The following is a 72,089-nucleotide window of genomic DNA, read 5'->3' as shown; positions in this document are numbered from 1 at the left end:
GAGATGTGTATGTGTGAGATGTGTGTGTGTGAGATGTGTGTGTGTGAGATGTGTGTGTGTGAGATGTGTGTGAGATGTGTGTGTGAGATGTGTGTGTGTGAGATGTGTGTGAGATGTGTGTGTGAGATGTGTGTGTGAGATGTGTGTGAGATGTGTGTGTGAGGTTTGTGTGTGAGTGGTGTGTGTGGGGGTTGTGTGTGGGTGGGGTGTGGGTGAGATGTGTGTGGGATGTGAGGGAGATGTGTGTGAGATGTGTGTGAGTGAGATGTGTGTGTGAGATGTGTGTGAGAATGTGTGAGATGTGAGTGAGATGTGTGTGAGATGTGTGTGTGTGTGAGATGTGTGTGAGATGTGTGTGAGTGAGATGTGTGTGAGTGGAGATGTGTGTGAGTGAGATGTGTGTGAGTGATGTGTGTGTTAGATGTGTGTGAGAGTTGTGAGTGAGATGTGTGTGAGATATGTGAGTGAGATGTGTGTGTGAATGAGATGTGTGTGGATGAGATGTGTGTGGATGAGATTGTGTGTGAGTGTGTGAGATGTGTGTGAGATATGAGTGAGATGTGTGTCAGATGTGTGTGAGTGTGTGAGATGAGATGTGTGAGATATGAGTGAGATGTGTGTGAGATGTGTGTGAGTGTGAGATGTGTGTGAGATATGAGTGAGATGTGTGTGAGTGTGAGATGTGTGTGTGAGATGTGTGTGAGATATGAGTGAGATGTGTGTGAGATGTGTGTGAGTGTGAGATGTGTGTGAGATAGAGTGAGATGTGTGTGAGTGTGAGATGTGTGTGTGAGATGTGTGTGAGATATGAGTGAGATGTGTTGTGAGTGAGATGTGTGTGAGATATGAGTGAGATGTGTGTGAGACTTGTGTGTAGATGTGTGTGAGTGTGAGATGTGTGTGTGAGATGTGTGTGAGTGTGAGATATGAGTGAGATGTGTGTGAGATGTGAGTGTGAGATGTGTGTGAGATGTGTGTGAGTGAGATGTGTGTGTGAGATGTGTGTGAGATATGTGTGAGATGTGAGTGAGATGTGTGTGTGAGATGTGTGTGTGTGTGAGATGTGTGTGAGATGTGTGTGAGTGAGATGTGTGTGAGTGAGATGTGTGTGAGTGAGATGTGTGTGAGTGATGTGTGTGTGGAATGTGTGTGAGATGTGTGAGTGAGATGTGTGTGAGATATGTGAGTGAGATGTGTGTGTGAATGAGATGTTGTGTGATGAGATGTGTGTGGATGAGATGTGTGTGAGTGTGTGAGATGTGTGTGAGATATGAGTGAGATGTGTGTGAGATATGAGTGAGATGTGTGTGAGATGTGTGTGAGTGTGAGATGTGTGTGAGATATGAGTGAGATGTGTGTGAGTGTGAGATGTGTGTGTGAGATGTGTGTGAGATATGAGTGAGATGTGTGTGAGTGAGGATTGTGTGTGAGATATGAGTGAGATATGAGTGAGATGTGTGTGAGTGTGAGATGTGTGTGTGAGATGTGTGTGAGATATGAGTGAGATGTGTGTGAGTGAGATGTGTGTGAGGATATGAGTGAGAGTGTGTGAGTGTGTGATGATGTGTGGAGTGTGAGATGTTGTGAGATTGTGTGTGAGTGTGAGATATGAGTGAGATGGTGTGGGAGATGTGAGTGGGAGATGTGTGTGTGTGGAGATGTGTGAGATGTGTGAGTGTGTGGATGAGATGTGTGTGTGTGAGATGTGTGAGATGTGTGAGTGTGTGGATGAGATGTGTGTGAGTGAGATGTGTGTGAGTGAGATTGTGGTGAGTGAGATGTGTGTGAGATATGAGTGAGATGTGTGTGAGTGTGAGATGTGTGTGTGTGAGATGTGGAGATGGAGTGTGTGGATGATGTGTGTGATGAGATGTGTGTGTGGGTGGTGGATGAATGTGTGTGGTGAATTTGTTGAGGGAGATAGTGTGAAGTTTGAGATGGTTGTTGAGTGAATGTGTGGTTTGAGATGTGTGTGTGTGAGATGGGTGTGAGAGTGTGTGAATGTGTGTGAGTGTGTGTGTTTGAAGATGTGTGGTATTGGTGAGTGTGTGGTGAGATTGTTGAGTTAGATGTGTGTGTGAGAATGTGTGAGTGTGTGGATGAGATGTGTGGGAGAATGTGTGTGGTTGAGATGTTGTGAGATGTGTGTGAGTGAGATGGTGTGAGTGTGTGTGAGTGAGATGTGAGTGTCGAGGCCTTGTTGGGTAGAACTTGCGAGGTTCGTTCGCGTTCTGAGCAGGTCGGAGCGAGTCGCCAAAACGCTCCCCCCTCCCTTGTCGAATCTCGTCTCTCGAAGGGGGGACCCCGGTGGCGGGATTGTAACAACAACAAACAAACAAACAACAACAACAACACAAGCTGCATCTTTACCGTCTCTGTCCTCAATGAGGACATCCATGGTGGCCATTGCTGGCTGCTGGTGGGGTAACTGCGACCTCGCAATGAGCTGCCCTGCGATTGGTCCCCCACCTCATCCACCGCGAGTAAGACGGCCTGTGATTGGTCCCTGCTTTGCCCCCCCCCCCCCCCCATTGAAAAATTATAGTGCTCCGATTATTTTATAATTTTATTATTTAATATTATCACAATATTTTATTATATATTATTTTATTATATATTATTTTATATTATTACAATATTTGATTATATTATTTTATTATATATTATTTTATATTATTACAATATTTTATAATATTTTATTATATAATATTATTTTATAATAGTATATTATTTTGTTATTTTATTATGTTTTATTTTTTATTATTTTATTATTATCCTTCTACGTGACTTTACCGAAAGAACCAATAAGATGAGCTCCTGCTGCTGTTGTGGAGTGACTCATGCAGCCAGCTATGGCTGCAGGGTTTTGGTAGTACATGTTTATGCCGTTTATTGTGAAAATTCCGTGACAGTTCCTATGATCACTGTTTCATTGCTTTGTGGCTTTATTTTGGTGATTTTCTAAAAGTTTTTCGGTTTGGCCATGTGCGTTTGTTGTAGTACAGAGTTAGACTGATGGCCTTAATCTAAGTTGTCTTGTGGTTGTTGTTGTTGTTTGACTTGCATCCCACTGGGATTTTGCACACAGCGTTGGTGTACGGTGTTTTTTCTGCAATATTTTGCCGTCTTTTCTTGGATTTTCTGTTTGCACTCAGTCACATATTCACTTTAAGATGTTTTTGTTCATGTTTAGTTTTTTGTTTGTTGCGGTTAAACCCGATTCAAGAGCCGAATGGCTCACAGGGCTACACCTAATCAATGAACTTGACTCCTCGCCCCGCCCACCGACTTCTCGCCCCGCCCACCGACTCCTCGCCCCGCCCACCGACTCATCGCCCGCCCCCCGCCCACCGACTCATCGCCCCCGCCCACCGACTCATCGCCCCGCCCACCGACTTCTCGCCCCGCCCACCGACTCATCGCCCCGCCCACTCGACTTCTCGCCCCGCCCACCGACTTCTCGCCCCGCCCACCGACTCATCGCCCCCCGCCCACCGACTTCTCGCCCCGTCCCCACCGCCTTTCTCGCCCCGCCCACCGACGTCTCGCCCGCCCACCGACTTCTCGCCCCGCCCACCGACTTCTCGCCCCGCCCACCGACTCATCGCCCCGCCACCGACTTCTCGCCCCTCCCACCGACTCATCGCCCCGCCCACCGACTTCTCGCCCCGCCCACCGACTTCTCGCACCCGCCCACCGACTCATCGCCCCGCCCACCGACTTCTCGCCCCGCCCCACCGCCTTCTCGCCCCGCCCACCGACTTCTCGCCCCGCCCACCGCCTTCTCGCCCCGCCCACCAACTTCTCGCCCGCCCCACCGACTTCTCGCCCCTCCCACCGACTTCTCGCCCGCCCACGCGACTCATCGCCCCGCCCACCGACTTCTCGCCCCGCCCACCGACTTCTCGCCCCGCCCACCGACTCATCGCCCCGCCCACCGACTTCTCGCCCCGCCCACCGACTTCTCGCCCCGCCCACCGACTTCTCGCCCCGCCCACCGACTCATCGCCCCGCCCACCGACTTCTCGCCCCGCCCACCGACTCATCGCCCCCCACCGACTTCTCGCCCCGCCCACCGACTTCTCGCCCCCCCACCGACTCATCGCCCCGCCCACCGACTTCTCGCCCCGCCCACCGCCTCTCGCCCGCCCACGACTTCTCGCCCGCCCACCGACTCCTCGCTCGCCCACCGACTCATCGCCCCGCCCACCGACTTCTCGCCCCGCCCACCGACTTCTCGCCCCGCCCACCGATCATCGCCCCGCCCACCGACTTCTCGCCCCGCCCACCGACTTCTCGCCCCGCCCACCGACTCTCGCCCGCCCACGACTCATCGCCCCGCCCACCGACTTCTCGCCCCGCCCACCGACTTCTCGCCCCGCCCACCGACTTCTCGCCCCGCCCACCGACTCGCCCGGCCCACCGACTTCTCGCCCCGCCCACCGACTCATCGCCCCGCCCACCGACTTCTCGCCCCGCCCCACCGACTTACATCGGCCCCCGCCCACCGACTTCATCTGCCCCGCCCACCGATTCTCCTCGCCCCGCCCACCGACTTCTCGCCCGCCCACGCCTTCCCCGCCCACCGACTTCTCCGCCCCGCCCACCGACTTCTCGCCCCCCGCCCAACCGTCTTTCCTCGCCCAGCCACCGAACTTCTCGCTCCACAGCCCACCGATTCGCTCGCCCCCCGCCTACCGACTTATCGCCCCGCCCACCGTACTCATCGCCCAGCCCAACCGACTCATAATCGCCCCGCCCACCGACTTCTCGCGCCCCGCCCAACGACTTCTCGCCCCGCCCACCGACTCATCGCCCCGCCCACCGACTTCTCGCGCCGCCCACCGGACTCAATCGCCCCGCCCAACCAAAAAAAAACCCCGTTCTCGCCCCGCCCACCGACTTCTCCGCCCTCGGCCCACCGACTTCTCCGGCCCGCCCACGACGTTCTCGCCCCGTCCACCGACTTCCTTTCTTATCTCGCCCCGCACCGACGACTTCTCGCCCCGCCCACCGACTTCTCGCCCCGCCCACCGACTCTCGCCCCGCCCACCGACTTCTCGCCCCGCCCACCGACTCCTCGCCCCGCCCACCGACTTCTCGCCCCGCCCACCGACTTCTCGCCCCGCCCACCGACTTCTCGCCCCGCCCACCGACTCCTCGCCCCGCCCACCGACTTCTCGCCCCGCCACCGACTTATCGCCCGCCCACCGACTCTCGCCCGCCCACCGACTTATCGCCCCGCCCACCGACTCTCGCCCCGCCCACCGACTTCTCGCCCCGCCCACCGACTCTCGCCCCGCCCACCGACTTCTCGCCCCGCCCACCGACTCCTCGCCCCGCCCACCGACTTCTCCCCGCCCACCGACTTCTCGCCCCGCCCACCGACTCCTCGCCCCGCCCACCGACTTCTCGCCCCGCCCACGACTTCTCGCCCCGCCCACCGACTCATCGCCCCGCCCACCGACTTCTCGCCCCGCCCACCGACTTCTCGCCCCGCCCACCGACTCGCCCCGCCCACCGACTTCTCGCCCCGCCCACCGACATCGCCCCGCCCACCGACTTCTCGCCCCGCCCACCGACTTCTCGCCCCGCCCACCGACTCATCGCCCCGCCCACCGACTTCTCGCCCCGCCCACCGACTTCTCGCCCCGCCCACCGACTCTCGCCCCGCCCACCGACTCTCGCCCCGCCCACCGACTTCTCGCCCCGCCCACCGACTCCTCGCCCCGCCCACCGACATCGCCCCGCCCACCGACTTCTCGCCCCGCCCACCGACTCCTCGCCCCGCCCACCGACCTCGCCCCGCCCACCGACTCCTCGCCCGCCCACCGACTTCTCGCCCCGCCCACCGACTCGCCCCGCCCACCGACTTCTCGCCCCGCCCACCGACTCCTCGCCCCGCCCACCGACTTCTCCCCGCCCACCGACTTCTCGCCCCGCCCACCGACTCCTCGCCCCGCCCACCGACTTCTCGCCCCGCCCACCGACTTCTCGCCCCGCCCACCGACTCCTCGCCCCGCCCACCGACTTCTCGCCCGTCCACCGACTTCTCGCCCCGCCACCGACTCCTCGCCCCGCCCACCGACTTCTCGCCCCGCCCACCGACTTCTCGCCCCGCCCACCGACTCCTCGCCCCGCCCACCGACTTCTCGCCCGCCCACCGACTTCTCGCCCCGCCCACCGACTCCTCGCCCCGCCCACCGACTTCTCGCCCCGCCCACCGATCATCGCCCCGCCCACCGACTCATCGCCCCGCCCACCGACTTCTCGCCCCGCCCACCGACTCCTCGCCCCGCCCACCGACTCCTCGCCCCGCCCACCGACTTCTCGCCCCGCCCACCGACTCCTCGCCCCGCCCACCGACTCATCGCCCCGCCCACCGACTTCTCGCCCCGCCCACCGACTCCTCGCCCCGCCCACCGACTCCTCGCCCCGCCCACCGACTCCTCGCCCCGCCCACCGACTTCTCGCCCCGCCCACCGACTCATCGCCCCGCCCACCGACTTCTCGCCCCGCCCACCGACTCCTCGCCCCGCCCACCGACTTCTCGCCCCGCCCACCGACTTCTCGCCCCCGCCCACCGACTCCTCGCCCCGCCCACCCGACTTCTTCGCCCCGCCCCACCGACTTCTCGCCCCGCCCACCGACTCATCGCCCAGCCCACCGACTCATCGCCCCGCCCACCGACTTCTCGCCCCGCCCCACCGACTCCTCGCCCCGCCCACCGACTTCTCGCCCCGCCCCACCGACTTCTCGCCCCGCCCACCGACTCATCGCCCCCGCCCCACCGAATCCTCGCCCCGCCCACCGACTCCTCGCCCCGCCCACCGACTTCTCGCCCCGCCCACCGACTTCTCGCCCCGCCCACCGACTCATCGCCCCGCCCACCGACTTCTCGCCCCGCCCACCGACTCATCGCCCCGCCCACCGACTCCTCGCCCCGCCCACCGACTTCTCGCCCCGCCCACCGACTCCTCGCCCCGCCCACCGACTTCTCGCCCGCCCACCGACTTATCGCCCCGCCCACCGACTCATCGCCACGCCCACCGACTCATCGCCCCGCCCACCGACTTCTCGCCCCGCCCACCGACTTCTCGCCCCGCCCACCGACTCATCGCCCCGCACCGACTTCTCGCCCCGCCCACCGACTCATCGCCCCGCCCACCGACTTCTCGGCCCCGCCCACCGACTCTCGCCCCGCCCACCGACTCATCGCCCCGCCCACCGACTCTCGCCCCGCCCACCGACTCATCGCCCCGCCCACCGACTCATCGCCCCGCCCACCGACTCATCGCCCCGCCCACCGACTCATCGCCCCGCCCACCGACTCATCGCCCCGCCCACCGACTCTCGCCCCGCCCACCGACTTCTCGCCCCGCCCACCGACTCTCGCCCCGCCCACCGACTTCTCCCGCCCACCGACTCATCGCCCCGCCCACCGACTTCTCGCCCCGCCCACCGACTTCTCGCCCCGCCCACCGACTTCTCGCCCCGCCCACCGACTCATCGCCCCGCCCACCGACTTCTCGCCCCGCCCACCGACTTCTCGGCCCCCGCCCACCGACTCATCGCCCCGCCCACCGACTTCATCGCCCCGCCCACCGACTTCTCGCCCCGCCCACCGACTCCTCGCCCCGCCCACCGACTCATCGCCCCGCCCACCGACTCATCGCCCCTGCCCACCGACTCATCGCCCCGCCCACCGACTCCTCGCCCCGCCCACCGACTCATCGCCCCGCCCACCGACTCATCGCCCCGCCCACCGACTCATCGCCCCGCCCACCGAACTCATCGCCCCGCCCACCGACTCATCGCCCCCGCCCACGACTCATCGCCCCGCCCACCGACTTCATCGCCCCGCCACCGACTCATCGCCCCGCCCACCGACTCATGCCCCGCCCACCGACTTCTCGCCCCGCCCCACCGACTCATCGCCCCCGCCCACCGACTTCTCGCCCCGCCCACCGACTCCTCGCCCCGCCCACCGACTCATCGCCCCGCCCACCGACTTCATCGCCCCGCCCACCGACCTCATCGCCCCGCCCACCGACTCATCGCCCCGCCCACCGACTCATCGCCCCGCCCACCGACTCATAGCCCCGCCCACCGACTTTCTCGCCCCGCCCACCGACTCATCGCCCCGCCCACCGACTCATCGCCCCGCCCACCGACTTCTCGGCCCCGCCCACTGACTCATCGCCCCCCGCCCACCGACTTCTCGCCCCGCCCACCGACTCCTCGCCCCGCCCACCGACTTCTCGCCCCGCCCACCGACTTCTCGCCCCGCCCCACCGACTTCTCGGCCCCGCCCACCGACTCATCGCCCCGCCCACCGACTCATGCCCCGCCCACCGACTCTCGCCCCGCCCACTGACTTCTCGCCCCGCCCACCAACTTCTCGGCCCGCCCCACCGACTTCTCGGCCCCGCCCACCGACTCCTCGCCCCGCCCACCGACTCATCGCCCCGCCCACCGACTCCTCGCCCCCGCCCACTGACTTCTCGCCCCGCCCACCAACTTCTCGGCCCGCCCACGACTTCTCGGCCCCGCCCACCGACTTCTCGCCCCGCCCACCGACTCATCGCCCCGCCCACCGACTCCTCGCCCCGCCCACCGACTTCTCGCCCCACCCACCGACTTCTCGGCCCGCCCCCACCGACTTCTCGCCCCGCCCACCGACTTCTCGGCACGCCCACCGACTTCTCGGCCCGCCCACCGACTTCTCGCCCCGCCCACCGACTCCTCGCCCCGCCCACCGACTTCTCGCCCCGCCCACCGACTTCTCGCCCCGCCCACCGACTTCTCGGCCCGCCCACCGATCATCGCCCCGCCCACCGACTCATCGCCCCGCCACCGACTTCTCGCCCCGCCCACCGACTCCTCGCCCCGCCCACCGACTCCTCGCCCGCCCACCGACTTCTCGCCCCGCCCACCGACTCATCGCCCCGCCCACCGACTTCTTGCCCCGCCCACAGACTCATCGCCCCGCCCCACGACTTCTCGGCCCGCCCCCACCGGATCATCGCCCGCCCACCGACTTCTCGCCCCGCCCACCGACTCCTCGCCCCGCCCACCGACTTCTCGCCCCGCCCACCGACTTCTCGCCCCGCCCACCGACTTCTCGGCCCCGCCCACCGACTCATCGCCCCGCCCACCGACTCATCGCCCCGCCCACCGACTTCTCGCCCCGCCCACCGACTTCTCGCCCCGCCCACCGACTCATCGCCCCGCCCACCGACTCATCGCCCCGCCCACCGACTTCTCGCCCCGCCCACCGACTCATCGCCCCGCCCACCGACTTCTCGGCCCCGCCCACCGACTCATCGCCCCGCCCACCGACTTCTCGGCCCGCCCACCGACTTCTCGGCCCCGCCGACCGACTCATCGCCCCGCCCACCGACTTCTCGCCCCGCCCACCGACTCATCGCCCCGCCCACCGACTCATCGCCCCGCCCACCGACTTCTCGGCCCCGCCCACCGACTCATTGCCCCGCCCACCGACTTCTCGCCCCGCCCACCGACTCCTCGCCCCGCCCACCGACTTCTCGCCCCGCCCACCGACTCATCGCCCCGCCCACCGACTTCTCGCCCCGCCCACCGACTTCTCGCCCCGCCCACCGACTCCTCGCCCCGCCCACCGACTTCTCGCCCCGCCCACCGACTCATCGCCCCGCCCACCGACTTCTCGCCCCGCCCACCGACTTCTCGCCCCGCCCACCCGCCGGGTGTCGTGGAGAGGGAGATGGGCCACTGGGCCAGTAGCAGCGGCAGGGGGCGGAGGGGAACGAGTGGGAAGGAAAAACGAATGAATGATCCGCCGAGCTCTTTCATTCCCCGTACAACCCAGCAACGACAACAGCCGCCGTTGTGACGTCACCACTGCGCTTGTGCCAGGCTAGGTGCACTTTGGAGGCCATCCACTTGAAGGAGTGAAATGCGTGTGTGTGGCAAGGCTGTGGGTTGATGATGTTAACTACCTCGCCTGGTGCGCAGGAGGTCGTGGGTTCGATCCCGACCCTGACGATGCCTGCTGCTGTATATTTGGAGTTTGCGTGTCTCTAATCATCATCATCACGGTGGCTAGGAGATGTTAACTGCCTCGCCTGGTGTACAGGAGGTCGTGGGTTCGATCCCGACACTGACGCCTGCTGCTGTATATTTGGAGTCTGCGTGTCTCTCATCATCATCATCACGGTGGCTATGAGATGTTAACTACCTCGCCTGGTGTACAGGAGGTCGTGGGTTCGATCCCGACACTGACGCCTGCTGCTGTATATTTGGAGTTTGCGTGTCTCTAATCATCATCATCACGGTGGCTAGGAGATGTTAACTGCCTCGCCTGGTGTACAGGAGGTCGTGGGTTCGATCCCGACCCTGACGCCTGCTGCTGCTGTATATTTGGAGTTTGCGTGTCTCTCTCTCATCATCATCACGGTGGCTAGGAGATGTTAACTACCTCGCCCGGTGTACAGGAGGTCGTGGGTTCTATCCCGACTCTGACACCTGCTGTATATTTGGGGTTTGCGTGTCTCTCTCTCATCATCATCACGGTGGCTAGGAGATGTTAACTACCTCGCCTGGTGTACAGGAGGTCGTGGGTTCGATCCCGACCCTGACGCCTGCTGCTGCTGTATATTTGGAGTTTGCGTGTCTCTCTCTCATCATCATCACGGTGGCTAGGAGATGTTAACTACCTCGCCTGGTATACAGGAGGTCGTGGGTTCTCTCTCCACCCTGACGCCTGCTGCTGTATATTTGGAGTTTGTGTGTCTCTCTTGTGTGGTGAGGATTCGGCATCACGATGCTACGGGAGGAGAGAGACCGGTCACTCCCAAAGAGGAAACGATCCGATGTAGAGAATTGCAAAACAAGACCCCCCCGCTGTAGAAAGCATGATATATTGTTTAATACTTGTCGTCAATATACACACACCCACACATATATAATCTCAACAATGGAAACGGTAAAAAAAAATCGTTAAAACAGTGAAATACAGTCCAGTAGTACGGTGTAACGTGTTAAGCGGTGTAATATACATATTCACAAGCATGCTAATAAAATTCATGGCAGCGTAAGCGTGAAACCAACTTGGAATTTTGGAAACAAAAACTCGTGCGGAGGAGGTTGTGATGATTGGGGGCTCGATTGTGGATGGTAGGAAGGACAGGCTTACCAAGCCAGGCAGGACTGGCACCCAATCTGAAGATCAAGATCATGTATTAGGTATAGCCCTCTTCTTGGTTCTTTCGGTAAAGTCACGTAGAAGGGAAATAATAAAAAAAATAATAAAACATAATAAAATACAATTCTCACGACGTTTCGGCCACAACGCAAGCAGCCGTCCTCTGGTGAAGAACAGGTCTGTCGGAAAGACAGCGTCTGAATTTCAGACTGAATTTCAGACGCTGTCTTTCCGACAGACCTGTTCTTTCAGACTGAATTTCAGACGCTGTCTTTCCGACAGACCTGTTCTTCACATGAGGACGGCTGCTTGCGTTGTGGCCGAAACGTCGTGAGAATTATTTAATGGATTATTTTATTATTTCCCTTCTACGCGACTTTACCGAAAGAACCAAGAAGATGAATCCCTGCGGTCACGAAAGCTTTCAATCGAAAGCTATAGCCCTGTGAGCCATTCGGCTCTTGAATCGGGTGCAACCGCAAGATGATGGTCGGTAGTCGATGACAATGAGACTGTGGCAGCGGTTTTTAGAGGTGTGGTATTGACGAGCGTGGAGCAGCAGCAGCCATGGTCATCCGACAACTTTCTTCGCACCTGGAACATTGACGTCGCTTGCCCGTGTGTGCCAGGCATCGCCTTGCGGCAGCTTGACCCCACGATGGGCAGTAGCTCCAATCGGTTCACACATCGCGTCGTCCGAGCCACTGAAACGCGACGAATTTCACTCCGAGTGTGTCCAATACGCACTCGAGTGTGTCCAAGGAGGAATGCGGTCAACAATGCTCGACTCAGGGAGAAGGACGCCCCTGCCATGCATAGTCCCATGGGATGTTGGCTATCAACAACAAGGCAACTCCAATGACTAATTGGGAATGGGACGCAAGCGTAGGATTGATCACCCTGTCGCTGGCCGCCTTTGGGGCGGGTGTATCGTGTGAAAGGCCGAAACACCCCAGGAACCAAAGGTTCACTACTGCCGATGCGCTCCCCAAATTTCACCAGGCTCACTGTTCATGAACTCTTGGAAGTGCTTGCACAAAGGATAGTAACATCTCATCCTGTGTTCTTGGAATCAGACGCACGCGTCAAAATGTACGAGCATATTGCCCAGAACAACGGGAAAAGGGAACGCGAGCCTGGAGCCGCCGGTGTATATTGACACCTTCCCAAAGCCAGCCCCCAGACGCAATTCATCCCAACTACCCACAATTGCTGTACACATTTTTTTCTGCCACGGAGAATGAAAAACTTCACCCCCCACCTGACAAAAAAAACGTGCAATAGGTGAAGCAAATCTCCGTGGCTCCGACGGACGATGAAAGTTGACATTCATTGCAAGAAATCGCTCCCCGTTCGTTCGATTCTCAGTCGGCCTGTCCTGACCCGCGGCATGTTGAGTAGCGGCGGTCCAGACCTCCCTTTCCCTGGCGACGGACTTCCCCAGCTTTTCCTGGGGAATTCCCAGGCGTTCTCAGGAATTCCCAGGCGTTCCCAGGCCAGCCGAGTGGCATCGTCCCCGCCAGCAGCGTGGTCCGGGGCCGACCCTGGGGTCTTCGCCCAGTGGGACGTTGCTGCCAGGAGGAGTCTACCAGGGTGAGGTGAGGGGGGGGCATCCTTAGCAAGGTGCCCGAACCACCTCAACTGGCTCATCTCCATCCGGAGGAGGAGCAGCAGCAGAGGGGCTCTCGACTCTGAGGCTCTCCCCGATTAACCGATCGCTATGAAGTAAAACAATAAAAAAGCATTTTCTGTAACAGAGCTCTGCGAATTTACACTTCCAAAAGTACCAAAAATGTATTTCTCCGTGAAAGCGAGTGGGGGGTGCGAGGGGGGGGGGCAGTCAAAAACGCTTCGGCCTCGGCAAGGTAAAATAAAAAAACGAGCTGACCTTTTACCCTTCAGCAAGGTAAGGTAAAAGGTCAAAAGCAACTAGCCTACCATACAAATTACCCGATTACAGGGTAATTACTGGGGTACTACTACACATGAAAAAGGTTTCTAACAGGTAAATGCTCGGCAGAGCGCTTTATTCATATAGAATACTCTCGATGATTCCGATTTTAAATGGAGGCCACGGACTGCGCCACGGAGCTTTTAGCGAGCGGTAAACACGAGGTGTTTACGGTAAACAAGGTGTTTACCGGGTAATACTTCGCGCTACCTTAACCCTACCCTTTACCTCTCAGCATGTCGACAGCGTTACCCTCTAAAAAGGGTAAATTACGTTACCCTTGCCGAGGCCTAGTTCAGACGCTTAGTCAATCAGTGCTGCAACAATATTCACAGTATATTCCTGAAAAAATTACATTCAAGGCACTTTGAAAACCAGGCCACACCAACGCTGCATAGCACCCGGATCGAGGATTCTAATGATGGTTTACAACCAAAAACAAATATTCCCCGCGTTGATTTGAAGCTTTCGTGACTGCAGGAATCCATACCTCGTTGGTCATTTTGGTTAAAGTCGCGTAGGTAGAAAAAAAAATTGATCATGACGTTTCGATCACTGCTGGATTATTTTTTCCGCCTGAAACTAATCCGGCAGTTCAACTGCTGGATTATTTTTTCCGCCTGAGGACGACCGCTTGTGTTGCGATCGAAACGTCGTGATCCATTCTTCATACTCTTTGGTTTTGTCGGTAAAGTCACGTAGTAGTTAAAAATAAAAAAATAAATGAAAAAACCGAATTAAAAAATCACGACGTTTCGGAGGCAACACAACAGAGGTCGCAAACGGGTTTTGATTCCTTACCCGTACCCGGCCGCACCAGGGTCGCAAACGGCTACCCGTACCCGGCCGGGTATGGGTACCCGTACGCTACCCGTACCTTATCCGAAATGAGTGACAAACGGTGACTCACCAGTGACTCACGGCCTACCCGTACCCAGCCGTACCAAGGTCACAAACGGCTACCCGTACCCGGCCGGGTACGGGTATCGGGTACCCGGTTGTGAGCTCTGCAACACAAGCTTCCGTCGTGATTTAATTCAGTTGTTTTTTTTTCCATTTATTTTAATTATATTTTTACCTACCACGTGACTTTACCGAAAACACCAAAGAGTATGAATCCTTGCAGTCACGAAAACCTCAAATCTAGAATCTATTTTTATCTTTTCTACCTCCGTGACTTTACCGAAAGACCCAAAGAGTATGGATTCCCCATGTTGCCTACACACAAGTGTTGGATCAAGTGCTGAAGGGCCAGGCAGACACCTTACTCTCTCCCCCCAGAGCTGACGCTTTCACGCCGTACCACATACTCACGTGTCTGAGCCGACCTACAGAAGGCTCAAAGGGGGACTGGTTTAGACAGCACTTGCCACTGATGCTAGCAGCCGCCGGGAATAGAACCAAGGCTCATGCCGGGTTCCATGGCACTGTGCCAGAACTGCATGGCAGTTAATGAGATTCTTTATCCTCGAGAAATCCGATGAGCTATGAAATTCGTTGTTTATACAGATGTCTAGTTCACACAAAGATGCCCCCCCCCCCACCGTGTAGCCTCAACAGACTGTGGGAGCAGGCGCTGTTAGCGAGCACCTATGAAGGCCGGAACGGGTACACGAGGGGGTGGGTGACCAGCACCACGCCCGGCCGCCTTTGTCTCCCCGAGCAGCGATGTTTACACACAGCACCAGGTACTCATTTGAGGCTGAGTCGACCTAGGGGAGGCCCAGGACCGGTTCAAATAATCTTCACCGGCGGTTTTGGTCGCGAGCGGCAATCGAACTCGGGCCGCCGGGTTCGTAGCGCAGCGTAGCGCTAATCCGCGACGCTACCGCTCCCCACACCCTCACACACCCAGGCAGCAATGCCGCCTTTCTTTGCCAGTAACGACAGCTGGGCAATAAACATGCAGCGGACGCACTAAAACTAAATATTTTCTCACACTTTGGCTAAATCGACAAACACCCTTGGCCACCGTCATTTATAAATGGCCGGGAATCGAACTCGGGTCGCCATGGATGGTGGTAGGCGGATATCATGTTTTATTTGATCAGGTAAAGCCCACTGATCTATATACAGGGACTCTCCTCTACCTACGCATATTCGACTCACAAACTTTCGGAGATACGAACGAACCTGGTCCGTGTGTCCGCTTGCAGCAGTTCGGATCGCTGCAATCGCCGCGCAAGAGATGGTGGTGATGGCATCTACATCTGCAGAACCAGTGGCATCTACATCTGCAGAACGTGTAGAACCAGTGGCATCTACATCTGCAGAACGTGTAGAACCAGTGGCATCTACATCTGCAGAACGTGAAGAAACAGTGGCATCTACATCTACATCTGCAGAACGTGAAGAACCAGTGGCATCTACATCTGCAGAACGTGAAGAACCAGTGGCATCTACAGAACGTGAAGAACCAGTGGCATCTACATCTGCAGAACGTGAAGAACCAGTGGCATCTACATCTGCAGAACGTGAAGAACCAGTAGCATCTATATCTACAGAACGTGAAGAACCAGTGGCTACATCTACATCTGCAGAAGGTGAAGAACCAGTGGCATCTACATCTGCAGAGGGTGAAGAACCAGTGGCATCTACATCTGCAGAACGTGAAGAAACAGTGGCATCTACATCTGCAGAAGGTGAAGAACCAGCGACATCTACATCTGCAGAACGTGAAGAACCAGCGGCATCTACATCTGCAGAACGTGAAGAACCAGTGGCATCTACATCTGCAGAACGTGAACACCCAGTAGCATCTACATCTGCAGAACGCGAAGAACCAGTGGCATCTACATCTGCAGAACATGGAGAACCAGTGGCATCTACATCTGCAGAACGTGAGGAACCAGTGGCATCTACATCTGCAGAACGTGAAGATCCAGTGGCATCTACATCTGCAGAACATGGAGAACCAGTGGCATCTACATCTGCAGAACGTGAGGAACCAGTGGCATCTACATCTGCAGAACGTGAAGATCCAGTGGCATCTACATCTGCAGAACGTGAAGATCCAGTGGGCATCTACATCTGCAGAACATGAAGAACCAGTGGCATCTATATCTGCAGAACGTGAAGAACCAGTGGCATCTACATCTGCAGAAGGTGAAGAACCAGCGACATCTACATCTGCAGAACGTGAAGAACCAGCGGCATCTACATCTGCAGAACGTGAAGAACCAGTGGCATCTACATCTGCAGAACGTGAACACCCAGTGGCATCTACATCTGCAGAACGCGAAGAACCAGTGGCATCTACATCTGCAGAACGCGAAGAACCAGTGGCATCTACATCTGCAGAACGTGAAGAACCAGTGGCATCTACATCTGCAGAACATGAAGAACCAGTGGCATCTACATCTGCAGAACGTGAAGAACCAGTGGCATCTACATCTGCAGAACGTGAAGAACCAGTGGCATCTACATCTGCAGAACGTGAAGAACCAGTGGCATCTACATCTGCAGAACGTGAAGAACCAGTGGCATCTACATCTGCAGAACGTGAAGAACCAGTGGCATCTACATCTGCAGAACGTGAAGAACCAGTGGCATCTACATCTGCAGAACGTGAAGAACCAGTGGCATCTACATCTGCAGAACGTGAAGAACCAGTGGCATCTACATCTGCAGAACGTGAAGAACCAGTGGCATCTAGATCTGCAGAACATGAAGAACCAGTGGCATCTACATCTGCAGAACGTGAAGAACCAGTGGTATCTACATCTGCAGAACGTGAAGAACCAGTGGCATCTACATCTGCAGAACGTGAAGAACCAGTGGCATCTACATCTGCAGAACGTGAAGAACCAGTGGCATCTACATCTGCAGAACGTGAAGAACCAGTGGCATCTACATCTGCAGAACGTGAAGAACCAGTGGCATCTACATCTGCAGAACGTGAAGAACCAGTGGCATCTACATCTGCAGAACGTGAAGAACCAGTGGCATCTACATCTGCAGAACATGAAGAACCAGTGGCATCTACATCTGCAGAACGTGAAGAACCAGTGGTATCTACATCTGCAGAACGTGAAGAACCAGTGGCATCTACATCTGCAGAACGTGAAGAACCAGTGGCATCTACATCTGCAGAACGTGAAGAACCAGTGGCATCTACATCTGCTTGCTTGCTTCCCTTGCGGCGTATGTGTAGAGCAGCCCACGGGGCCATTTACGGGCCCCCCTGGTGGCCTTTAGTGCGGCCCCTGAGAAAACACAAATGTGAAAACACACCCCCGTCGTCGTCGTCATCCCGTCAAACCACCAATGGTTTCGCACACACTGATGTCTTATCGGTGAAAGTGACCCCTACCCGCCCCCAACCCGGTCTGAAAATTAGCGGAGAAAACCGATGCAGAACCGCAGGGTTTGCAGCGAACCAATCGCACGCATCGGCGCACGAGTGTGACGCGATAAACTACGCCGCACACGCTCGATTCGACGGACGTGTCCCGCGGGAGAGTTAGAAACGATTTTGATCGATCTACGGCAGCGGGGGCCCCCCCCCCAACATATGAAGGCGCCGACTCGTTGTGTGGGTCTGCGCCTCCGTTAAGAATCCCTTTGGCCTCGTGGAAACCTGAGCGCAGCTCCCTTTCAATCCACCTCAATTAAAACCAGGGCCTTGCTACCGCACGGTGCACGGCAGCAGCAAAAGCATTTAGAATGATAAAAAAAAATATGGTTAAAACGTGCAACGCACGAATGTTTAGACGACGAAAACACAAGACTAAAAGTCGCTTTGAAGCTAAAAGCGTCCCCCCCCCGCACCAGCCCCATCACGTGATCCGGGACCAATTGCATCTTGAATTCCCTTTTTACCGTACCAACTCTCTCTCGGATAAGAACATTTTTTATTTTGTTATTCTACGAGTATCTCTAGGACGGAGCTAGCTGTGTCGCAGTCATCTGTGCGCTCGCTACGAACCCGGTAGCGGTGGAGGCGGGAGTAGGGGAAGGGGGGGGTGTGTGTACCTGAGTTTCGTTCCTGGCCACGGCGGCTGACACCGGTAGTGAACGATATCCGAGCCGGTCCTGGGCTTCCAACCCGACCCGCACCGATCAACGTGACTGTGCGACTCGCTGTAACAGACCCTCATCCAGACACGGATGGACACCTAAAACTATTTTCAACTCTACCAGGTAAGGCACCACCACCACCGCCGCCGCCATCGCCATCGCCCGGCCTATGGTTCGCTATGTCATTAAATTGTCCGGTGGCTAAAGCTCACCTCACAACTGCCTCCACTGCCCACTGCCTTTCTCTTCCCTTTCACTCCTTCCCGTACCTCCCCCCCCCTGCCCTTTCGTGACCCCGACGTGACCTCTGCTACGGTCACACATTCCTCGGCACCTTTGCACTGCCCCTGCCACAGAGGTCCCAACCGGGTACCCGATACCCGTACCCTACCCGATAGCCGATTAACCGTACCCGGCCGGGTACGGGTGTACGGGTACCCGTTTGCGACCCTGGTGCGGCTGGGTACGGGTAGACCGTGAGTCACTGGTGAGTCACCGTGTGTCACTCATTTCCCAACGTCTTGTCTCTTCTCACAATTCAAGTTCCTAGAATCAACCCACCCACGCCTGCAACATGGCTTCATCCCAGAGGTCGCAATCAGGTACCCGATACCCGTACCCTACCCGTACCCAGCCGGGTATGGGTAGGGTACGGATACAGGTACGGGTACCCGTTTGCGACCCTGGTGCGGCCGGGTACGGGTAAGGAATCAAAACCCGTTTGCGACCTCTGCCCCTGCCTTCTTTTAAAACAAATTTTACGAGTTGCGACGTCGCTCTTTTTCAGAAGCGACCTGGGCACCGCAAATGATAGGCTCAACAAAAAGTGGCCCATCACCGTCGCGTGGAAATTGATGGCACGCGAGTACTCCAAACGCACGTCGATTCTAAATGTGGAGGGGGGGAAAAGCGGAGGACCCGGAGAAAAATCCACGCGACCACGGGGAGAGAGAGAGATACGCAAACTCCAAATATACAGCAGCAGGCATCAGGGTCGAACCCACGACCTCCTGCACACTGGGCGAGGGAGTTAACATCTCCTACCCACCGTGATGATGATGATGAGAGACACGCAAACTCCAAATATACAGCAGCAGCAGGCGTCAGGGTCGGGATCGAACCCACGACCTCCTGCACACCGGGCGAGGGAGTTAACATCTCCTAGCCACCGTGATGATGATGATGATGATGAGAGACACGCAAATTCCAAGTATACAGCAGCAGCAGGCGTCAGGGTCGGGATCGAACCCACGACCTCCTGCACACCGGGCGAGGGAGTTAACATCTCCTAACCACTGTGGCGACATTGCGAGTCCGGTGAGTTCTAACCACCGAGCCCAACGCGTACGTAACAGTCAATACGGCAGCACCGATAACCACGGCAACTTGGGAGGGAAGGATTAAGTTACGGGGGAAGCAAACTCCTGTGAGTTACTGCATTGAATTGTGGGAGCTGGGGGGAGGGGGGATACAGACCCAGCCGCACCCCACAAACCCTCCCCCCCCCGGCCCCCCATTCCACTCCCCAACAGGCTGCCTGCAATCCCTTTCGTTGCCTCCCTGTATCCCCGAAAAATAACCCCGCAGGGGCAACAAATACAATTCCAAAGTTTCTGCGGCGGCGGCGGCCACAGTCCGTCGGGCGGCAGCCCCGAGCCAGCGGCGGAAATTCCACATTCCCGTGGCGGGAGCCAGTCTCTTGTCTCCGCTTGCTTGTCGTTGACGCCTCGCCCCTGCCCAATACCACCACCACCACCGCCGCCACCACCACCACGCTCTTCACGTAGGCGCGTGCTGCTTTGGCGGGGCACTCGGTGGCGGTGGGTGGTGGTGGCGGGAAGAGTGGAGGGGGTGGTTGGGGGGGGGGGCTCAGAAGCGCACGCGGTTGAAGGGGTTGGGAAGGGCCCCCTTGAGGGAGAGCAGAGGAGGCCGGCGTGGAGCCCTCGGCGGTGGCGCCGGGGAGCAGCCAGCGGCGTCGGGGAAACGGCTTCTGTAGACGTCCGGGTACGCCTTGCGGAACTGGCGGGAGAGACGCACGCACGTAATGATCACCTCCACTACCCCCCGTCAGAGGTCACAAACGGGTTTTGATTCCTTACCCGTACCCGGCCGCACCAGGGTCGCAAACGGGTACCCAAACGGGTACCCGATTGCGACCTCTGGGATGAAGCCATGTTGCAGGCACGGGTGGGTTGATTCTAGGAACTTGAATTGTGAGAAGAGACAAGACGTTGGGAAATGAGTGACAAACGGTGACTCACCAGTGACTCACGGCCTACCCGTACCCGGCCGGGTACGGGTAGCCGGGTATCGGGTAGGGTACGGGTATCGGGTACCCGGTTGCGACCTCTGCCCCCCGTATAGCCTTAATGCATGTGTGTGTGGCGAGAGGGGGGCGCCGTGGTGGCTAGGAGATGTTAACTCCCTCGCCTGGTATGCAGGAGGTGCCTTGGGTTCGATCCCGACCCCTGATGATGCCTGCTGCTGTATATTTAGAGTTTGCGTGTCTCTCTCTCATCATCATCACGGTGGCTAGGAGATATTAACTCCCTCGCCTGGTATGCAGGAGGTGCCATGGGTTCGATCCCGACCCTGACGACGCCTACTGTTGTATATTTGGAGTTTGCGTGTCTCTCTCTCATCATCATCACGGTGGCTAGGAGATGTTAACTACCTCGCCTGGTATGCAGGAGGTGCCGTGGGTTTGATCCCGACCCCTGCTGACGCCTGCTATTGTATATTTGGAGTTTGCGGTGTCTCTCTCTCATCATCATCATCATGATGGCTAGGCGATATTAACTCCCTCGCCTGGTATGCAGGAGGTGCCGTGGGTTCGATCCCGACCCCTGATGATGCCTGCTGTTGTATATTTGGAGTTTGCGGTGTCTCTCTCTTCCGGTTTTTCCCTTCCGCAATTAGAATCAATGTGCGTTGAAGAGAATTCGGCCGCTATAAACTTCCACGCGATAAGCCACTTCGTTGAGCTATCATTTGTGGCCAGCTCGCTTCTAAAAATGAAGAAAATAAGCTCAGTGGGCTTTAGCTGTTAAGTTACAAACTGTTTTAGTTTATTTGTACGGTTTTTTACCTTTGCTATACTGTGCACTCCTTTAGTGTTTTTCGTATTGTTTGTTGTTATAACGTAACTGACCCCCTACTGGTGGACATCTGCATCGGATACCTCCAGCTACAAACAAACATTCCGATTCTCATCTTGCAGATGTCTCGCAACGGGAAAGAGGTTAAAACAACCGAAAAAAACTCTGTTGCCCCCGCTTACCCTAGCAGCCGCATGCCCCCGCACCACGCATGCACCTGCACCACGCATGCGCCCGCCTGCCCGCTCACCCGCTCACCCGCCCGCCCGCTCACCCGCCCGCCCGCTCACCCGCCCGCTCACCCGCCCGCCCGCTCACCCGCCCGCCCGCTCACCGGCTCACCCGCCCGCCTGCTCACCCGCCCGCCTGCTCACCTGCTCACCCACTCACCCGCCCGCCCACCCGCTCACCCGCCCGCTCGCCCACCTGCTTGATCTTGCGTTGCTTCTCCCGCTGGCTCATTCGCCCGTCGTCCACGAGGCCGTCGAGCAGCGCGACGAGGGCGGCCCGCGACTCGCTCTGCCCCTGAGCGCGGAACTCGCTCACGCTGATCTGGCGGCAGAACCAGTGGCTGGGCTGGAGCTGGGGCTCGCGGCCCGGATCCTGCGGGCCCCGCAAGCGCGCGGAGAGGACAAACGGTGAGCGAGGCGAGGACTGGGCATCCCCCCGTTCGACACGTGGGTTGTTGTATTGTATGCTTGTTGCTTGTCACGTTCTCACCCCATTCAGATTTTTGGCGGGCGCGCTCGCAGACTCGCTGATTCGGGGGCGGGCGCGCCAGCGAGCCAGCGAACGAGTCAGCGAGTGAGCGAGAGAGTCAGCGAGTGAGCGAGAGAGTCAGTGAGTGAACGAGAGAGTCAGCGAGTGAGCGAGAGAGTCAGAGAGTGAGCGAGAGAGTCAGCGAGTGAGCGAGAGAGTCAGCGAGTGAGCGAGAGAGTCAGAGAGTGAGCAAGCGAGCCAGCGAGTAAACGAGCGTGCCCGCCAGCGAGTCAGCAAGTGAGCGAGAGAGTCAGCGAGTGAGCGAGCGCGCCCGCCAGTGAGTCAGTGAGAGAATGAGCGCGCCCGCAAGCGAGTCAGAGAGTGAGCGAGAGAGTCAGCGAGTGAACGAGAGAGTCAGCGAGTGAGTGAGAGAGTCAGCGAGTGAGCGAGAGAGTCAGCGAGTGAGCGAGAGAGTCAGCGAGTGAGCGAGAGAGTCAGCGAGTAAGCGAGAGAGTCAGCGAGTGAGCGAGAGAGTCAGTGTGTGAGCGAGCGTGCCCGCCAGCGAGTCAGAGAGTGAGCGAGAGAGTCAGAGAGTGAGCGAGCGCGCCCGCAAGTGAGTCAGAGAGTGAGCGAGAGAGTCAGCGAGTGAGCGAGAGAGTGAGCGAGCGAGCCAGCGAGTGAACGAGCGTGCCCGCAAGCGGGTCAGAGAGTGAGCGGGAGAGTCAGCGAGTGAGCGAGAGAGTCAGAGAGTGAACGAGCGCGCCCGCTCGCGAGTTAGCAAGTGAGCGAGCCAGCGAGCTCGCCAACACGCTCGCCAACACGCGGAGAGTCGCCACACTCACGGGGGCGGCGCGGGGCTGGGGGCCGGCAAGGAGGTGCACGGGCGGCCGCAGCACCAGCGCGTGGTTCCGCGCGATGAAGTCGAGGGCGCGGCGACACAGAACCTCGTCGAGACGCGAGGGGTCGCGGGGTCGCAGCACGCAGCGCCACAGGCTCTCCAGCATCTACGCGGGGGGGGGGGGGGGGGGGGAGGGGGGGGGCGGATGTTACTTACTTTAACATTTTATCTACAAAATTACACCTTGACATATTTACAACATGTTACCCTATTTGTATTTTAAGATTGTATATTACGGCTAGTTTACATTTTATATCGTGTACTTATTCAACATTTTACATACTTTAGCCCCTGAGTATTAGTTAGACTTTGTAATTTTAGTATAGTTAGACTGTATACCACTTATTAAGTTTTAAGATTCTTACAGGTTGAATGTACGCACCTTCCTGCCATAGTGAATTCCTTGTTTGTGCGAACTTTCATGGCGAACAAAACCCTTTCCGATTCTGATTGTGATTGTATGCATGTAAATTTCGATTTAAAGCTTTCGTGACTGCAGGGATTCATCTTCTTGGTTCTTTCGGTAAAGTCACGTAGAAGGGAAGTAATAAAATAATAAAAATAAAACATAATAAAATAATTCTCACGACGTTTCGGCCACAACGCAAGCAGCCGTCTTCAGGTGAAGAACAGGTCTGTCTGACGCTGTCTTTCTGAATGACCTGTTCTTCACCTGAGGACGGCTGCTTGCGTTGTGGCCTGAAACGTCGTGAGAATTATTTTATTATGTTTTATTTTTATTATTTTATTACTTCCCTTCTACGTGACTTTACCGAAAGAACCAAGAAGATGTATGCATGTATGTACGTGGAACTTGTTTCGCAGCGTAGGTAGGCGGACGTGACGTATCGGAGGTGCGGGGAGGGAAGGACGACAAACTAAACAAAGCAAGCAGTTCTAAAGAAATTAGTTTTCAATCGAGATGATGATTTAAAATTACCCTCTCCAACACACTGGTGGGCTGAAGTAGTATACTACACTATACACTACTATAAACTACACTACTATACACAATATAATACACTACTACACACTACTATACACTACACTATACACTACACTACTACACACTACACTACTATACACAATATAATACATTACTATACACTACACTATACACTACACTACTATACACAATACACTACACTACTACACACTACACTACTATACACTACACTATACACTACTATACACTATACACTACACTACTATACACTACACTACTCTACTACACACTACTCTACTCTACTACACACTACTATACACTACACTAATATACACTACACTACTATACACTATACACTACACTACTACACACTACTATACACTATACTACTACACACTACACTACTATACACTACACTACTATACACTACACTACTATACACTACACTACTACACTACTATACACTACACTACTATACACTACACTACTATACACTACACTACACCGGTGATGCTGTACTAGTGACGAATTGGCCACGTTCTGTTTACGTGACAACCCATACTAGTTGGCTGTGTCGGGTGGTGGCGGGTTTAACGACACATTTATATTTTTACGCAGATCTAACCCCAAACAACCTCTATTATGGATGCTATTGGTCGCGAATACCTACTACATGTTAAACTATAGGTAGAGTGCTGAGTCTGTGGGCAGTGCTGAGTCTATGGGTAGTGTTGAGTCTATGGTGCAGTGTTGAGTCTATAGTGCAGTGTTGAGTCTATGGTGCAGTGTTGAGTCTATGGGTAGTGTTGAGTCTATGGTGCAGTGTTGAGTCTATGGTGCAGTGTTGAGTCTATGGTGCAGTGTTGAGTCTATGGTGCAGTGTTGAGTCTATGGGCAGTGTTGGGTCTATGAGCAGTGTTGGGTCTATGGTGCAGTGTTGAGTCTATGGTGCAGTGTTGAGTCTATGGGCAGTGTTGAGTCTATGGTGCAGTGTTGAGTCTATGGTGCAGTGTTGAGTCTATGGTGCAGTGTTGGGTCTATGAGCAGTGTTGAGTCTATGGTGCAGTGTTGAGTCTATGGTGCAGTGTTGAGTCTATGGGCAGTGTTGAGTCTATGGGGAGTGTTTAGTAGTGTAGTAAACACTGCACGACTAAACACTACACTGCACACGACTATACACTATACTAGTAACTAATTGGCGTTATGTTTACGTAACAAATCCCTTACTTATTGGCTGTCGGGTGGTGGAGGGTTACGACACATTGACACGCGCTCTAACCCAAAAACATTGAGCTTTTAGATTAGTTTATGGAAACAGGGCTCAGTGGGAAGGGGGGGAAGGGGGTTAAGAAACGGGGGGGGGGGGGGGGACGGCACGGATTCTCTCCCATCGCACGCTCAGGGTCGGTCAGCCGCCTCCTTATCGCACCTCTGTAGCTACCACCGTGGCGACCGTCCCCGTCCACTCGTCGATTCCCGCACCGACTACTCGGTGCGCGTGCGTATGCTCAACTTCTTGCACGCGTGCTAGCGCCCATCGCCACCGCCATCGCACAAACCGCCTCCGCCAACACCACCCAGTCTGTGGCCTCACTCACCAGGCTGCGGTTGTCCATCGGCGGCTGCAGCGGGGGCAGCTGGTCATTGTGAGCCACGCGCACCACCACGCGCACCAGCAGCTGCAGGCGGCGCCGCGACAATGGCGGCAGCAGGGCGCAGCAGAGCTGCAGAGCCAGAGCGACGCCTGCAGGCGGCGCAAGCGGGGGGAACAGGCGCAGGCGGGTGAGGGTGAGCGAGCGGGCGCCGCGGTGGCGAGGTGTCGTGCACGTTGAACTGCTTTCGCGCCGTACGTAGCCAACTGCGGTGTTAATCGGAGGTGCGGGGGAAGGACGTGAAACGATGGGTCTAAGTACGAGTAGTCTACGGGTCTCTGTGTGAGTCTACGGGTCTCTGTGTGAGTCTATGGGTCTCTGTGTGAGTCTATGGGTCTCTGTGGGAGTCTACGGGTCTCTGTGTGAGTCTATGGGTCTCTGTGTGAGTCTATGGGTCTCTGTGTGAGTCTATGGGTCTCTGTGTGAGTCTACGGGTCTCTGTGTGAGTCTATGGGTCTCTGTGTGAGTCTATGGGTCTCTGTGCGAGTCTACGGGTCTCTGTGTGAGTCTACGGGTCTCTGTGTGAGTCTATGGGTCTCTGTGTGAGTCTATGGGTCTCTGTGCGAGTCTACGGGTCTCTGTGCGAGTCTACGGGTCTCTGTGTGAGTCTATGGGTCTCTGTGTGAGTCTATGGGTCTCTGTGTGAGTCTACGGGTCTCTGTGTGAGTCTACTGGTCTCTGTGTGAGTCTACTGGTCTCCGTGTGAGTCTATGGGTCTCCGTGTGAGTCTACGGGTCTCTGTGTGAGTCTATGGGTCTCTGTGCGAGTCTATGGGACTCTGTGCGAGTCTATGGGTTCCTATGTGAGTCTATGGGTCTCTGTGTGAGTCTATGGGTCTCTGTGTGAGTCTACGAGTCTCTGTGTGAGTCTACGAGTCTCTGTGTGAGTCTATGGGTCTCTGTGTGAGTCTATGGGTCTCTGTGTGAGTCTACGAGTCTCTGTGTGAGTCTACGAGTCTCTGTGTGAGTCTATGGGTTCCTGTGTGAGTCTATGGGTCTCTGTGTGAGTCTATGGGTCTCTGTGTGAGTCTATGGGTCTCTGTGTGAGTCTACGGGTCTCTGTGTGAGTAGTCTATGGGTCTCTGTGCGAGTCTACGGGTCTCTGTGTGAGTCTACGGGTCTCTGTGTGAGTAGTCTATGGGTCTCTGTGTGAGTCTACGGGTCTATGTGTGAGTCTACGTTGAACTTTTCACCGCATGTAGCCATCCGTACCAATCGGAGGTGCACGTATGTTGAACTTCTTTCGCGTTGTAGCCAACTACCTCGCCTGGTGTACAGGAGGTCGTGGGTTCGATCCCGACACCGACTGCTGCTGTATATTTGGAGTTTGCGTGTCTCTCTCTCATCATCATCATCACGGTGGCTAGGAGATGTTAACTACCTCGCCTGGTGTACAGGAGGTCGTTGGTTTGATCCTGACCCCTGACGATGCCTTCTGCTGTATATTTGGAGTTTGCGTGTCTCTCTCATCATCATCATCACGGTGGCTATGAGATGTTAACTACCTCGCCTGGTATACAGGAGGTTGTGGGTTCGATTGCGACCCTGACGATACCTGCTGCTGTATATTTGGAGTTTGCGGTGTCTCTTTCTCCCCGTGGTGGCGTGGATTTTTCTCCGGGTCCTCCGTTTGTTTCCCCTCGACATTTAGAATCGACATCAACGATTGAGAACCCAAGGGGTGCCAGTAGGCGGCAGTGAAGGTTAGGAACCACTGGTTTAGAGTATCTGGCTGCTGTAAATGTCCTCGTGACGATAAGCCACTTCTTGTCGGGCTATCACTTGTGATGCCCAGGTCGCGTCTGAAAAAGAGCTACACAGCTCAGTGGGCCTCACCTCGTGAGAGAGAAAATTGTTCATCGAGTGAGTGAATTCGTGGAGAGGGCGAGCTATGAGCGAGTGAGAGCTAGTTAGCGAGCTGGCGGGCGATTTAGAAACTAACGAGTCAGAGAGTCAGGTGTGAGCTCGTGGGCGAGAAACACAAGTGAATTGTGAACGAGTGGGTGGGCGAGCGAGCGAGCGAGTGATCGAGCGAGCTGGCGAGCGATTTCGAAATTAGCGAGCGAGTTATGAGCGAGCAAGTGGGTGAGGGGCGATCGATAAATGACGAGTGAGGAGACGGGGGGGGCGAGCGGGTGGCCGGCTGACTCACGCGTGTCGACGTCCGCCAGAGCGGTGGTCCCGCGGCCGCCGCCACCTTCCGCGTTCCCCGCGTTGGGATCGGCGTTCTCCTGCGAGCGCGGCGAGCGTCTCACACCACCAACACCACCAGCAAGACCACCTCCAGCACCACCACCAAGACCACCACCAGCACCACCACCACCACCAAGACCACCAGCACCACCACCAAGACCACCACCAGCACCACCACCAAGACCACCAGCACCACCACCAAGACCACCACCAAGACCACCACCAGCACCACCACCAAGACCACCACCAGCACCACCACCACCAAGACTAATACCATCACCAGCACCACCACCACCAAGACTAATACCATCACCAGCACCACCACCACCAAGACCACCACCAGCACCACCACCAAGACCACCACCAGCACCACCACCAGCACCACCACCAGCACCACCACCAGCACCAAAACTAATACCACCACCAGCACCACCACCAAAACTAATACCACCACCACCAGCACCACCACCAGCACCAGCACCACCACCACCACCAAGACCACCACCAGCACCACCACCAAAACTAATACCACCACCAGCACCACCACCAGCACCACCACCAATACCACCACCAAGACCACCTCCACCACCACCGCCGCCCCCCCTGCCGGCGTTGTAGCGCACGCTGCGCGAGCGCTGGAACTGCGGCTCCGTCTCCAGCGAAGAGTTGAGGTTGGCGGCGCCGGCCACGCGGTACAGCCCGTTGCCCCGGAAGCTCGCCGCATCATCTCCGGCGTCCCCGTCATCGTCGTCGTCGTCGTCGTCGCGACGGTCGCCCTCCGAGCCCTCATCTCCGGGAGACGCGAGGCACCGCGACATGTCCAGGATGAGGCTCTCGGTGGACGCGAACGAGGGGAGCGTCCGCTGCGGCGGCTGCGGCGGCAGGTGCGGCGACGGAGGAGGAGCCGCCGATGACGCCGCCGAGCAACTTCTCGACGACGGGGGCTGCGACGACGACCGAGGGGGCTTCGGCGCCCACGGGTTCGCCGCCGACGAGGAAGCCGGCGGATTTGCCGGGCACGCCGACGCCGCCGCCCTAGAGAAAATCGTCGGCGGCGGTGGCGGCCGCCGTGACGCCGTCGTCGCCATCGGAGGAGGAGGCTCGGACGAAGACGACGAAGGGTAAGAGGGCGGCGGCGGCCTCGATGCGGACGAAGGTTGCGAACACGAAGCTCGGGTCGACGACGACGTTGACGATGACGTCAGCGACGACGACGACGAGGAGGAAGAGGAGGACGACGAGGAGGAAGAGGTGAGCGAGAGGGCGTAGGCGACGACGCCGTACAGGGGGAACGCCAGCAGCGGCTCGGGCAGGGCGAGGAAGTAGTCGGCCACCGTGCGGAAGACGTCGCGCTCGAAGCCCGGGTACGACGGGCCCGGGGCATCGCCGGCCGGCCCTGCGGTGGGGGGGGGGGGCGACACGCGGGCACAAAGACGAAGGTCCCCCGTGTAGCCTGTAACAGACTGTAGGGGCAAGTGCTGTTAGCGAGCAGCGCCTGTGAAGGCCGGCACGGCGCACGAGGGGGTGTGTGGCCAGCACCACGCCCGGCCGCCTTTGTCTGCCTAGTGGCGATGTTTACACACCAGGTACTCAGACCGTGAGCGGGAGTCGAACTCGGGTCGCCGGGTTCGTAGCGCAGCGTAGCGCTAACCGCTACACCACCGCTCCCCACAACACACACGAGCACGCACAAAGATCCCCCGTATAGCCTTAACAGACTGTAGGGGCAAGTGCTGTTAGCGAGCACCTATGAAGGCCGGAACGGTACACGAGGGGGTGGGTGGCCAGCACCACGCCCGACCGCCTTTGCCTCCCCAGTGGCAATGTTTACACACCGTACCAGGTACTCATTTGAGGCTGAGTTAACCTAGGGGAGGCCCGGGACCGGTTCCGATAATCGTCACTGATGTTGGCCGTGAGCGGGAATCGAACTCGGGTCGCCGGGTTCGTAGCGCAGCGCGCGAACCGCTACACCACCGCTCCCCACAACACACACAAAGATCCCCCGTATAGCCTTAGCAGACTGTAGGGGCAAGTGCTGTTAGCGAGCGCACACGCACACACGTGCACACACACGCACACGCTTCTGAGATTCAGAATATTTATTTAAACCGGAAAAATCCGATGAGCTATGAAGCTCTTTCATCCAGAAGTCCAGTCGGGGGGCACACGGGGTCAGAACGTTTCAACGAGGACAACAACAACAACAACAAAAACAAAGTATGATAATTGTTTTTTACCCTTCTATCTGGCAACAAAACTGACACCTTTTTTACAAGGAGTCATGTTTGCATAGACCACAATACCTGCATCTGGTCCAACCCATGTGAGACTAGGCTCTAAGGAAAGCTGTCTCGGGTGTGGACCAATCAACTTCAAGGACAGTGCATACATTATCAGAGTTGTGTTTTTTTGTTTGCATTATGACTGCAGGTATTGTGGTCTATGCAAACATGACTCCTTGTAAAAAAGGTGTCAGTTTTGTTGCCAGAGAGAAGGGTAAAAAACCAATTATCATATTTTTTACTGGCAAACGAGGTTCCAATGGTGGGACAAAAACAAACAAACACAAAACACACGACAGGAGAGCCAAGCGAAAGTTTGTGAGGCTCGCAGTGTCGGCGCATCGTTACGCGACGGGAGCTACGTTGTTTCGTGGGTCGTGCGGGGGGGGGGGGGGGGGCGGGGGGCGCCGTACTTACACGTGGCCAGGCACTTCATGGCGGACAGCACCCAGCTGGGAAGGTCTTCTGCAAGAAACAAAAGACGAAGATTTCTCCCCCACCGCCCCGTGTCGCCTTAACAGACTGTCCAGGGCAAGCGTCGTCGGCGATCAGCGGGCAGCTATGAAGGCCGGCGCGGCGCACGAGGTGGGTGGGTGGCCAGCACCACGCCCGGTGACCGCCTTTGTCTCCCCAGCGGCGATGTTTACTACACACCGCACCGGGTACTCGTTTGAGGCCGAGTCGACCTAGGGGGAGGCCCGGAACCGGTTCAGACAATCGTCACCGTTGTAGGCCGCGAGCGGGAATCGAACTCGGGTCACCGGGTTCGTAGCGCAGCGTGCTAACCGCTACACCACTAGTTAGATCTTCTGCTATACAAACAAAGACAAAGATCCCCCGTGTAGCCTTAACAGGCTGTCGGGGGCAAGGGCTGTTAGCGAGCACCTACGAAGCACGGCACACGAGAAGGTGGGTGGCCAGCACCACGCCCGGCCGCCTTTGTCTCCCCTGTGGCAATGTTTCAAGACTGCACCAGGTTACATGTTTACAATAAATAAATACAATCTCCCCCCTCCCACTGGCTCGAATCCTGCATCAATATCAGTCTCACACACTCACCATCTTCAAGATCCGCCATGGGTGAGCCCCTTGCCTGCCTCTCGTCTCTTTCCACTCCCCTACCGCTCTCCTCCTCACACTCTCACACCTCCTCTCCAATCTCATCTCACTCCCTCCCCCCCTCCGTGCTCTCTCCTGCCTCTCTCTTTTTTTTTTACGATCAGTGGAAACAAGAAGATGCTCGGTGTAGTCGGCACTTTGCTTCGTTCATCATTTCGTAATTTTTTTTTATTTACATTTTTAAACTTTGCTTTATGTAAACCCCCACCTCTCGCTCGCTCTCTCGCTCGCTCACTCTCTCTCTCGCTCGCTCGCTCTCTCTCTCGCTCACTCTCTCTCTCGCTCACTCTCTCTCTCGCTCACTCACTCTCTCGCTCACTCACTCTCTCGCTCACTCACTCTCTCGCTCACTCACTCTCTCGCTCGCTCACTCTCTCGCTCGCTCACTCTCTCGCTCGCTCACTCTCTCGCTCGCTCACTCTCTCGCTCGCTCACTCTCTCGCTCGCTCACTCTCTCGCTCACTCTCTCGCTCGCTCACTCTCTCGCTCACTCACTCTCTCGCTCGCTCACTCTCTCGCTCGCTCACTCTCTCGCTCACTCTCTCGCTCTCCACTCCCCCGCTCCGCGCGCTCCCGACTCCGGCGAGCGGGGATGGGGGCCGAGGTTTGTGGGGCCCGTAGGCCTCGCGTACCGGAGCCGTCGGCGAGCACCACCACCCCGTGGCGGTTCACGCTGCGCAGGTTGTGCACGAGGTGGCGCCCGTGCACCAGCGTCGGGTCCAGCAGCCCCTCGAGGGAGCGCAGCGCCAGCAGCGCCCGCAGCCTGGCAGCGCACGACACGAGGCTCCGTCAGCACGGTCTCGGCGCTTTGCAGCAGCGCCTCGGATTAGCACGGCTGGCTACGTACGGTGCGAAAGAAGTTCAACGTACGTGCGTGCGTGCGTGCAGCAGCAGCGCTTGCAAATTCATCAGTGCCAGCAGTGTCGTCTACGTCAGTGTCGTCGTCAACAGCGCGGGGTCATCGGCATAGCCGTCGGCAAAGGCATCGTCATCGCCACCAGCATCAGAATAACAATGGTTTCAACTTGTACAACGCACGGTTTTTGCTCACTCTGGGAGAAAGAAACGACTCGGAGCCGCGAGGAGTCAGAGGCAAGTGGAAAGGTAGCCTGGCGGTGAGCCGGCGACAGTGATTGCCGGAGCCCTGAGGTCATCCAAACGCTCTGAACGCTTGACGCCCGTTGTAAATGCGGAGCGAGAAAAACGCGGAGGACCCGGAGAAAACTCCACGCCACCAACACGGGAAGAGAGAGAGAGAGAGGCCGCAAACTCCGAATATACGGCGGCAGGCGTCGTCAGGGTCGGGATGGAGCCCACGACCTCATGCGTACCTGGTGAGGTAGTTAACATCTCCGACATCTTATAAACCCCGCGTCCCCGATCGCTACCCCTACGTGAGTGGGGCAGTGAGAGCCCAATCGTCCTTGCCTCCTCCCCTTACCCCGTGGGCACATGGCCTCGGGCTCGTCATTCCGCGGAATAACTGTACCCCACCCCCCGCCGCCCTTTCTCGTGCTTTGTAACAGGCAATTGTAAAAATAAAAATAAATTTTAAAAAATCACCACCGCGGCAACCCCACCGTCACCACCTACACACCGGTGCCAGTTTACACGGGGGGGGGGGGGGGAGGGACGGGGGCCTTGCGACCTAAGCCGCTCCTCTCAATGCACGAGGTGTCTCTCGTTTTCCTGAAGCGTCAAGATCTGCCGCTCGCGTGCCCACCACTCGCCCCTCTTATAAACGTGTTTTTTAGTTGTCCCCCGCTGAGTTGCCGCTACGTAGCAACCGGGCCAACGCAAATGAGAGCTCAACCAAGTGGCTTAGAATGTGGAAATTTAGAGCGAGCAGCCAAATGCTCTGAGCGCGTGATGTCGATTCTAAATGCGGAGGGAGAAACCGGAGGATCCAGAGAGAAAATCCACTACGGAGAGAGACAACGCAAACTCCACATATACAGCAGCAGGTGCCAGGGTCGGGATCGAACCCGCAATCTCCTGCGTACCAGGCGAGGTAGTTAACATCTCCTGGCCACCGTGATGATGATGAGAGAGAGACACAACGCACACTCCACATATACAGCAGCAGGTGCCAGGGTCGGGATCGAACCCGCAATCTCCTGCGTACCAGGCGAGGTAGTTAACATCTCCTGGCCACCGTGATGATGATGAGAGAGAGAGACACGCAAACTCCACATATACAGCAAGCGCCAGGGTCGGGATCGAACCTGCGATCTCCTGCGTACCAGGCGAGGTAGTTAACATCTCCTGGCCACCGTGATGATGATGATGAGAGAGACACGCACAGGGTCGGGATCGAACCTGCGATCTCCTGCGTACCAGGCGAGATAGTTAACATCTCCTGGCCACCGTGATGATGATGATGAGAGAGAGACACGCAAACTCCACATATACAGCAAGCGCCAGGGTCGGGATCGAACCTGCGATCTCCTGCGTACCAGGCGAGGTAGTCAACATCTCCTGGCCACCGTGATGATGATGATGAGAGACAGAGACACGCAAACTCCACATATACAGCAGGCGCCAGGGTCGGGATCGAACCTGCGATCTCCTGCGTACCAGGCGAGGTAGTTAACATCTCCTGGCCACCGTGGCACCCCACAAGCATCACCGCGAGCCCGCGACGGTGCCCGTGTGCACAGGGCATAGAGCGGTCCTTGCTACGCAAGCCGGTTTGTCCCCGTCCGCTCCTGCGCCAAACTCTCCGACCTTTTTCCCCGCCCCCCCCCACGCGCTCACCGCTCCAGCGCGTCCCGCTTGTACTCATCCTCGGCGCAGACCGCCGGTGCTGTTGCCGCCGGCCACAACGCCGCCCCCACCACGGCGCCGCCGCCGCTCCTATCGGTGCCCCTGCGCCGATGCAGCTCGGCTTCCCGCTCGGGGGCGGCCACGCTGTGACGCGAGCCGGGGGCAAAGGTGGCGGCCGTCCCCGCCGCCGCCACCGCCGCCGCCGCCTCGGCGGACTCGAGGCCCGCGACGCCGTCGGCGATGGCGACGCTGTGCCGCTTCCGCCAGTCCGCCGACTGCTGTTGGGAAGGGGGGGGGGGGGCGAGAGAGAACGTTTCCCGTGGGCGGATTTCCTCGCGGGGTCAGCGCCTGCCCGCTGTACCTTTCTTCATTATTGACAACTTGCAGCTCGGCACACGGCAGATGCCGGCGCAGCGCGACTCACGACCTCCTCTCGATACCAAGATCCAGGATGGTCGTTGTGTCTATGCGCCGCTTCTCGGTGGCAGCCCCAACAGTCTGGAACGATATCCCTCTGCACATTCGCAGCATCGCCTCAATCGCCTCCTTCAAGAGACACTTAAAAACTCACCTCTACAATCATGCTTTTGAGCGACTCTGAGCTTGGCTCCGTGCCTTTGAGTTGCGGCCACTACGTCTGCAAATTTGCGCGCATTACAAATTGAACTATTATTGAACTATTATTATTGTCCGGCAGGCCGGGCCCAGGGTTAGGAGCTCGCAGCAAGCCACGAGACGCTGGCAATATGTGATGGCGGTAGTTCTCAAACTTTTTTGCTTACTGTACCACCCCCCCCCCCCCCCCCTTGAACACGTAGGCTTTCGCGAGCAAAAGCGTAACGCGCACGCGTAATGTATGTCGATTACGATATACATAAGCCCAACGGCAATGGATACCGATAGTCATTGAAATGCATTCATTAATCCCCCAGGTGACGTCATCACATCTACCCCTCTATTTAAGGAACGAAACAGGAAGATTTATCCACAAATCTGGCTGTCGCCTGATGAAGCTGGTTGTAATTACTGGCAAAACGTCGTACTCAGATTGATAATGTTGCAACCGGTGTGCTGTACTAGTATACTACACTATACACTACACTATACACTACACTACTACACACTACACTATACACTACACTATACACTACTACACACTACACTATACACTACGCTATTATACACTAATACACTACACTACTATACACTACACTACACACTACACTACACAATACACTACACTACTACACACTACACTACTATACACTACACTATACACTACACTACTATACACTACACTACTACACTACTACACACTACACTATACACTACACTACTTTACACTACACAATACACTACACTACTACACTACTACACACTACACTATACACTACACTATACACTACACTACTATACACTACACTACTATACACTACACTACTACACACTACACAACTATACACTATACACTACACTATACACTACACTACTACACTACTACACACTACACTACTACACACTACACTACTATACACTATACACTACACTACTATACATTATACACTACACTATACACTACACTACTATACATTATACACTACACTATACACTACACTATACACTACACTACTACACACTACACTATACACTACACTACTTTACACTATACACTACACTACCATACACTATACACTACACTACTATACACTACACTACTATACACTATACACTACACTACTATACACTATACACTACACTACTATACACTACACTACCATACACTATACACTACACTACTATACACTATACACTACACTACCATACACTATACACTACACTACCATACACTATACACTACACTACTATACACTACACTACCATACACTATACACTACACTACCATACACTATACACTACACTACTATACACTATACACTACACTACCATACACTATACACTACACTACTATACACTACACACGACACTATACATTACACTACTACACTACACTACTATACACTACACTACTATACACTATACACTACACTACCATACACTATACATTACACTACCATACACTATACACTACACTACCATACACTATACACTACACTACTATACACTACATACTACACTATACATTACACTACTATACACTACACTACTATACACTACACTACTTTACACTACACTACCATACACTACACTACTTTACACTACACTACCATACACTACACTACTACACACTACACTATACACTACACTATACACTACACTACTATACACTACACTACTATACACTACACTATACACTACACTACTATACACTACACACTACACTATACACTACACTACTATACACTACACTACTTTACACTATACACTACACTATACACTACACTATACACTACACTACTATACACTACACACTAGTGTCGTACTCATAACGAATTGGCCACGTTCTGTTTACGTGACAAACCCTTACTAATTGTCCGTGTCGGGTGGTGGCGGGTTTAATGACACATTCATATGTTTACACGATCTAACAAAAAAAAACCTGCAATTGTACCCCCACCTTGTTACATTTTGTTTCAACAGAGTATACTCCCCCTTGCTGGACCCAACAAGGTTCTGAGAAATGTACGGATAATGAAAATCAATATTTGATCCAATTGTCCACTTTGTGAGGTTATCACTCCGAGCTTAACTACTGACCGCAAGCGATTAAAAAAAACAATTCAACAGACGCTCTGCACGCCGCATGACGTCATTTGTTCGCGCTTGCCGGTTGCCCTTGGAAAGCAAATTGATCAGGATCAATGAGTTTAGAAAGGTCGTGTATAGCATTATGGGTTAGATCATATGGATTCCCATTTTAACATAGTTATTTGACATTGCCAGATTCACACCCGACCATTCACCACTCTCACATATGATATACAAGTAGTCCCCGAGTTACGATGGTCCGACTTACGATATTTCGATCTTACGATGGCGATACGACAAAATTGCCATCAACAACCTAACGTCGTTAAAGTGTGCAGACGACGGACAGAATCTTGGTACCATATGATACGTTACGATACGTTCGATGCATGTTAAAAGTTTTTATAATACAGATAGGATTGTTTCCTGCAGTTCACATCGGTAGGCTAAGAATTTACCTTGTTTTTTTTACTGTACATTTTGCCGTGCAATACAGTATTGTAATTAATAAATACATACGGTATATAGTTTAAACAGTACGGTACTGTAAATTGCTCTGTTTTGCTAAATTATCACCATTCTTTAAGACTCCTGGGTAGACGAGGCCATCTTCGACTTACGATATTTTCCACTTACGATGGGGTCGTCGTAACGCATCTCCGTCGTAAGTAGAGGACTACCTGTAATTTCACCATTTATAGAGATGACCTCACGTAACCCCTGGGATATTGCCACGTGTACCCCCCCCCCAACCTCCCCCCAGGATTCTGCGTACCCCCCCCCCGGTTGAATACCGCCGCGTTATCCCACTTTCGACAGCCTAGAGCGTGACTCAGGGCCCAGTTTGAAAATCATTCTACGGGTAAGCTGGGCCGGGTTAGCCCTCGATGCACGAATGTTCGGGTTTTGCGAAAAATGTTGCGTGCGCGCGATCGATACAAATCTACTGACGCTCTTCGGTTGAACGAAATGGAATTTCCGCGTCGTTTTAAGTTGCTAACTACGGGCACCGCGCAGTGAGACAAGAAGCCCAGTCGGCGGAGGCTGCGTTGTCCGTCCGCGGACAGCGTCGCCGTGTCCCCGCCGTGCCATCGTCACCTCCCCAAGTCATTCCAACGTCACGCGTGTGCCCTCCATAACCCCCCCCCGCCTTCCCCGCTGCCTCTCATCCACGCTGCACCCTCCGTATCCCTATGTAGTGTTGTAAAGGACGGACTTATAAACCTCTTTATGGCACACACTGTTTATTGTCTTAATACACAGTCCCTATCACACTAAGGGGTATATGGTCCCCTCACCCGTTACCCTGAAGAGGTCCGGCCTCCGGACCTTGCTGTCTATCTAATCTCCCTGCTCTCCCAGCGTCCTCTGGCTGGACCTAGGGGATCTCTCCCCGACCACTGGTTACTCTGAGCCCTAGCCCTGACGAGGGCTGGAGGGCTTGGTCCAGGGTCCTAGATGTCTTCGGCCGACTTGGGTCTTCGTGTAGCAGAACTGGCCAAGAGCTCTCAGCGCTCCGGCTTTTATAGCTGTTCGTGGCCGCGTTGTCCAATCCCCGGCCACCTTGTGGAACCCTCCGATTGGTCCTTCCCAATCTGGCATTTGGATCCTACCTCACCCCATTTTGACCCTGACCGTTTGATTGAGCGGGAAAACCTTGTTCACGATCTGCTCTCTCACAGCTTGCGAACAGCGATTAGTTAACACCACTACACCTACAACCCCGGCCAACATCACGCGCGGCTCCATTCCCAGCCCCTGTCCCTCCGTTCCTTCCGTCACCTCACTCGCCGACAGCCGCTCCACCCCACCCTCCTTCTCCGCGTACCGCCCCGTCGGTTTGCGTTGTAAAGAGCCCTGGATAAGGAGCGCTGGCTACATTCTAAACAGAATAGAATGCCGCGGATCTCACGGCAAGTTCCCCGAAAAGATGCGCCGCTTTTGTTCACTTGTTATTGTTCAACTGTTTAAATATTCACGTTTCTTCCGCTCATTATCATTAGTTTGAGATGTGAAAAGTGACGCAGGAGTGTATAGTGTAGGGTTCGTTGTCGAGTTGGAGTGACCGCCCCATAGCACGTGCGTTAGCGTTGTGTTAACGTGGAAAAGCAAAAGCACTTCACCACCCGCAATGCTCTCTTAACCGGCATCTGTCAAAGGCGGAAATACAAATATCTTACGTCACGTATCCGGGAAAAATTCCGACAGCCATCCCCGGCATCTTGCCGTGCACTTCTCATAGATCCGTTGTTGTTGTTGTTGTTGTTCACGGGAGCTTCCGGACGCTGCCGAGCGGTGGCGGTAGCGACAGTCTATACCAGGGGTCGGCAACCTACGGCTCCGGAGCCGCATGCGGCTCTTTACGGGCTGCTTCTTGACGATATGTACGTGAGTACAGTATGTACTCAGATGCATTGCGGCTCTTGAAATACTGAATTTTGTACCGAATTGGAAAGAAATGGCTCTTCTTGTTATTTTGGTTGCCGACCCCTGGTCTATACGTACGGTACGCCGCCGCTGCCGACGCCGCCGCGTCTCCGGCCTCACCAGCAGGAACCGGGGCGGAGGTCCGGTGATTCCCGCGGCCCGCGTGATCCTGCGCCGGCCCGAGCCGCCGGAGCTCTGGCAGGGGGCGGATGCGAGCCGGGGCCGCCGGCGCGGAGACAGACCCTCCTCCTCCTCGTCCTTGTCGTCGTCGTCGTTGTCGTGGCGGCGATCGTCCTCCACGTCCCGTCGCTTCTCCTGCCGAGCGCCGTCCAGGGAGCCCCGAGGGCGGTGACCGCGGGGAGAGCGCCGGCAAGCGGCCGCCGCCTTGAGCGGCGACTCGGGCGGGAACCTGCGAGGGCGAGAGAGTCGGGCGAGAGAGTCGAGAGAGAGTCGGGAGAGAGAGAGTCGGGAGAGAGAGAGAGTCGGGAGAGAGAGAGTCGGGCGAGAGAGTCGGGAGAGAAGTCAGGAGAGAGAGTCGGGAGAGAGAGAGTGGGGCGAGAGAGTCAGGAGAGAGAGAGTCGGGAGAGAGAGAGTCGGGAGAAAGAGAGTCGGGAGAGAGAGAGTCGGGAGAGAGAGAGTCAGGAGAGAGAGTCGGGAGAGAGAGAGAGTCAGGCGAGAGAGTCGGGCGAGCCGTTGACGTTGGCCCGACGGGTTCGAGCAACGCGGGCGTTTGACATCCTTTCGTAGGGGTCGGGAGAAACGACGACAAAACGCAGCGTTTTTAAACGTGCCGTGGAGTAGAACTCCCCTCTTGACGACGGTAATTGGTTCCAAGAAACTGCCCGTTAAGCGATTTGGTCTTTACACCTGGTTGACTCACGAGTGACGACATCACGTGGATCCCTCTATTCAAGACCGGAACAGGATGAGGAATCCTCCACAACCCTGGCCGTCGCCTGATGATGCTGGTCGTTGTTACTGTAATCGCCGGCGAAACTTCGTACTCGAATTGTAAATAATGTGGGTTCACTCTCCAACACGCGAGCGGTTAGTGCTGTACCGAGTAACGAATTGGCCACGTTTTGTTGACATGACAAACCTTACCAATCAGTTGTGTCGGGTGGTGGCGGGTTTAACGACACATTTATAGTTAAGCGATCTAACCCGAGAACTGTACAAAATAGCCAGAAATGGCCAGTGGCCCTGGACAACGCGGCATTATTATGTCTCGCCAGAGGTCGCAACCGGGTACCCAATACCCGGTACCCAATACCCGTACCCTACCCGATACCCGGCTACCCGTACCCGGCCAGGTACGGGTAGCCGCTTGCGACCCTGGTGCGGCCGGGTACGAGTAGACCGTGAGTCACTGGTGAGTAACCGTTTGTCACTTATTTCCCAACGTCTTGTCTCTTCTCACAATTCAAGTTCCTAGAATCAACCCACCCGCGCCTGCAACATGGCTTCATCCCAGAGGTCGCAATCGGGTACCCTACCCGTACCCGGCTGGGTACGGGTAGGGTACGGGAACGGCCGGGTATGGGTACGGGTACCCGTTTGCGACCCTGGTGCGGCCAGGTACAGGTACGGGTAAGGAATCAAAACCCGTTTGCGACCTCCGTCTCTCGCCGACTATGACGCGCCATCATCTCTCAGTAAACCGACGCAGTTATAGTCTCTTGAGCCACACGACAGAAGCCGGATTCAACGCAGAGGCTTTAAGAGGCTGCAACGTGGGACCACGAATTTTTCGAGTTTTACCCCAGATGTAGCTTGAATGTCGTGTAGGTGATTTGGTTCTTAAAGCAACAGCATCGCTCTGTGTCTGTACCACTACCCAGTTATGTGCCAAAAGTTAAGACAGCCTTGTTGACCTCAACTCCGATTCAGCTTTAAGGTTCGTTTATCGCGTTTAAAATCCACGCGTCCACAGGGAGAGAGAGAGAAAGACCGTAAACTTAAAATATACAACAGGCATCGTCAGGGTCTGGATCGAACCCACAACCTCCTGAATACCAGGCGAGGTAGTTAACATCTAGCAACTGTGATGATGATGAGAGAGAGAGACACTGCAATCTCCAAATATACAGCAGCAGGCATCGTCAGGGTCTGTATCGAACCCACAACCTCCTGTACACCCGGCGAGATAGTTAACATCTCCTAGCCACCGTGATGATGATGAAAGAAAGAGAGACACTGCAATCTCCAAATATACAGCAGCAGGCATCGTCAGGGTCTGTATCGAACCCACGACCTCCTGTATACCAGGCGAGATAGTTAACATCTAGCCACCGTGATGATGATGACAGAAAGAGAGACACTGCAATCTCCAAATATACAGCAGCAGGCATCGTCAGGTTCTGTATTGAACCCACGACGTCCTGCATACCAGGCGAGGTAGTCAACATCTAGTAACTGTGTTGATGATGAGAGAAAGAGAGACACTGCAATCTCCAAATATACAGCAGCAGGCATCGTCAGGGTCTGGATCGAACCTACGACCTCCTGCATACCAGGCAAAGTAGTTAACATCGCCAAGCCTCCGTGGCTCTCCCAGCCGTGCGCCCGACCAACACAAAACTCGATGACACAGACCCCCCACCCCCCCTGGAAACACCACGCCCCCCCCGCCCCCCACCGCACCGGTAGAGCCGCCCGTCGTCGGCGTGGACGTCCTCCGAGCCCCAGCGTCCCTTCACGTCCTCAATGACGTGGTTCTTGAGCAGCTTGCGCAGCAGCGCGGCTGCCTGCGGGCGCCCGACGCGGTGCCCGAAGGCGGCGTGCGCGCGCAGCACGGACAGGAGGCTGTCGCACGCCTCCGCCGCCGTGAAGCAGCGAGCGTGCGAACGCAGGCCAGCGCGGTGCCTACGTAGCGGCACCGACGCGCGGAACTGCGAAGTCACCTCATTCCACTGTTGGGACCCGGGGGGTGGGGGGTGGGGTGGTGGGTAAAGAGAGATCAGAATCAGATTTTGTATTTATTGAGCCGAGGAGGTTCTTTTTTTAAATCCTTTATATTAAGTTCGCTTGCTTGCTTGCGCGCTTACGACCGTGCAAATCTTTCGGTCGTTTTTTAACCCACTTCCCGTGATCCAATCGAGCTGACATTTTGCACAGACTCGTTGTGCGTGACAATTTATTTTCGAGAAAATTTTTTTTCCAAAATTTTACACTGTTTAGGGAAAATGTTTTAAATATTTAATTACCAATTGCTTAATGCTGGCAGACAATCATCTGACCCATAGGTGGCAGCCATCTCAAGCCAGAGGACGAGAGGACTCTAGCCGCCACGCATATAAAGGATTTAGAGTGAAAAACCTTGTTTTTACGGGTTAATTTTTTCGGAGTTTGACTCGGCCGGCAGACGACATCGAAGCGTTCAGTAATTACAGATAAAAAAAAACAAACAGGCGAAACTTGGATTTAAATTTCGATTTAAAGCTTTCGTGACTGCAGGGATTCATCTTCTTGGTTCTTTCGGTAAAGTCACGTAGAAGGGAAGTAATAAAATAATAATAAAAATAAAACATAATAATTGTATTATGTTTTATTTTTATTATAAAAAAAATAAAACATAATAATTTTATTATGTTTTATTTTTATAATGGCTTTCCCAGGAAAAGCCATTATCTTTGAATGAAACTTGATTTGAAGCTTTCGTGACTGCAGGAATTACTGTTTGGTACTTTCGATAAAGTCACGTCGAAAGGAAATAAATTAAATAATAATAATAATACGATGTTTCGATTGCAACACAAGCAACCGTCATCAGGTAGAACTACATTTGAGAGACAAAACAGACACAGAGACACACAGACACACAAGCAGAGAGAGACAACACAGAGACACACAGAGAGAGACACACAACATAGACACACAGACAACACAGAGACACACACAACATAGACACACAGACAGGCACAAGCAGAGAGAGAGACACACACAGAGACACACAGAGAGAGACACACAACATAGATACACAGAGACCCAATGCCTCCGTGTCGAGGCCTTAAATAAAGAGAGAGGGGGGGAGGTTGAATGAATCACCATACAATAACCAAACAACCCAATACCGACTCCGGAGGTTTTTTTTCTGAGATAAAGAACATTTTATAATCGTCGCCATGGCAGTTTCTACAGGAATGCAGAAATCCTGGCCACTAAACCACTGCCGTATACACAGCATCTCACGGATACTGTGCCAATAGTGGGAGTGGTAATAGCTCCACACACACACACACACCGCGCTCTGTACGCAGCGGCAACCCAAGCTCGATTCCCGGCCGACGGCTTGCAACACCACGTTTAGGCGTTATCCGAGATGTGCGCTCAGATATCCCTCACCACCAACGACCGGCGCGTGTGTGGCGAGATGTTTACTACCTCGCCTGGTATACGGAAGGACACGGGTTTGATCCTGACCCTGAAGCCTGTAGACTTGGAGCATCCATGTTCTTCCCCAGGTCATGTGAAATTTTCTCCGGGTCTTCCGGCTTTTCCCTCCACATTTAGCAACACGCGTTTGGAGTATTTGGCTGCTGTAAATTGAATGCGTCTCTTTGGTTTTCGATGTAGAGTATCTCTGAGTCTCTGTACAACTCTATGTATACTCTTTGGTTCTTTCGGTAAAGTCACGTAGGTAGAAATAAAACAAAATAAGTCACGAAAGCTTCAAATCAAGATCTCTATATGTATCTCTGGGTTTACCATAGAGGTCCATAGTTTCGGCTGCATGATCACAAACTCAGCCCTGTGGCTTGTCTTAAATGTGTCTCTATGGGTTTCTATGTTGAGTATCTCTCGGAGTCGCTATGTATATATTGAACTTCTTTCGCACAGTACGTAGCCAACCGTACCAATGTAACGTTTAACCTACTCACGCCGGCTTGTGCCCGCCCTCACAGTCGGGCATATTTGCGGAATACACCACGCCGCCGTTGACCCTGGCCATTGACCGAGCAACCCAACGTTCCTACCAGCTCCCTCCGCAGGAATGTGTTTATGAGATGGAGGGATTGTGGTGCAGTATCGGCGGCCAATTACACTGGTTAACAACAAAAAAATTTTTTTTCTGGCCTGGACTTTTGCAGCTGTTTTAGACTAATTTCACAGGGTGCTGATTCCAAATCTGATCTCAGGTTTGCTCTATCACATTATGCTATCGGCATACCCCATTTTCATTGATTTTACCCGAAATTAACTCTGTCACTCATGATTGCAAGTTGTTGCGAGTCAGTGACTGCTTTAGTGTTAAAATATGGCACTGTATTTTTAGGATGGTATGTTTATAATATCATTTTATGTAGATCTCCACATTTATTTAATATTTTTCTTCTGCAGTTTTGATTGAAAATGCAATATTTGGAATACCTTATGCCAGAAAAAGTGTGTTGACCAGTGTTATTGATGTCCTGATATGCGGCTGTAAAGTTTTTTGTCCAGAGATATCCAGCAGGGGTCACAGGATAAGAACGTTACAACAAACAAATAAAAAATTAACCCGTAAAAACTAAGTTTTTCACTATAAATCCTTTATATGCGTGGCGGCTAGAGTCCTCTCGTCCTCTGGCTTGAGATGGCTGCCACCTATGGGTCAGATGATTGCTTGCCACCATTAAGCAATTGGTAATTACATATAATTATTTTTTCCCTAAAAAGTGTAAAATTTTGGAAAAAAACATTTTCACGAACATTAATTGTCACGCACAACGAGTCTGTGTGCAAAATGTCAGCTCGATTGGATCACGGGAAGTGGGTTAAAAAACGACCGAAAGATTTGCACGGTCCTAAGCAAGCAAGCGAACTTAATATAAAGGATTTAAAACAGACACACGATATAGTTCGTGCAAAGGTAAACAAATCACCCGAACAACATACAAATAAACCATCCCCATCCTAGCAGGAAAAGCCCCACTTATACTGGTAGGAACGAAGTGAACCAGCCTACAATAGATTATATCGTCCGTCCGTCCGATGTCCGATTAGGTGTAGCAACATCGCCCCCTACTGCAAACACTTGGCAGGACCCTACAAAAACCTTTAGACTCAGTGAGGCTTTCCTGGCTAAACAAGTGTAACATTCCCTTATAATTCCCTGAGCTAGTTTTTAATTAAAACATTTAAATTAAAAATTAACTCACAGCGGCTAGAACTAGGCCTCAAACTCTCCCTTCGTATCGTACCCCCGCCAATTAATTTTATTATAGCCATTCATTTGTTCGTTCCTACCAGCCCACCCCGCAGTGACCTGTTTTTTGCAGAAGCGACTTGGCCATCCACAAACTCGACAGAGTGGCCCATCAAGTGGACATTTATAGCAGCCAAGATCATCTGAATGATCTCAAGGCACGGACACTCCGCTCCGACGCTGCTGCTGCTGCTCCGTTCTGGGTTCAGAATCAGAATATTGATCGTTCAGGAGGAATCCGAAAAGCTATAAAGTGCTTCAACACAGATGTCAAAGTAATGGGGTCACGTGGTAAGGACGTTACAACAACAAACAGTACAACACACATGACAGTTTGCCCGAAATTGACACCTTTTTTTTTTACAAGGAGTCATGTTTGCATAGACCACAATACCTGCAGTCATAATGCAAACAAAAAACACAACTCTGATAATGTATGCACTGTCCTTGAAGTTGATTGGTCCACACCCGAGACAGCTTTCCTTAGAGCCTAGTCTCACATGGTGTTGGACCAGATGACGCCAAAAGGCGCACAACTCAAACTTCAAGGACAGTGCATACATTATCAGAGTTGTGTTTTTTGTTTGCATCATGACTGCAGGTATTGTGGTCTATGCAAACATGACTCCTTGTAAAAAAAAGGTGTCAGTTTTGTTGCCAGATAGAAGGGTAAAAAACAATTATCATATTTTTTACTGGCAAATGAGGTTCCAATGGAGTTTTCCCGAAGTTACAATAAAGGTAATCAAATAACTTTATAACTATATCCAAATAAAACTAAACTAATTTTTGTATCTTAGCAGGCGTATTCAACTTTTGTTGTTGTTGTTGCAAAACTGAGCCTGTCCATTCCGCAAACGAAATATCTCGGCAGAGTGGCTATCTTTCGATTTAAAGTTTTCGTGACTGCAGGGATTCATCTTCTTGGTTCTTTCGGTAAAGTCACGTAGAAGGGAGATAATAAAATAATAAAAATAAAACATAATAAAATACAATTATCACTGTTGTGTATTATTTTATTGTTTTATTTTAATTATTTTATAAAAAAAAAATACAATTCTCACTATTGTGAGAATTGTATTATTTTATAATATTTTATTTTTATTATTTTTACCGAAAGAACCAAGAAGATAAACTAATCACGTAGAATGGAAATGATAAAATAATAAAAATAAAACATAATAAAATAATATTCTCACGACGTTTCGGCCACAACGCAAGCAGCCGTCCTCAGGTGAAGAACAGGGCTGTCAGACGCTGTCTTCCCGACAGACCTGGTCTTCACCTGAGGACGGCTGCTTGCGTTGTGGCCGAAACGTCGTGAGAATTATGTTTTATTTTAATTATTGTATTACTTCCCTTCTACGTGACTTTACCGAAAGAACCAAGAAGATGAATCCCTGCAGTCACGAAAACTTTAAATCGAAATTTTATTATGTTTTATTTTCATTATTTTATTACTTCCCTTCTACGCGGCGACTTTACCGAAAGAACCAAAGAAGACACCGCGAATGCCTTTTACATTCTCCAACATGCATAAGCGTGGCGACGGCCGTGATTGGTCGAGACCGCTTCGCCCCGCCCCCCGGGGGACGAGACGGCGTCCCGTGATTGGCTGACGACGGGAGGGGGGCGGGGTGCGGGGCGCGAGCGGCCCAATCAGCGTCGACGTTACCGCCGTCGAGCCCAATGCGCGCTAGCAAATCTAAACGTCGTTATTATCGATGTTTTTAAATCGATTTAGATTAAAACGACAGAACGCGGCGGCGGCGACGAATCGATAATCAACATCGACAATCTGAACCTCGCTCGGCGGCGACAGACTCACGAGTTTAGTAGCTCTGTAGGGGCCCGCGATGTACGACGTTTTATCCATGACCCTCTGTTAGTTCCGTCTTTTTTGTTTCACAGCCCGACGGAGGATGTTTCAAAGCATGGCGAACTTGTGTTGTTGCTGTTGTTGTTGTTGTTAAACTTCTTCCTTCCTTCGTTCGCTCCCTCGCGCGAAACGTCGCCTCGGTCTCTCCCTCAGAGGCGCCTCTGCCGCTGCCGCCCAGACTCTCCGAGTTTGAATGAAGCCACGGGCGAGCTGCTCACCCATTGGTTGGTTTGGGGGAGTGGGCGGGGCATAGCGAGGGGTGTGGGTGGGGGGGGTAAGGGGGGTGGGGGGTGGGGGTTAACGAGGGTGGGGGGTTTGGGTGGGGGGGTTAAGGAGGGTGGGGGGTGTGGGGTGGGGGGGTGTGGGTGAAGGGGGTTAAGGAGGGTGTGGGGTGTTGGGTGGGGGGGGGTTAAGGAGGGTGGAGGGTGTGGGTGGGGGGGGTTAAGGAGGGTGGGGGGTGTTGGGTGGGGGGTTAAGGAGGGTGGGGGGTGTTGGGTGGGGGGGTTAAGGAGGGTGGGGGGTGTTGGGTGGGGGGGTTAAGGAGGGTGGGGGGTGTTGGGTGGGGGGGGGTTAAGGAGGGTGGGGGGTGTTGGGTGGGGGGGGTTAAGGAGGGTGGGGGGTGTTGGGTGGGGGGGTTAAGGAGGGTGGGGGGTGTGGGTGGGGGGGGGTTAAGGAGGGTGGGGGGTGTTGGGTGGGGGGGTTAAGGAGGGTGGGGGGTGTTGGGTGGGGGGGGGGTTAAGGAGGGTGGGGGGGTGTTGGGTGGGGGGGTTAAGGAGGGTGGGGGGTGTGGGTGGGGGGGGGGTTAAGAAGGGTGGGGGGTGTTGGGTGGGGGGGTTAAGGAGGGTGGGGGGTGTTGGGTGGGGGGGTGTTGGGTGGGGGGTTAAGGAGGGTGGGGGGTGTTGGGTGGGGGGGGGGGTTAAGGAGGGTGGGGGGTGTTGGGTGGGGGGGTTAAGGAGGGTGGGGGGTGTTGGGTGGGGGGGGGGGGTTAAGGAGGGTGGGGGGTGTGGGTGGGGGGGGGTTAAGGAGGGTGGGGGGTGTTGGGTGGGGGGGGGTGTTAAGGAGGGTGGGGGGTGTTGGGTGGGGGGGGGTTAAGGAGGGTGGGGGGTGTTGGGTGGGGGGGGGGTTAAGGAGGGTGGGGGGGTGTTGGGTGGGGGGGTTAAGGAGGGTGGGGGGTGTTGGGTGGGGGGGGTTAAGGAGGGTGGGGGGTGTTGGGTGGGGGGTGTTGGGTGGGGGGGGTTAAGGAGGGTGGGGGGTGTTGGGTGGGGGGTGTTGGGTGGGGGGGGTTAAGGAGGGTGGGGGGTGTTGGGTGGGGGGGTTAAGGAGGGTGGGGGGTGTTGGGTGGGGGGGTTAAGGAGGGTGGGGGGTGTGGGTGGGGGGGTTAAGGAGGGTGGGGGGTGTTGGGTGGGGGGGGGGGTTAAGGAGGGTGGGGGGTGTTGGGTGGGGGGGTTAAGGAGGGTGGGGGGTGTTGGGTGGGGGGGGGTTAAGGAGGGTGGGGGGTGTTGGGTGGGGGGGTTAAGGAGGGTGGGGGGTGTGGGTGGGGGGGGGGTTAAGGAGGGTGGGGGGTGTTGGGTGGGGGGGGGGTTAAGGAGGGTGGGGGGTGTTGGGTGGGGGGGGTTAAGGGGGGTGTGGGGTGTTGGGTGGGGGGGTTAAGGAGGGTGGGGGGTGTTGGGTGGGGGGGTTAAGGAGGGTGGGGGGTGTTGGGTGGGGGGGGTTAAGGAGGGTGGGGGGTGTTGGGTGAGGGGGTTAAGGAGGGTGGGGGGTGTTGGGTGGGGGGGTTAAGGAGGGTGGGGGGTGTTGGGTGAGGGGGTTAAGGAGGGTGGGGGGTGTTGGGTGGGGGGGTTAAGGGGGGTGGGGGGTGTTGGGTGGGGGGGTTAAGGAGGGTGGGGGGTGTTGGGTGGGGGGGTTAAGGAGGGTGAGGGGGTTAAGGAGGGTGGGGGGTGTTGGGTGGGGGGGGGTTAAGGAGGGTGGGGGGTGTTGGGTGGGGGGGGGGTTAAGGAGGGTGGGGGGTGTTGGGTGGGGGGGGGTTAAGGGGGGTGTGGGGTGTTGGGTGGGGGGGGGGTTAAGGAGGGTGGGGGGTGTGGGTGGGGGGGTTAAGGAGGGTGGGGGGTGTTGGGTGGGGGGGTTAAGGAGGGTGGGGGGTGTTGGGTGGGGGGGTTAAGGAGGGTGGGGGGTGTTGGGTGGGGGGGTTAAGGAGGGTGTGGGGTGTTGGGTGGGGGGGGGGGGGGTTAAGGAGGGTGGGGGGTGTTGGGTGAGGGGGTTAAGGAGGGTGGGGGGTGTTGGGTGGGGGGGTTAAGGGGGGTGGGGGGTGTTGGGTGGGGGGGTTAAGGAGGGTGTGGGGTGTTGGGTGGGGGGGGTTAAGGAGGGTGTGGGGTGTTGGGTGGGGGGGGGGGGTTAAGGAGGGTGGGGGGTGTTGGGTGGGGGGGTTAAGGAGGGTGGGGGGTGTTGGGTGGGGGGGTTAAGGAGGGTGGGGGGTGTTGGGTGGGGGGGGTTAAGGAGGGTGTGGGGTGTTGGGTGGGGGGGGGGGTTAAGGAGGGTGGGGGGTGTTGGGTGAGGGGGTTAAGGAGGGTGGGGGGTGTTGGGTGGGGGGGTTAAGGGGGGTGTGGGGTGTTGGGTGGGGGGGGGGGGGTTAAGGAGGGTGGGGGGTGTTGGGTGGGGGGGTTAAGGAGGGTGTGGGGTGTTGGGTGGGGGGGGTTAAGGAGGGTGTGGGGTGTTGGGTGGGGGGGGGGGTTAAGGAGGGTGGGGGGTGTTGGGTGAGGGGGTTAAGGAGGGTGGGGGGTGTTGGGTGGGAGGGTTAAGGAGGGTGGGGGGTGTGGGTGGGGGGGGTTAAGGAGGGTGGGGGGGTGTGGGTGAAGGGGGTTAAGGGGGGTGTGGGGTGGGGGGTTAAGGGGGGGTTGAGGTGGGGGGGGGGTTAAGGAGGGTGGGGGGTGAGGGGGGGGGTTAAGGAGGGTGGGGGGGTAGAGACACCACAAACTCCAAATACACAGCAGCAGGCATCGTCAGGGGTCTTGTTCGAACCCTGACGACACCTCCTGTACACCAGGCGAGGCAGTTAACATCTCGCCATTGTGATGCCTCTTGCATCTTGCCCCTAATTAGCTGCGTGCCGACTTTTGCCACTTGTTAAGCGTGTGACCTTGCTGCGCGTAACACCTGTCACCCACCAACGCTTCCTGTGTTGAATGTTCTCGGCTATTCTTAAGCACACGATGACAACAGCTTACTTATCTCGAATGTATCTCTACGGGTCTATGTATATCCCTACGTGTTTCTATCTCTATGGGTCTCTACGTATCTCCATGAGTCTCTAAGGCTTTATTATATGGGCCATACTGTTAGTTTCATAGCCACAATCGCACTACTTTGGCTTAACTCGAATGCATCTCTATGGGTCTATGTGTATCCCTACGTGTTTCTATCTCTATGGGTCTCTACGTATCTCCATGAGTCTCTAAGGGTTTATAATTATTGGGCCATACTGTTAGTTTCATAGCCACAATCGCGCTACTTTGGCTTAACTCGAATGCATCTCTATGGGTCTATGTGTATCTCTACGTGTCTCTATCTCTATGGGTCTCTATGTATCTCCATGAGTCTCTAAGGGTTTATAATTATTGGGCCATACTGTTAGTTTCATAGCCACAATTGCACTACTTTGGCTTAACTCTAATGGATATCTATGAGTGTCTATGTGTATCCCTACGTGTTTCTATCTCTATGGGTCTCTACGTATCTCCATGAGTCTCTAAGGGTTTATAATTATTGGGCGATACTGTTAGTTTCATAGCTACAATTGCACTACTTTGGCTTAACTCGAATGTATCTCTATGGGTCTATGTGTATCCCTACACGTCTCTCCATCTCTATGGGTCTCTATGTATCTCCATGAGTCTCTAAGGGTTTATTACATGGGCCATACTGTTAGTTTCATAGCCACAATTGCACTACTTTGGCTTAACACTAATGGATATCTATGAGTGTCTATGTGTATCCCTAGGTGTGTCTCCATCTCTATGGGTCTCTACGTATCTCCATGAGTCTCTAAGGGTGTATTATTATTGGGCCATACTGTTAGTTTCATAGCCACAATTGCACTACTTTGGCTTAACTCTAATGGATATCTATGAGTGTCTATGTATGCCGTTGTGTCTCTATGGGTTTACCGTGCAGTCCGGAGTGCGAGTGGTATGGCAACAATCACATCGCTGTGGCTTCTTGTCTCTAATGTAACTCTATGGGTCTCTAATGTATCTCTATGAGTCTCTATGGGCCATATAGTGAGTTGCATGGCCACAATCCCACTACTGTGGATTGTCTATAATGTATCTCTATGTATTTCTGAATCTCTTTGTCTCTGTGTGTCTCTATGTTCTGTATCTCTGTGGGTCTCTGTATATCTCCACGTTATCTCTGGGTGTCCACGGGTTTCAATTATGGGCCATAGATTGTTTTGCATGGCCATAATATCACTACTGTGGCTTATCTCTAATGTATTTCTACGTTATGTGTATCTTTGGGTGTCTATGCCCGTTCGGACTGAGAGTCGTGAGTTCAACCGCTGCGCAACAGATGGCGGTGGTGGCATCTACATCTGCAAAACGTGAAGAACCAGTGGCATCTACATCTGCAGAACGTGAAGAACCAGTGGCATCTACATCTGCAGAACGTGAAGAACCAGTGGCATCTACATCTGCAGAACGTGAAGAACCAGTGGCATCTACATCTGCAGAACGTGAAGAACCAGTGGAATCTACATCTGCAAAACGTGAAGAACCAGTAGCATCTACATCTGCAGAACGTGAAGAACCAGTGGCATCCACATCTGCAGAACGTGAAGAACCAGTGGCATCTGCAGAACGTGAAGAACCAGTGGCATCTACATCTGCAGAACGTGAAGAACCAATGGCATCTATATCTGCAGAACGTGAAGAACCAGTGGCATCTGCAGAACGTGAAGAACCAGTGGCATCTACATCTGCAGAACGTGAAGAACCAGTGGCATCTACATCTGCAGAACGTGAAAAACCAGTGGCATCTACATCTGCAGAACGTGAAGAACCAATGGCATCTACATCTGCAGAACGTGAAGAACCAATGGCATCTACATCTGCAAAATGTGAAGAACCAGTGGCATCTACATCTGCAGAACGTGAAGAACCAATGGCATCTACATCTGCAGAACGTGAAAAACCAGTGGCATCTACATCTGCAGAACGTGAAGAACCAGTGGCATCTACATCTGCAGAACGTGAAGAACCAGTGGCATCTACATCTGCAGAACGTGAAAAACCAGTGGCATCTACATCTGCAGAACGTGAAGAACCAATGGCATCTACATCTGCAAAATGTGAAGAACCAGTGGCATCTACATCTGCAGAACGTGAAGAACCAGTGGCATCTACATCTGCAGAACGTGAAGAACCAGTGGCATCTACATCTGCAGAACGTGAAAAACCAGTGGCATCTACATCTGCAGAACGTGAAGAACCAATGGCATCTACATCTGCAGAACGTGAAGAACCAATGGCATCTACATCTGCAAAATGTGAAGAACCAGTGGCATCTACATCTGCAGAACGTGAAGAACCAATGGCATCTACATCTGCAGAACGTGAAAAACCAGTGGCATCTACATCTGCAGAACGTGAAGAACCAGTGGCATCTACATCTGCAGAACGTGAAGAACCAATGGCATCTACATCTGCAGAATGTGAAGAACCAGTGGCATCTACATCTGCCGAACGTGAAGAACCAATGGCATCTACATTTGCAGAACGTGAAGAACCAGTGGCATCTACATTTGCAGAACGTGAAGAACCAGTGGCATCTACATCTGCAGAACGTGAAGAATCAGTGTCATCTACATCTGCAGAACGCGAAGAACCAGTGGCATCTACATCTACAGAACATGAAGAACTGATGGCATCTACATCTGCGAGAACATGAAGAACCAGTGGCATCTACATCTACAGAACGTGAAGAACCAGTGGCATCTACATCTACAGAACGTGATGAACCGGTAGCATCTCCATCTGCAGAACATGAAGAACCGGTGGGATCTACATCTACAGGAGATTATACAACTTTTAAAGCCATTCTCCGTGTTTAATGTGCATGCCATACAACGTGTTTGAACAGGAATAAAGTTGGGACTTCGACTTACGGGCAGACCTCTGTCACCTAACTCGTTCGTAAGTAGAGGAGTTCCAGGATAGTAACATCTCATCCTGTTCTTTGTTCTTTCGGTATAGTCACGTAGAAGGAAATAATAAAATAATAAAAATAAAACATAATAAAATAATTCTGAATGTTCAGACGCTGTCTTCTCGACAGACCTGTTTCTTCACCTGAGGACGGCTGCTTGCGTTGTGGCCGAAACGTCGTGAGAATTATTTTATTATGTTTTATTTTTATTATTTTATTATTTCCTTCTACGTGACTTTACCGAAAGAACCAAGAAGATGAATCCCTGCAGTCACGAAAGCTTTAAATCGAAATTTTATTGTTTTATGTTTATTATTTTATTATTTCCTTCTACGTGACTTTACCGAACGAACCAAGAAGATGAATCCCTGCAGTCACGAAAGAAGCTTTAAATCGCAATCTCATCCTGTGTTCTTGGAATTTGTGGAGGCTCAGTGCGACCAGCAGTGGATGAAGAAGAATCGCAGTGCTGCAGCCGGAAACTATTTCAAACGGAACTCTGCAGCACGCTTCCAGGAGGAATCCTCCACAATTATCTGGCTCCATTGGAACCTCATTTGCCAGTAAAATAATATGATAATTGGTTTTTTTACCCTTTTATCTGGCAACAAAACTGACACCTTTTTTTACAAGGAGTCATGTTTACATAGAACACAATACCTGCAGTCATAATGCAAACAAAAAACATAACTCTGATAATGTATGCACTGTCCTTGAAGTTGATTGGTCCACACCCGAGACATCTTTCCTTAGAGCCTAGTCTCACATGGTGTTGGACCAGATGACGCCAAAAGGCGCACAACTCAAAGACAATGCACCATCAGAGTATGAGAGCTCGGGGTAAGCATTTACACCATTGGAACCTCATTTGCCAGTAGCAAAATATAATTGTTTTTTTACCCTTTTATCTGGCAACAAAACTGACACCTTTTTTGCAAGGAGTCATGTTTGCATAAACCACAATACCTGCAGTCATAATGCAAACAAAAAACATAACTCTGATAATGTATGCACTGTCCTTGAAGTTGATTGGTCCACACCCGAGACAGCTTTCCGCCTTTTGGCGTCATCTGGTCCAACACCATGTGAGACTAGGCTCTAAGGAAAGCTGTCTGCGGGTGTGGACCAATCAACTTCAAGGACAGTACATACATTATCAGAGTTATGTTTTTTGTTTGCATTCCGACTGCAGGTATTGTGGTCTATGCAAACATGACTCCTTGTAAAAAAAGGTGTCAGTTTTGTTGCCAGATAGAAGGGTAAAAAACCAATTATCAACTCTAGATTTGAAGCTTTCGTGACTGCAAGGATTCATGTTCTTAGGTTTTTTCGGTAAAGTCACGTAGGTAAAAAATTAAAATTAATAGAAGTAAAATAAAATAAAAATCACGACGTTTCGGAGGCAACACAAGCTTCCGTCTTCAGATGGAACCGTACAGCACGATTGCTGTATCAAGTAAATATACGGAGTGGTAGCTCCTGCAATCTCTCATTTACTTGATACAGCTGTCGTGGCTGTGACGGTTCCACCTGAAGACGGAAGCTTGTGTTGCCTCCGAAACGTCGTGATTTTTATTTTATTTTGCTTTATTAATTTTAATTTTTTACCTACGTGACTTTACCGAAAAAAACCTAAGAATAGCAATTATCAACTCTCTGGCTGTCCGCCTGATGCTGCTGCTGCTTGTTGTTGTTGTTGTAATTACGCCGTCGAAACGTCACGGCTACTCGAATTGTAAATACTGGAATGGGTTTTGCTCTGCGGCACGTAACCGGTTCGTGCTCTGGACTCGCAACAAATTGACGTGCTCTGTTCATGTGGCAGGAATTTGCTCGTTGGCTATGCCGGGTGGTGGCAGGTTTCACGACGCATTCATAGTTACGCGATCTAACCTAAAACCTCTTACGGATAATGGTAGAACGTATAAGCAGAACTGGGTCCCGATTTAGGTTTGAACAACGGTCATTTGTTATTCTTCATCTTCATCCATACGGCTGCTGATGTAGATCCAGAGCCAACAACGAATAATCTCACGTTCAGCTGGTCAAGTCCAGATCATACCCTCGACGGGAGCAGCAGTGGAGTCGTAGCGCCGTGGTGATGCCTCCTCTTCGTATTTGTGGATCGGGGCGTTGGGGTCGTGAGGCGGTGTACTGCGGTCTACTGCTGGATGACCACAGTGATACACCACGACTGGAGAGTCTATGGGTAGCAGTGTTGGGTCTATGGGTAGCGGTGTTAGTGAGTCTATGGGTAGCGGTGTTAGTGAGTCTATGGGTAGCAGTGTTAGTGAGTCTATGGGGAGCAGTGTTAGTGAGTCTATGGGTAGCAGTGTTAGTGAGTCTATGGGTAGCATTGTTAGTGAGTCTATGGGTAGCAGTGTTAGTGAGTCTATGGGTAGCAGTGTTAGTGAGTCTATGGGGAGCAGTGTTAGTGAGTCTATGGGTAACAGTGTTAGTGAGTCTATGGGGAGCAGTGTTAGTGAGTCTATGGGTAGTAGTGTGAGTCTATGGGTAGCATGTGTTAGTGAGTCTATGGGTAACAGTGTTAGTGAGTCTATGGGGAGCAGTGTTAGTGAGTCTACGGGGAGCAGTGTTAGTGAGTCTATGGGTAGTAGTGTGAGTCTATGGGTAGCATGTGTTAGTGAGTCTATGGGTAACAGTGTTAGTGAGTCTATGGGGAGCAGTGTTAGTGAGTCTATGGGTAGTAGTGTGAGTCTATGGGTAGCATGTGTTAGTGAGTCTATGGGTAACAGTGTTAGTGAGTCTATGGGGAGCAGTGTTAGTGAGTCTATGGGTAGTAGTGTGAGTCTATGGGTAGCATGTGTTAGTGAGTCTATGGGTAACAGTGTTAGTGAGTCTATGGGGAGCAGTGTTAGTGAGTCTATGGGGAGCAGTGTTAGTGAGTCTATGGGTAGTAGTGTGAGTCTATGGGTAGCATGTGTTAGTGAGTCTATGGGTAACAGTGTTAGTGAGTCTATGGGGAGCAGTGTTAGTGAGTCTATGGGTAGTAGTGTGAGTCTATGGGTAGCATGTGTTAGTGAGTCTATGGGTAACAGTGTTAGTGAGTCTATGGGGAGCAGTGTTAGTGAGTCTATGGGTAGTAGTGTGAGTCTATGGGTAGCATGTGTTAGCGAGTCTATGGGTAACAGTGTTAGTGAGTCTATGAGGAGCAGTGTTAGTGAGTCTATGGGGAGCAGTGTTAGTGAGTCTATGGGTAGTAGTGTGAGTCTATGGGTAGCATGTGTTAGTGAGTCTATGGGTAACAGTGTTAGTGAGTCTATGGGGAGCAGTGTTAGTGAGTCTATGGGTAGTAGTGTGAGTCTATGGGTAGCATGTGTTAGTGAGTCTGTGGGTATCAGTGTGAGTCTATGGGTAGCGGTGTTAGTGAGTCTATGGGTAGCAGTGTTAGTGAGTCTGTGGGTATCAGTGTGAGTCTATGGGTAGCAGTGTTAGTGAGTCTATGGGTAGCAGTGTTAGTGAGTCTATGGGTAGCATTGTTAGTGAGTCTATGGGTAGCAGTGTGAGTGAGTCTATGGGTAGCGGTGTTAGCGAGTCTATGGGTAGCAGTGTTAGTGAATCTATGGGTAGCGGTGTTAGTGAGTCTATGAGTAGCATTGTTAGTGAGTCTATGGGGAGCAGTGTTAGTGAGTCTATGGGTAGTAGTGTGAGTCTATGGGTAGCATGTGTTAGTGAGTCTGTGGGTATCAGTGTGAGTCTATGGGTAGCGGTGTTAGTGAGTCTATGGGTAGCAGTGTTAGTGAGTCTGTGGGTATCAGTGTGAGTCTATGGGTAGCAGTGTTAGTGAGTCTATGGGTAGCAGTGTTAGTGAGTCTATGGGGAGCAGTGTTAGTGAGTCTATGGGTAACAGTGTTAGTGAGTCTATGGGTAGCGGTGTTAGTGAGTCTATGGGTGTCAGTGTTAGTGAGTCTATGGTAGCAGTGTTAGTGAGTCTATGGGTAGCAGTGTTAGTGAATCTATGGGTAGCAGTGTTAGTGAGTCTATGGGTAGCAGTGTTAGTGAGTCTATGGGTAGCGGTGTTAGTGAGTCTATGGGTGTCAGTGTTAGTGAGTCTATGGGTAGCAGTGTGAGTGAGTCTATGGGTAGCGGTGTTAGTGAGTCTATGGGTGTCAGTGTTAGTGAGTCTATGGTAGCAGTGTTGGTGAGTCTATGGGTAGCAGTGTTAGTGAGTCTATGGGTAGCGGTGTTAGTGAGTCTATGGGTAGCAGTGTTAGTGAGTCTATGGGTATCAGTGTTTGTGGGTCTATGGGTAGCGGTGTTAGTGAGTCTATGGGTAGCAGTGTTAGTGAGTCTATGGGTAGCAGTGTGAGTCTATGGGTAGCGGTGTTAGTGAATCTATGGGTAGCAGTGTTAGTGAGTCTATGGGTAACAGTGTTAGTGAGTCTATGGGTAGCAGTGTTAGTGAGTCTATGGGTAGCAGTGTTAGTAAGTCTATGGGTAGCAGTGTTAGTGAGTCTATGGGGAGCAGTGTTAGTGAGTCTATGGGTAGCAGTGTGAGTGAGTCTATGGGTAGCGGTGTTAGTGAGTCTATGGGAATCAGTGTTTGTGGGTCTATGGGTAGCGGTGTTAGTGAGTCTATGGGTAGCGGTGTTAGTGAGTGTATGGGTAGCAGTGTTAGTGAGTCTGTGGGTAGCAGTTTTAGTGAGTCTATGGGTAGCGGTGTTAGTGAGTCTATGGGTAGAAGTGTTAGTGAGTCTATGGGTAGCGGTGTTAGTGAGTCTATGGGTAGCAGTGTTAGTGAGTCTATGGGTAGCGGTGTTAGTGAGTCTATGGGTAGCAGTGTTTGTGGGTCTATGGGTGGCGGTGTTAGTGAGTCTATGGGTAGCAGTGTTAGTGAGTCTATGGGTAGCAGTGTTTGTGAGTCTATGGGTATCAGTGTTAGTGAGTCTATGGGTAGCAGTGTTAGTGAGTGTATGGGTAGCAGTGTTAGTGAGTCTATGGGTAGCAGTGTTAGTGAGTGTATGGGTAGCAGTGTTAGTGCGTCTGTGGGTATCAGTGTTGGTGAGTCTATGGGTAGCAGTGTTAGTGAGTCTATGGGTAGTGGTGTTAGTGAGTCTATGGGTAGCAGTGTTAGTGAGTCTATGGGAATCAGTGTTTGTGGGTCTATGGGTAGCAGTATTAGTGAGTCTATGGGTAGCAGTGTTAGTGAGTCTATGGGTAGCAGTGTTAGTGAGTCTATGGGTAGCAGTGTTAGTGAGTCTATGGGTGTCAGTGTTAGTGAGTCTATGGGTAGCAGTGTGAGTGAATCTATGGGTATCAGTGTTAGTGAGTCTATGGGTAGCAGTGTTAGTGAGTGTATGGGTAGCAGTGTTAGTGAGTCTATGGGTAGCAGTGTTAGTGAGTGTATGGGTAGCAGTGTTAGTGAGTCTGTGGGTATCAGTGTTGGTGAGTCTATGGGTAGCAGTGTTAGTGAGTCTATGGGTAGCGGTGTTAGTGAGTCTATGGGTAGCAGTGTTAGTGAGTCTATGGGAATCAGTGTTTGTGGGTCTATGGGTAGCAGTGTTAGTGAGTCTATGGGTAGCAGTGTTAGTGAGTCTATGGGTAGCAGTGTTAGTGAGTCTATGGGTAGCGGTGTTAGTGAGTCTATGGGTGTCAGTGTTAGTGAGTCTATGGGTAGCAGTGTGAGTGAGTCTATGGGTAGCGGTGTTAGTGAGTCTATGGGTGTCAGTGTTAGTGAGTCTATGGTAGCAGTGTTGGTGAGTCTATGGGTAGCAGTGTTAGTGAGTCTATGGGTAGCGGTGTTAGTGAATCTATGGGTAGCAGTGTTAGTGAGTCTATGGGTATCAGTGTTTGTGGGTCTATGGGTAGCGGTGTTAGTGAGTCTATGGGTAGCAGTGTTAGTGAGTCTATGGGTAGCAGTGTGAGTCTATGGGTAGCGGTGTTAGTGAATCTATGGGTAGCAGTGTTAGTGAGTCTATGGGTAACAGTGTTAGTGAGTCTATGGGTAGCAGTGTTAGTGAGTCTATGGGTAGCAGTGTTAGTAAGTCTATGGGTAGCAGTGTTAGTGAGTCTATGGGGAGCAGTGTTAGTGAGTCTATGGGTAGCAGTGTGAGTGAGTCTATGGGTAGCGGTGTTAGTGAGTCTATGGGAATCAGTGTTTGTGGGTCTATGGGTAGCGGTGTTAGTGAGTCTATGGGTAGCGGTGTTAGTGAGTGTATGGGTAGCAGTGTTAGTGAGTCTGTGGGTAGCAGTTTTAGTGAGTCTATGGGTAGCGGTGTTAGTGAGTCTATGGGTAGAAGTGTTAGTGAGTCTATGGGTAGCGGTGTTAGTGAGTCTATGGGTAGCAGTGTTAGTGAGTCTATGGGTAGCGGTGTTAGTGAGTCTATGGGTAGCAGTGTTTGTGGGTCTATGGGTGGCGGTGTTAGTGAGTCTATGGGTAGCAGTGTTAGTGAGTCTATGGGTAGCAGTGTTTGTGAGTCTATGGGTATCAGTGTTAGTGAGTCTATGGGTAGCAGTGTTAGTGAGTGTATGGGTAGCAGTGTTAGTGAGTCTATGGGTAGCAGTGTTAGTGAGTGTATGGGTAGCAGTGTTAGTGAGTCTGTGGGTATCAGTGTTGGTGAGTCTATGGGTATCAGTGTTGGTGAGTCTATGGGTAGCAGTGTTAGTGAGTCTATGGGTAGCGGTGTTAGTGAGTCTATGGGTAGCAGTGTTAGTGAGTCTATGGGAATCAGTGTTTGTGGGTCTATGGGTAGCAGTGTTAGTGAGTCTATGGGTAGCAGTGTTAGTGAGTCTATGGGTAGCAGCATTAATGAGTCTATGGGTAGCGGTGTTAGTGAGTCTATGGGTAGAAGTGTTAGTGAGTCTATGGGTAGCGGTGTTAGTGAGTCTATGGGTAGCAGTGTTAGTGAGTCTATGGGTAGCGGTGTTAGTGAGTCTATGGGTAGCAGTGTTTGTGGGTCTATGGGTGGCGGTGTTAGTGAGTCTATGGGTAGCAGTGTTAGTGAGTCTATGGGTAGCAGTGTTTGTGAGTCTATGGGTATCAGTGTTAGTGAGTCTATGGGTAGCAGTGTTAGTGAGTGTATGGGTAGCAGTGTTAGTGAGTCTATGGGTAGCAGTGTTAGTGAGTGTATGGGTAGCAGTGTTAGTGAGTCTGTGGGTATCAGTGTTGGTGAGTCTATGGGTAGCAGTGTTAGTGAGTCTATGGGTAGCGGTGTTAGTGAGTCTATGGGTAGCAGTGTTAGTGAGTCTATGGGAATCAGTGTTTGTGGGTCTATGGGTAGCAGTGTTAGTGAGTCTATGGGTAGCAGTGTTAGTGAGTCTATGGGTAGCAGCATTAATGAGTCTATGGGTAGCAGTGTTAGTGAGTCTATGGGTAGCAGTTTTTGTGGGTCTATGGGTAGCTGTGTTAGTGAGTCTATGGGTAGCTGTGTTAGTGAGTCTATGGGTATCAGTGTTAGTGAGTCTATGGGTGGCAGTGTTAGTGAGTCTATGGGTAGCGGTGTTAGTGAGTCTATGGGTAGCGGTGTTAGTGAGTCTATGGGTAGCGGTGTTAGTGAGTCTATGGGTTGCAGTGTGAGTGAGTCTATGGGTAGCGGTGTTAGTGAGTCTATGGGTAGCAGTGTTAGTGAGTCTGTGGGTAGCAGTGTTAGTGAGTCTATGGGTAGCAGTGTTTGTGAGTCTATGGGTAGCAGTGTTAGTGAGTCTATTGGTAGCAGTGTTAGTGAGTCTATGGGTAGCGGTGTTAGTGAGTCTATGGGTAGCAGTGTTAGTGGGTCTATGGGTAGCAGTGTTAGTGAGTCTATGGGTAGCGGTGTTAGTGAGTCTATGGGTAGCAGTGTTTGTGAGTCTATGGGTATCAGTGTTAGTGAGTCTATGGGTTGCAGTGTTAGTGAGTCTATTGGTTGCAGTGTGAGTCTATGGGTAGCGGTGTTAGTGAGTCTATGGGTAGCGGTGTTAGTGAGTCTATGGGTAGCAGTGTTAGTGAGTCTATGGGTAGCAGTTTTTGTGGGTCTATGGGTAGCTGTGTTAGTGAGTCTATGGGTAGCTGTGTTAGTGAGTCTATGGGTATCAGTGTTAGTGAGTCTATGGGTGGCAGTGTTAGTGAGTCTATGGGTAGCGGTGTTAGTGAGTCTATGGGTAGCGGTGTTAGTGAGTCTATGGGTAGCGGTGTTAGTGAGTCTATGGGTTGCAGTGTGAGTGAGTCTATGGGTAGCGGTGTTAGTGAGTCTATGGGTAGCAGTGTTAGTGAGTCTGTGGGTAGCAGTGTTAGTGAGTCTATGGGTAGCAGTGTTTGTGAGTCTATGGGTAGCAGTGTTAGTGAGTCTATTGGTAGCAGTGTTAGTGAGTCTATGGGTAGCGGTGTTAGTGAGTCTATGGGTAGCAGTGTTAGTGGGTCTATGGGTAGCAGTGTTAGTGAGTCTATGGGTAGCGGTGTTAGTGAGTCTATGGGTAGCAGTGTTTGTGAGTCTATGGGTATCAGTGTTAGTGAGTCTATGGGTTGCAGTGTTAGTGAGTCTATTGGTTGCAGTGTGAGTCTATGGGTAGCGGTGTTAGTGAGTCTATGGGTAGCGGTGTTAGTGAGTCTATGGGTAGCAGTGTTAGTGAGTCTATGGGTAGTGGTGTTAGTGAGTCTATGGGTAGCAGTGTTAGTGCGTCTATGGGTAGCGGTGTTAGTGAGTCTATGGGTAGCGGTGTTAGTGAGTCTATGGGTTGCAGTGTGAGTGAGTCTATGGGTAGCGGTGTTAGTGAGTCTATGGGTAGCAGTGTTAGTGAGTCTGTGGGTAGCAGTGTTAGTGAGTCTATGGGTAGCAGTGTTAGTGAGTCTATGGGTAGCAGTGTTAGTGAGTCTATGGGTAGCAGTGTTAGTGAGTCTATGGGTAGTGGTGTTAGTGAGTCTATGGGTAGCGGTGTTAGTGAGTCTATGGGTAGCAGTGTTAGTGAGTCTATGGGTAGCAGTGTTAGTGAGTCTATGGGTATCAGTGTTTGTGGGTCTATGGGTAGCGGTGTTAGTGAGTCTATGGGTAGCAGTGTTAGTGAGTCTATGGGTATCAGTGTTAGTGAGTCTATGGGTTGCAGTGTTAGTGAGTCTATTGGTTGCAGTGTGAGTCTATGGGTAGCGGTGTTAGTGAGTCTATGGGTAGCGGTGTTAGTGAGTCTATGGGTAGCAGTGTTAGTGAGTCTATGGGTAGTGGTGTTAGTGAGTCTATGGGTAGCAGTGTTAGTGCGTCTATGGGTAGCGGTGTTAGTGAGTCTATGGGTAGCGGTGTTAGTGAGTCTATGGGTTGCAGTGTGAGTGAGTCTATGGGTAGCGGTGTTAGTGAGTCTATGGGTAGCAGTGTTAGTGAGTCTGTGGGTAGCAGTGTTAGTGAGTCTATGGGTAGCAGTGTTAGTGAGTCTATGGGTAGCAGTGTTAGTGAGTCTATGGGTAGCAGTGTTAGTGAGTCTATGGGTAGCGGTGTTAGTGAGTCTATGGGTAGCGGTGTTAGTGAGTCTATGGGTAGCAGTGTTAGTGAGTCTATGGGTAGCAGTGTTAGTGAGTCTATGGGTATCAGTGTTTGTGGGTCTATGGGTAGCGGTGTTAGTGAGTCTATGGGTAGCAGTGTTAGTGAGTCTATGGGTATCAGTGTTAGTGAGTCTATGGGTAGCAGTGTTAGTGAGTCTATGGGTAGCAGTGTTAGTGAGTCTATGGGTAGCAGTGTTAGTGAGTCTATGGGTAGCAGTGCTAGTGAGTCTATGGGTAGCGTGTTAGTGAGTCTATGGGTAGCAGTGTTAGTGAGTATATGTGTAGCGGTGTTAGTGAGTCTATGGGTAGCGGTGTTAGTGAGTCTATGGGTAGCGGTGTTAGTTAGTCTATGGGTAGCGGTGTTAGTGAGTCTATGGGTGGCAGTGTTAGTGCGAGCATTGTCGTGGGCCTCTCTTTTCAACTCCATTCAGTCGCTTCTCTCTCTCTCTCCAAGCTTCATCGGTGGGCAGAGAGGCCGCTGTAGAAAACGCCACCGACAAATGACCGCGCGGGTTTTCGCGTCGTTTTTATTCAAGGTTTATTTTTATTTTTTGTAACCATAATCATTAAATTTCGTGTAATATTAACAAGAAAACAGCCAAAAAAAAAATCGTTCACCTCAATTATATAGTTTTTAAACAGTACCCTGTCATATACTGTACAAAGTTATTTTTTTATGAATATTTCCGTTAAATTATCGTCACCACCCGTCGGCACGAGCGCCAACCTCCGCCGTTCATTACAATAATCATCGTCGTCATTACAGCAATAATGATCTTTTTTTTCTTTCCTAAATGTATTTAAATATATATACAAAAAAACTGCTGTAGATTGTACACGGGGCGGAGGAAGAAGGAGGGGGGGGGTGGTGGAACGGTGGATTTGAGGTGTACCGTACGATCCAGAAAAAAAGAATTGCGCGCACTCCATCGCGAGCCGCGGCGACGAGAAAACGAATAAACGCCAACGCGCTCAGTACCGTAATAGAGATATATATATACTCTTAACAATAATCTTTTGTCCTCGTAATATTATAGCATCGATAAATAGATGTAAATACTGTCTTTGAATAATGGAAGAAGGGGCGGACGGGGGAGGTCGGGGGGGGAGGTCGGGAAAAATAAAACCAAACAAAAACCCCACACACTCTCTCTAGCAATACTTTGTCTTTACCGCGGGTGGGTTCATACTCATAGGAAAAGGTGCCGTTAAAACGTCTAAACCATACCCCAACCACTCAACCACCACCACCACCGCCACCAGAGCGAATCCGCGCGACATTCACATCGCTCCGTCAGACTCGTGCGGCGGCGGCGGCAGCGTTAATCATGAACTCAAACGACCATCGTTAAAACGACCACGTGCACGCACGTCACGCGTGACGCGTCACAGGCAGGCGTCGTTCAAACGTGGCAATATGGCCGCTTCGCGGGCGAGGCTTCGCTCCTTTTTGTACACCGTAGGGCTTGCCGCGGGAGCGCCGCGTTAGTATGTGTGTCCGCAGCAGCAGCAGCAGTAGATAAGCAAGTACGTAAGTAGTAGGAATAATAATCATAACATCAACAACACAGCGATGCAGTAAAATGAGATCATTCTCAAGGGGTCGGGGCACCGTCGGCACTGCCCCGCACACAATCGTCGGTAAGCGAGCGAGTGAGCGGTAAACCCCGAGTGGCACGCGTCACAGCGACGGGTGAGATCGTAAATTGCCGCGGGTCACACAAATTATTTTTTTTGAGAACAGACAAAACACGCTCCCACCCACCACTTTCTACGCCAACTTTCGACCGGTGCCAAAAGTAACGAGGTAAATTTCCACAAAAAAGCCATTTTGTGTCCACCGAGGTTTCTATACCTTGTACAAAAAAAAACAGAGACGCTCCAATTGGGACGGAAACTCACGGAACACAAAATGACCTCCGATTCGACTCGTACGGCGGCGAAAGAAGTTCAACGCGGCGCTACGGCGTGTCCTCCTATAAGGGCGCGCGCTGCTATTGTTGCTGTTGTTGTTTTCATAACGCGAATTGGATATAGAAAGGCGACGGGTGGATTGGGGGAATGCGTTTTTTTTATAACGCGGACGGGGAATCGGATATAAAACGCTATCGAGCGAAACGGAACCTACGTCAGATGAACGCAAAGGCTTTCGCGACCAACATTATCCGTAATACGGATAATCATACGGATAATATCCATAATACGGATAATACGGATATGGATAATATTGCCCTTCGCAGCTGATTGGCTCGCAGGCGACGTCATCCCATGTATCCTCTCTATTTAAGACCGAAGCAGGAGGACAATCGCAAGGCTGCACTTTTACCCATGCGGTTCTTCCGCAGTAGGAATTTCACGCGTGGCTCCAGAGGGAATTCCTCCACGAACTCTGGCTGTCTCCTGATGATGCTGGTTGCCGTTCTTGTAATTGCCGGCAAAACGTGACGGCCTACTCGAATAGCAAATGTTGCAGTGGGTTCACTCTCTCCAACGCACACAGGCGCCGTGTGCCGTACTCGTAACGAATTGGCCACGTTTTGTTGACGTGACAAACACCTTGGCAAATTGGCTGCGGACGGGTTTAACGGCGCGTTTATATTTTCGCGATCTAACCCAAAAGACTTCTAGATTTGAAGCTTTCGTGACTGCAAGGATTCATATTCTTGGGTTTTTTCGGTAAAGTCACGAAGGTAAAAATGTATTAATTAATAAAAGTAAAATAAAATAAAAATAAAATAAAAATCACGACGTTTCGGAGGCAACACAAGCTTCCGTCTTCAGGTGGAACCGTCACAGCACGATAGCTGTATCAAGTAAAGAGAAATTCCAATAAAACGGTCCTTGTATATATACCGGTTGAGGGTGGGAGGACCCAAGGTAGGCCCCCTTTTTATTATCACGGTAAGATTGGTGCGGCTGAAACTACGGCCTCTATCACGGAACTGACACAGCGCGCTGGTCAGACAAAGCCGGCGGTCGCTACGGCCGCCTCGGGCGTTGCCTCGTCGTCGTCGCACGAGGCAGCGGGGATGCTGCTGGATGCTTTCAGACGCTCTTGCCCGCCGCGAGCCTCACGTCCCTGTGCGGCCTGCGTTGCGCATCTCCGCGCGTTATCGCGGATTGCGCTTTATTCCCCCGCGTTATATTATTGTTCATTTTTCACCGAAGGACGCCCCCCCTGCGTTTCTTCGGGAGCGCAAACTAACACCGCGACGTTGTAGGACAAACAGACTGCGGGTACGGACGGACGTACGTACGTACGCCACTGCAAATGAAACGAAACCGATGCGAGTGCGTTTATAGCTATGGTGGATTAAGGGCAAGGCTTGAACGTCTCTACGCACATTCCGTTGCCAGGCATGTCACGAGACCACGACGCGATGTCCCCAATTGATCACGTGGTGACGAACTCAAACGAGGGGGTTGTCCCCAAAAAAGGCAGTCGCTCGCGAACGCCGCTGCCACCACCGCCACCACCACCACGACTCCACCACCACCGCTACGCCGCCACCACTCCACCACCACGCTACCACCACCACCATGCCACCACCACCACACCACCACGCCACCACCACGCAACCCTTTTACCAAAATTCACTCCACGCGCTGATCTGTTCAAACACGCGGCACGCGACGCACCAAGCAATCGACGCTGTCTGCGTCACGTGAGACGCACAAGGAACACGTGTGCGCACTGAACACGTTACACGTGTGCACAATGAACATACGTGTACAAGGAACACGTGTGCACAATGAACATACGTGTACAAGGAACACGTGTGCACACTGAACATACGTGTACAAGGAACACGTGTGCACACTGAACATACTTGTACAAGGAACACACGTGTGCACACTGAACACACGCGCACAAGGAACATGTGTACGCACTTAACACACGTACACGTGCACAGACACGTACACAAGCAACACGTGCACACACACTCACACGTACACAAGCAACACGTGCACACACACACACTCACACGTACAACAAGCAACACGCGCACACGTGTGCACGTGCACACACGCACACCCAGATATCTCAACCTTCATTTGAATCGGCTCCTGCGTTTAACAGCTTCAGCAACGTCACGTGGGAAACGCTTTGACAATCATCCGGCGCGTGACGGGTGTGTTCAAGCCGGGCGGAGGAGCAAAGCGGTAAACGAGGAGGAGGAGGAGGAAGAAGAGGAACCGACGTGGCGTGACCGTGGGTCACGTGGACCGGAGGTGTTGGGGGGTGGGGAGGGGGGCCGAGAGAAATCTGAACCAAAAAACCTTGTCGTGAATTCTAGATTTGAAGCTTTCGTGACTGAAAGGATTCATACTCTTAGTTTTTTCGGTAAAGTCATGTAGGTAATAAATGAAATAAAAATTAATAAAACTGAAATAATAAAAAATCACGACGTTTCGGAGGCAACGCAAGTCTCCGTCATCAGGTGGGACCCGTCACGGCTGAATTTGCTGTATCAAGTGAGGCAGGGATTCCAAGATACAGCAAATTCAGCTGTGACGGTCCCACCTGATGACGGAGACTTGTGTTGCCTCCGAATCGTCGTGATTTTTATTATTTATAAATCCTTTATATTAAGTTCGCTTGCTTGCTTAGGACCGTGCAAATCTTTGGGTCGTTTTTTAACCCACTTCCCGTGATCCAATCGAGCTGACATTTTACACACGGACTCGTTGTGCGTGACAATTAATGTTCGTGAATTTTTTTTTCCAAAATTTTACACTTTTTAGGACAAAAATATTATATTTAATTACCAATTGCTTAATGGTGCAATGCAATCATCTGACCCATAGGTGGCAGCCATCTCAAGCCAGAGGACGAGAGGACTCTAGCCGCCACGCATATAAAGGATTTATAGTGAAAAACTTTGTTTTTACTGGTTATACTTGTTATTAATTTGAATTTCATTTTTTACCTACGTGACTTTGTCGTGAATTTGAGGGGCTCTCGCTATTGCAAAGGAATTCCCACAGTTGCGTCTCTCCCCTCTCTCACTCTCTCTCTCTCGCTCTCTCTCTCACTCTCTCACCCTCTCTCACTCTCTCACTCACTCTCTCTCGCTCTCTCTCTCGCTCTTTCACTCGCGAGCGAGAGAGCAAGAGAGAGAGCGAAACGTCGGACGTCGTCGCCGATCTGACGGCACGTGGGGATTTTGGCAAACCGCCCTCCGTAAAAAAGAAGTGTGACAAAAATTAACCCGTAAAAACAAAGTTTTTTACTCTAAATCCTTTATATGCGTGGCGGCTAGAGTCCTCTCGTCCTCTGGCTTGAGATGGCTACCACCTATGGGTCAGATGATTGTCTGCCAGTATTAAGCATTTGGTAATTAAATATTTAACATTTTTTCCCTAAACAGTGTACAATTTTGGACATTTTTTTTCACGAACATTAATTGTCACGCACAACGAGTCTGTGTGCAAAATATCAGCTCGATTGGATCACGGGAAGTGGGTTAAAAAACGACCGAAAGATTTGTACGGTCGTAAGCGCGCAAGCAAGCACGCAAGCAAGCAAGCAAGCGAACTTAATATAAATGATTTAAAAACGAGCGTCGCGCTTTTTGGCAGCTCCGCGTTTTTGTCGATCGGCGGCTCATCGTGGGCTCGTCGCGGCTCGGCCATGGGAATCGTGAGAATCGTCGTCAGGGATCTTTACTCTCGGACTGGAGGAGGAAACCGATGTGGCGTGAAGATGTCCAGTATGGGAGGGGTGTGGGGAGGGGGGTTAGGGTTAGGGGGGTTGGGGTCACAGAGGGGGGTGAGGGGCACGGGGGGTGGGGGGGTAGGTCAGCAAACGATACACAAACAAAACGATGGGAGTGCAAAATAGAAAATAAATAAAAAACATTTTACATGTCCGATGTTGTCAAGATTGGGTAAGGCGGCAAAAACAACAAACAACCCCAATAGCAGTGAAAAATATAAATTCGTTAATTTCAATAAATCCGATTTCTTTTTAAATCAAGCTTGGGCAAAGGCGGAAAAAACAACAACAACAACAACACCAGTCCCAGACCACACCGAGATGAACACCGCGCCATGAACACCCCCCCCCCCTACCCAATAAATAAACTGGGAATGACTGAACTCCATGAAACTGAACATGACCCAGAGTTGTGGGGGGGAGGGGTGAGGGTTGAGCGATTTGGAATGTTGCCACGAACTAGCGAACGCCACGTGGGTGAAAGGTCAGCGGCGTTGTGTTTTTCATAATAAAGGTATGTTGTGTTATTCATTATAAAGGTATGTTGTGTTATTCATTATAAAGGTACGTTGTGTTATGCCACTCTCAGAGTGGAAGCCGCTTGCGTCTGCAAGGGGCTCCTGCCTCCGCCAACGCCCGGTGACGATTATTTGAACCTGCCCTGAGCCCTCCCCCTCCCCTAGGTCGACTCAGCCTCAAATGAGTACCTGGTGCGGTGTGTCGTCCACCCAACCCCTCGTGCGAAATGCCGGCTGCCATAGGTGCTGTATGCTGACGGCCATTGCCCCAGCAGTCTGCTACGGCCAATACGGGGGATCTTTGTCATTGCCTGCTAGTGTGTCTCTCTGCCAGAGGTCGCAACCAGGTACCCGATACCCGTACCCTACCCGATACCCGGCTACTCGTACCCGGCCGGGTACGGGTACCCGTTTGCGACCCTGGTGCGGCCGGGTACGGGTAAGGAATCAAAACCCGTTTGCGACCTCTGCTCTCTGCCAAAAAGCCAGGGTCCATCTCTGCCAGCGGACTCTCGGGCGAGCTGTGGAAATTCCATGTTCCTGCGGCAGGGACCAGGTGCGTCCACGAAACCTGCTGCGGGTGTAGGCGAATTATGACCTGTGTTTTGATTTAGTGTGCTGATCTTAAAGGTGCATTGAAAAATTATAATACTCCGACTGATGCTCCCTGCTGCTGTTGTGGAGTGACTCATGCAGCCAGCTATGGCTGCAGGGTTTTGGTGGTACGTGTTGTTTATGTCGTTTATTGTGAAAATTCCGTCACAGTTCTTATGATCACTGTCTCATTGCTTTTGGTGATTTCTAAAAGTGTATTGGTTTAGCCATGTCTGTTTGTTGTAGTACAGAGTTAGACTGATGGCCTTAATCTAAGTTGTCTTGTGGTTGTTGTTGTTGTTTGACTTGCATCCCACTGGGATTTTTGCACACAGCGTTGGTGTACGGTGATTTTTCTGCAATATTTTGCTGTCTTTTCTTGGATTTTCTGTTTGCACTCAGTCACATATTCACTACAAGATGTTTTGTTTGTTCATGTTTTTGTTTTTTGTTTGTTGCGGTTGCACCCGATTCAAGAGCCGAATGGCTCACAGGGCTATACCAGATAAATGAAACTTGAAACTTGAAGGCGCGGTGTTGAGTCTATTTATTTTGCTCGTTACCGTTAATCGAAAAGTAACGCAACGTTCCTCAGATGGCTGTAAATCCTTCCGTTAGTAAGTAGGAAAATAAAAGAACGACAAAAAACACCCACGAAACGAAACACCGTTGGAGATTTTCGTTATCTTAAAAGCGAGGGCTGAGAGAGAGAGGTCGCAAACGGGTTTTGATTCCTTACCCGTACCCGGCCGCACCAGGGTCGAAAACGGGTACCCGTACCCTACCCGATACCCGGCTACCCGTACCCGGCCGGGTATCGGGTAGGGTACGGGTACCCGATTGCGACCTCTGGGATGAAACCATGTTGCAGGCGCGGGTGGGTTGATTCTAGGAACTTGAATTGTGAGAAGAGACAAGACGTTGGGAAATGAGTGACAAACGGTGACTCACCAGTGACTCACGGCCTACCCGTACCTGTACCCGGCCGCACCAGGGTCGCAAACGGGTACCCGTACCCGGCCGGGTACGGGTCGTCGGGTATCGGGTACCCGGTTGCAACCTCTGGCTAAGAGAGAAAGAGAGCCCGCTAGGATACTCAACGTCTCGTATTTTCAAAGGGAGACCTGGGTAGTTAAAAAAAAACTCATCACGCATCTAAAAAGCACTGCCAGTGCGTACGTGGAGAGCATTACACTCGACACGGTGGTGAGATACAAATGGCCTCGGGCGTAGGAACGTGGAATGTCCACCGCTTTAGTCCGAGCGGGTAGCCAAAAGAGATGAGCTGTGACCGAAGTGGGAAAAAACACTCAACCGCAAAAGCGAAAGCAGGCGCGAAGAAATCTCCAAGTACAAAATAACAAACCTCTTGAGTTATTGACACACGACTCACCCAAAAATGCCTCAGTGAATGCATTATCAGTGGCGTAGTGACTACATTATCAGTGGCGTAGTGACTACATTATCAGTGGCGTAGTAACTACATTATCAGTGATGTAGTAACTACATTATCAGTGGCATAGTAACTACATTATCAGTGGCGTAGTAACTACATTATCAGTGACGTAGTAACTACATTATCAGTGGCGTAGTGACTACACTATCAGTGGTGTAGTAACTACACTATCAGTGGCGTAGTGACTATATTATCAGTGGCGTAGTGACTACACTATCAGTGGCATAGTAACTACATTATCAGTGGCGTAGTGACTACATTATCAGTGGCGTAGTGACTACATTATCAGTGGTGTAGTAACTACACTATCAGTGACGTAGTAACTACATTATCAGTGGCGTAGTAACTACATTATCAGTGGCGTAGTAACTACATTGTCAGTGGCATAGTAACTACATTATCAGTGGCGTAGTAACTACATTATCAGTGACGTAGTAACTACATTATCAGTGGTGTAGTAACTACATTATCAGTGGCGTAGTAACTATATTATCAGTGGTGTAGTAACTACATTATCAGTGGCGTAGTAACTACATTATCAGTGGTGTAGTAACTACATTATCAGTGGCGTAATAACTACATTATCAGTGGCGTAGTAACTACATTATCAGTGGCGTAGTAACAGCATTATCAGTGGTGTAGTGACTACATTATCAGTGGTGTAGTAACTACATTATCAGTGGCGTAGTAACTACATTATCAGTGGTGTAGTAACTACATTATCAGTGACGTAGTAACTACATTATCAGTGGCATAGTAACTACACTATCAGTGGCGTAGTAACTACATTATCAGTGGCGTAGTAACTACATTATCAGTGGCGTAGTAACAGCATTATCAGTGGTGTAGTAACTACATTATCAGTGGTGTAGTAACTACATTATCAGTGGCGTAGTAACTACATTATAAGTGGCGTAGTAATTACATTATCAGTGGCGTAGTAACTACATTATCAGTGGCGTAGTTACTTCATTATCAGTGGTGTAGTAACTACATTATCAGTGGCGTAGTAACTACATTATAAGTGGCGTAGTAATTACATTATCAATGGCGTAGCAACTACATTATAAGTGGCTTAGTAACTACATTATCAGTGGCATAGTAACTACATTATAAGTGGCTTAGTAAC

The 72,089-nt window shown here is 52.6% G+C and overlaps 1 protein-coding gene across 1 annotated transcript; it reads right to left on the bottom strand.

Moving 5' to 3' along the window:
- Nucleotides 1-18,405: 18,405 nt before the first annotated feature.
- LOC133359016 (DEP domain-containing protein 1A-like) lies at nucleotides 18,406-47,183 on the bottom strand. Its single transcript, XM_061577389.1, has 12 exons — nucleotides 46,959-47,183; nucleotides 41,587-41,855; nucleotides 39,064-39,352; nucleotides 33,802-34,088; nucleotides 31,677-31,807; nucleotides 30,343-30,390; nucleotides 28,225-29,036; nucleotides 27,600-27,810; nucleotides 25,395-25,540; nucleotides 22,795-22,956; nucleotides 21,680-21,856; nucleotides 18,406-20,174 (listed from the first exon to the last, which is right to left on the bottom strand). The coding sequence occupies exons 1-12, from the start codon at nucleotides 47,004-47,006 to the stop codon at nucleotides 20,025-20,027; spliced, it is 2,730 nt and encodes a 909-aa protein (XP_061433373.1). The 5' UTR covers nucleotides 47,007-47,183; the 3' UTR covers nucleotides 18,406-20,024.
- Nucleotides 47,184-72,089: the final 24,906 nt, after the last annotated feature.

Source organism: Lethenteron reissneri, chromosome 64, assembly GCF_015708825.2.
Source record: "Lethenteron reissneri isolate LAM-NWPU_2019-01 chromosome 64, ASM1570882v1, whole genome shotgun sequence".
Classification (NCBI taxonomy): domain Eukaryota; kingdom Metazoa; phylum Chordata; class Hyperoartia; order Petromyzontiformes; family Petromyzontidae; genus Lethenteron; species Lethenteron reissneri.
This window is presented reverse-complemented; position numbering and strand designations above follow the sequence as displayed.

What these genes read in the sequence shown, in the direction of transcription:
- LOC133359016 (XM_061577389.1), bottom strand. Translation starts at nt 47,006, where the DNA reads ATGGATAAAACGTCGTACATCGCGGGCCCCTACAGAGCTACTAAACTC. An exon ending in AAGCGGGACGCGCTGGAGCG is followed by an intron (nt 31,808 to 33,801) that starts GTGAGCGCGTGG and finishes GTGCGCTGCCAG; the next exon opens with GCTGCGGGCGCTGCTGGCGC. An exon ending in CCCAGCCCCGCGCCGCCCCC is followed by an intron (nt 21,857 to 22,794) that starts GTGAGTGTGGCG and finishes CGGGGCCCGCAG; the next exon opens with GATCCGGGCCGCGAGCCCCA.